The 72,089-nt window shown below is 39.5% G+C and overlaps 2 protein-coding genes and 1 long non-coding RNA gene across 9 annotated transcripts; 2 read left to right on the top strand and 1 right to left on the bottom strand.

Moving 5' to 3' along the window:
• The first annotated feature begins 21,400 nt into the window (after positions 1–21,400).
• LOC110901515 lies at positions 21,401–35,208 on the top strand. Its single transcript, XM_022148340.1, has 8 exons — positions 21,401–21,476; positions 22,565–22,708; positions 31,894–32,332; positions 32,445–32,556; positions 32,634–32,861; positions 32,964–33,384; positions 33,460–34,575; positions 34,793–35,208. The coding sequence occupies exons 1-8, from the start codon at positions 21,401–21,403 to the stop codon at positions 35,206–35,208; spliced, it is 2,952 nt and encodes a 983-aa protein (XP_022004032.1).
• Positions 35,209–35,335: 127 nt separating this feature from the next.
• Positions 35,336–36,142, top strand: LOC110901514. Its single transcript, XM_022148339.1, has one exon. The coding sequence runs from the start codon at positions 35,336–35,338 to the stop codon at positions 36,140–36,142; it is 807 nt and encodes a 268-aa protein (XP_022004031.1).
• A 17,606-nt stretch (positions 36,143–53,748) lies between these two features.
• On the bottom strand, positions 53,749–57,766 carry LOC110899009. Of its 7 annotated transcripts, none has more exons than XR_004876815.1 (4): positions 55,860–57,766; positions 55,625–55,710; positions 55,059–55,181; positions 53,749–54,370 (listed from the first exon to the last, which is right to left on the bottom strand). It is a non-coding gene; the product is annotated as an uncharacterized LOC110899009 (long non-coding RNA). The 7 variants fall into 7 exon arrangements; XR_004876817.1 differs by lacking the exon at positions 55,625–55,710 and having other exon boundaries at positions 55,860–56,911; positions 57,328–57,762; XR_002569855.2 differs by lacking the exon at positions 55,625–55,710 and having other exon boundaries at positions 55,860–56,619; positions 56,715–57,761.
• Between the last annotated feature and the right edge of the window lie 14,323 nt (positions 57,767–72,089).

Here is a 72,089-nt window from a genome sequence, read left to right as displayed (position 1 = left end):
TGCCCACATCTATCATTTCGGATCGCGATGCACGATTCACGTCAGAACTTTGGCAAGCAATGCATAAATCTTTCGGCTCACGATTAGATATGAGCACAGCATACCACCCTCAGACGGATGGGCAGTCTGAGCGAACGATCCAAACTCTCGAAGACATGCTTCGAGCATGCGTCATCGATTTCGGCAACGGCTGGGAAAAGCACCTCCCTTTGGTGGAGTTTTCTTACAATAATAGTTATCACACCAGCATTCAAGCCGCTCCATTCGAGGCATTGTACGGGCGTAAATGCCGGTCACCTCTCTGTTGGGCAGAGGTGGGGGATAGTCAGATCACGGGTCCAGAGATTGTAGTGGACGCCACAGAAAAGATTGCACAGATACGACAACGCATGGCGGCAGCACGCGACCGTCAGAAAGCCTACGCGGATAAGCGTAGAAAGCCATTGGAATTCGAGGTCGGGGACCGGGTTTTATTGAAAGTTTCACCCTGGAAGGGTGTGGTTCGTTTTGGCAAGCGGGGCAAACTAAATCCGCGGTACGTCGGACCATTCGAAATTATCGAAAAGATTGGCAAGGTAGCCTACAAGTTGAACCTACCAGCTGAACTCGGGGCAGTTCACAATGTCTTTCATATATCGAACTTAAAGAAGTGCCTATCAGATGAAAACCTCATCATTCCTTTTAAGGAACTTACTATCGACGAGCGGTTGCAGTTCGTTGAGGAACCAGTCGAAATCACGGACCGGGATGTGAAGGTCCTCAAACACAAGAGAATCCCTCTTGTCCGAGTTCGTTGGAACTCCAAACGTGGCCCAGAGTACACCTGGGAACGCGAAGACAGGATGACAGAAAAGTACCCCCAGTTATTCGGGAACAAGGCAACCACTACTGAGGCTGAAGCTACTACTTCGGAATTTCGGGACAAAATTCCAGATCAACGGGGGGAGGATGTGACACCCCAGGAAAATCAGTGAACAGTACAGTTTACCTAGCTTCCTCAGTGAGTGCATACCAAATTTCGGGACGAAATTTCCAATTAGTTGGGGATAATGTGACAACTCGAACTTTAGGCTTGCTTGATGTAACGTTACGTGTTTATGTGACATTTTGAACTAATGAATATTACGTGATTTATGAGATGTCGTTATGTGTATTGTATGATATATTTGTATGTTAATTGAGCCGAACCCAAACCACACACTAAAACCAATTGCACAAAGCAAACCGGCCATACAAGCTCGTTTGGGCCACCTTGAATTCGGACTCCACTTGATACCCGAGTTGGGCTCGGCCCACTCCCCACTCGCAACACACAAAACCGGAACTAGGGGATTGTTTTACCACTTTTGCAAATCACAAACACACACACAAACCCTAGAAGCTTTGCTCTCTCTCTCTCGGCTTGCTTAGAACTCGACGGCAGGACCATCACCTCGATCGGATCACACTCTCCTTCTTGTAATCGGTTAGTATGATGTTTTATGCTTGTGTGTTAAGTGATGTTTTGATTACATGCTTAGATCGAACCGATTAGAATTTGCATGATGATGAACTAGGGCCGGTTAGATATGGTGGTTATGTTGGTCCTCGAATTGATCGCTATATAATCAGTTTGTAGTTGTGGTTAACTTAGAATCGAATGTTTAGATATAAAGAAATCGGCTTTTATGATATATTATGATTATGTGATTGACTTAGACATAAATCGGATATATATGAATGCATGATCTACATAAGAATCAATGATCTTATGGTATTACCGAATGATCAAGTAATCGGCTATAGTGTGCATCGGGTTAACTTGAATGTTGGTTTGTCGATGAATTGTTAGATGTGTTCATGCATGATATAATTAGGGTTCTTATGAATTTGTGTTGCAATTGTTATGTTTGATCGATATTATGCAAATGATTTGTTGAAAATTTTGTTAATTGATCTGGTTACCGAAACTGACCAAACTGTTAGCAGAAATCTCGGGGTTTAATGGACTGAAATTATGGAAACCAGTTACACGTTCGGTTGCGACTCGGATTGCGAGTCGGAACCCCACTCAAGACCACAAACAAGCACAAGCCGCAATCATGGTTGCGAGTCAGATTGCGACTCGTAACCAAGCCATGATGAGCCGAGACCGCTTGTTGCGACTCGTATCCAGCCGTTACGACTCGAGATCCTCGTTGCGACTCGTAACCCCGTTGCGAGTCGAGACCACCGTTGCACGCGCACTGTTGGGCCTTCACTGTCACGGGTCCAATCATTTGGGCCCAACGATTTGAATTGTGGACTGTTTGTTATTGGACCGGCATACGTTTACTAATTGGGCCGAATGGGAATCTAGGCTGTTATGCTTTTGGGCCGGGTATTGTTGGACTTAGACAACTGGATCCTCACATGCTATGTCTTATCTGCTTACGTGCATTACATGCTACTATGATTACTTGAACCGAACCTGACTCGTATAATAACCATGATAGGACGTGAGTGACCATTTACTTGCTACTTGTACTTTCTGTGTATCTGCCGAGCAAACCAAGGTGAGTTCACACAGCCAAGGCATGGGATTCCCGGGTTGGGAATTGGGTTGGATATGTTATTGTAAAAGGAGATACTCGTACTTACGCATATACCAGACTATAGACCATCGTCCTCAGGTTAGTCAGGACACGTTACGTAAAGCCTACGTAACCCAGTATATTTGCCATATGTCTCCCGGGTCGGGAGGACACGTTACGTAAAGCCTACGTAACCCAATACCATTCACTGGCTTCCAGATCGGAAGGCCACGCTGCGTAAAGCCTACGTAGCCCCCACGCGTACCACTGTCCTCGGGGAAGGGCACGTCACGTAAAGCCTACGTGACCCTGTACGTTTTCCTGTTCTCGGTAAAGAAGAACACGTGGTCGGAAGTTAGTCTAGTAAGTACCGTTAATGAGAAGCCCTCATCAGCCAGGATAAACATGGGAAGCCCCCACCTTTAGTACACACTAGTATGGGAAACCCCCACTAGCTATACTTATGCATTACGTTATGAACTTACTTTCTGTGAACTCGCTCAACTAGTTTGTTGATTATTTGCTGCATGCCTTGCAGGACCTTAGGTACATTATGGAGCTTGCACAGGGAGGAGCAGGTCGTTGTGGGATACGAATCATGAATGCTATCTGAACTTATAATTATTTTGAGATACATTACTATGCTTCCGCTACTTAAACGATGTTTGGTTTTGGAACATCAATCATGTCATGATGATTTACATTAATTATTTTTATTATTAAATGCTATGTTTGATATGATTGATGGCTTGATCCTGGTCAGTCACGCTCCCAAGCGGTGGTACTCCGCGTGTGGGATTTTGGGGGTGTGACACCTGGAATCTGGTCCCTGACTCAGCATCGCCCTAGATTGTTTTTGTCTATCTGTTTTCATTCTTTGTGTTCTGTTGTCTGTTGTTTGTTGCTCCTGCTTCTGTGTGTTGTTATCATGGGTGACGGTGAAGGTAGCTCTCAGACCTTAATTAGTAAATTGGACATAGAAGACCCCTTGTATCTTCATCCAAGTGACTCTAGTAGTCTGGCTCTAGTTAGTATCAAACTAAAGGGTACTGAAAACTATTCTGTTTAGTCAAATGCTATGGAATTAGCCTTAGAAGCTAAAAATAAATATGGATTTATGGATGGAAAGGTAGAAAAATCCAAAGATTATGAGGTTCTGGCTGCCCAATGGGATAGATGTAACTCTGTGGTTATTACTTGGTTGTTGAATTCTATTTGTGAAGAATTATTTTTGGGGCAAGTTTCTTCAAAGCTTGCTTCTGAAGTATGGTTAGATTTAAAAGAATCCTTTGATAAAGTAGATGGCTTTATGGTGTATGATCTTTATAAAAAGATAAATTGTGTTTCCCAAAATGGAAGTAGTGTAGCTAAATATTATAACAAACTGACAACTATGTGGAAGCAGTTTGATGCATTGGTGCATCTGTCTTCATGTTCTTGTCAAGCAGTTAAAGATTATAACGATTTCTCAACTTTAATCAAATTAATGCAGTTTCTTATGGGTCTTGATGATGTATATCAAGTTGTAAGAACAAATCTATTAACCAGAGAGCCATTTCCTTCTGTCAAAGTTGCCTTCTCTATTATTTCTAGAGAAGAATCACATAGGATTGCGAGTAGTGGGTCAAAGAGTCAGAATGTATCTTTTGTGTCTAAAACTAATCAGAGTTTTGATTCTAGAAGGAGGAACTTTAGGTGTCCTAATCCTAATTTGAAGTGTACCCATTGTAATATGTTAGGTCATATAGTTGACCATTGTTTTGAGATAATAGGATATCCCCCTGGTATGAAAAAAAGAAGTACAGGACAGTTTGCTAAGAATAATAATAGTAATAGTAATTCTAATAATGTTAGTGGTAGTAATAAATCTGGTATGTCTGCTGCTTCTACTAGTTCTGTTGTGTCTGCTATGCCATTTACCTTTGAGCAGATAACTAAGTTGTTAAGTTTAGTTGGTGAAAAGTCTGGGGGAGAGCAGATAAAGTCAAATATGGGAGGTAAGTTGGTCAACATGTCTAACTTTACTACTAGTTATATGTGTTGTTCTAGTAGTTTAAGTTTTGAAACTGAATATAACTGGATTGTTGATTCTGGTGCTAATCAACATATGATTAAAACTGATAAAGACATGTTTAATTGTGTGGATGTTTCTGAATGTGGTTTAACTGTTGGTCATCCTAATGGTACTAGTGTAAGAGTTATAAAGATTGGTGAGTTAAAACTAATTAATGGAGTAATTTTAAAAGATGTGTTCTATGTGTCTGATTATAGTGTGAATCTGTTATCTGTTCATAAGCTTGCTAAAGATAATGGAATACCTGTGTTATTTAATGAAGATAATTGCATGTTACAGGATTTGAAATCAAAGAAATCTTGGTGATTGGTAAACAGGAATGGTCTTTACATGATCGGTAGAAATGGTAATTCTATGAATACATGTTTTAATAGTGTGTTAAAATCTAATATGTGGCACAGTAGGCTAGGTCACCCTGCAGATCAAGTTCTGGCTATTTTAAAAGGAAGTCTAGGTATTAACACTATTGAACATGGTCCGTGTGAGATATGTCATAAGTCTAAACAAGTTAGGGTTCCTTTTCCTCTTAGTGAACATAAGTCTATGTGTGTTGGTGATTTGGTTCATTTAGACTTGTGGAGTCCTTATAAAATTAGTAGTTATGAAGGTTATAAATATTTTTTGACTGTGGTGGATGATTATTCAAGGTCTGTTTGGTGTTATCTTTTGAAGAATAAAACTGAGGTTTTTGAAAATCTTAAAATTTTTTATGAGCTTGTACTAACTCAATTTAAAAGGAAGATTAAAATTTTTCGTAGTGATAATGGTACTGAGTTTGTAAATAATCAGATGACCAGTTTTTGTAATAATAAAGGTATTATACACCAAACATCCTACTCGTATACACTGCAACAGAATGGAGTTGTTGAAAGGAAACATCGACACCTTTTAAATATAGCCAGAGCTTTGATGTTTCAGGGTGGTTTACCTTTGAGGTTTTGGAGGGATTGTATGCTAACTGCTGTCTATTTAATTAATAGGCTTCCTTCCTCGGTTTTAGGTGGTAAGAGTCCGTATGAACTTATGTTTGGTTTTAAACCCTCTTTATCCCATCTGAGAAACTTTGGTTTTTTATGTTCTCGTACTGTTTTAAATGAGTCTGATAAATTTGCTTATTATGCTGACAAGTGTGTGTTAATTGGATATTCTAATACAAGAAAAGGTTATAAACTTTGGAGTTTAGACGAGAAAAGAATTTTTTTCTCTAGAGATGTAAAGTTTTATGAATATGTTTATCCTTTTAAGTCTAAACTCATAACTAACATTAAATCATATTAACTTTTTTGACTCATATGAAATGTTTACATCTGAAGTTTCTCGCACTCCCGATGATGAAGAGGGTATTGCTAAGTCTCATGGTACATACAGTGATGATCAGCAACCAGTCTACGTCTGCCACTCCTAGTTCTGTTGAGTCGAGTCGTGACTTAGGGTCTGGTGTAGAAGGTAGTGTTAGGTTGGAGTCTGGCAGGGCAGAGGACACTGTTGTACCAACAGATGAGATCCACCCATCTAAGGGGACCACTTCTGGTCTTAGGAGAACTATTTTACCAAAATGTTTTGATGATTTTGTGCTGAACAGTAGTGTTAAATATGATATAGGAAAAGTGGTAAGTTTTTCTTGTTTGACTGCTGAAAATTTCTGTTTTACGAGTAGTTTAAATAAGCTTAGTGAACCACGTTCATATAGTGAAGCGTCTAAAGATTCAAGGTGGGTTGATGCCATGAATCTTGAAATGGAAGCGTTACTTAAAAATAGAACTTGGGAAATTGTTGATTTACCTAGGGATAGAAAACCGATAGGGTGTAAATGGATGTATAAAATAAAATATAAAGTAAATGGTGAGGTTGAGAGATATAAAGCTCATTTAGTGGCAAAAGGTTATAGTCAACGTGAGGGTATTGATTTTGGAGAAACTTTTTCTCCGGTCGTTAAAATGGTTACTATTAGGTGTGTATTGAGTATAGATGTTCAAAATGAATGCTCGTGGTGGTCAGGTGCCGATTGTTGATGATGGTCCTGTTGCTGATTAGGTTAAGTGAAAACAGTGTTTTCCTTTTTTGATGTTTATAAATATGTTGGTCTTGCTACTGAAAATTTTTTGAAGGTCACTGTCGTGAGCTTTGTGGAAGGTTGTTTATACTGCTCTTGAGGATATAATTATTGATGCACTATTGTGCATGTAAGCTTTCAGTTTGTGTTTGGATTACAATATGTTGCATATGTTTAATTTCTTTGAATAGGTAGAGCGAATGAGAATGGTATTGTGCTCATGTGTGAACGTTTGTGTAAAATACGCAAGGGTGTGCCCTTTTTAGACTGTTCATGAGGCATACAATGTTTACCATATTGTTTTCGCGTAAACCAAAAGAATTATATGCAATTTGTAACAAACAGTAACATGTGTAAGGATGATGCTTGTATTAATAGGGTGCAAGGCCAATAAGATGTAATAAAGAAATACATTGCCCGTATACTTTTATTTTTGCGGAGTGGTTTAGCTTATATATAACACCTGCGCAGCTGCTGCGTGTTCCAGGTGCGAGGAACTAGTGTTCCATCAATTCTTTTCAATGTGTATGCCCCTTTGCCTAGGACTTCATTGATGATGTATGGTCCTTCCCACTTTGGCGCTAATTTGCCTGGTTTTTCTGCGCTTGAAGCTTCATTGTCGCGCAAGACGAAATCACCAGGAACAAAGGTACATACGTGTGACAACTCGAAATTTAGAACCTTTCTTGTATCTCGATGTAACTTGCTTGAAACATTTCGTGACTAGTAACTTGTTAATGTAATAACATAAGTGATCATTTTATGTGACTATGTGCTTGCTTGTACGTATGGTATATATGTATGTATATTACGTGAACCGAGAACCCAACTCGAGACGACAAGGACCCGACTCGAGACCATGAGGTCTCGAGTGAATAGTGACCGATTTGGGCCTTTGGGCCGTGACCTCCCCTAACCGGTTTTGGTAAGCCCTTTTGGGTGGATCATGAAGAACTAGTATAAATACTACACTCATGACCACACTCACCATTTCCTTGGACTACACACACCCACACTCTCATACTTTCCCTCTCACTAAAACCCTAAGAACACAAACACACATCATTTTCGGATCCAATCGGTTAGCACTAGGATTTCGGCTCAAGCTTGGAAATCGACACTTGGAGTTCACCTTTCCAACCTCTTAACCGGTTAGTGATTCTTATTGTGTTTGTGCTTGGATTGATGATTATGACATTAGGGTTGTTTGCTAAGTTGTTGCACATGAAATGATTGTTTATGATAAAAATGTTACTTGAAAGGAAATAACTACTTGTTGAACAAAGGATGATGTTTATTGTGTTTGGATATTAGTGTTTACATGATGTTCTTGATGTATATGATGATTCTAATGTGTACAATGAGATAACCGGTTAATATGATTGATTTCGGATGGATAGTGCTTGGTGTTTAAGTAAAGATCGAATCACTAGTCTTGTTGAGCATGAAATCGGTATATGTTTGTCATATTATCGGTTAAGTATAGAACCGGATTGTGGTATTAAGTCCAAGTGTTTGATAGTTGTTCGTGTATAATTAGGAAGAATGCATAATATGCTTGAACAAAGGTTGAATATGTTATGAATATGCTTGAATGTTTGAAGAACATGAAGAACTTGTTGAATATGCTTTGAATGTGGGTTAAATATTTGAAATCCTTCTTGTTTGATCTGAATTCATGAATGTTTAGACAAGAAAACATGTTTAAGTGGATAGTACACAAATAGGGTGCATGCAATTGGAATGTTATTGGATAGTACAACTGTGCAGAATCAGCAACTGTTGGGGAGTCGAAACCCCTGGTTGCGACTCGCAACCACAACATTACAAGTCGAGACCGCCAGTTGCGACAGAGGTTACGAGTCCTGTTGCGACTCGCAACCACAACATGATGAACCGAGACCATAGTTACGACACAGGTTGCGACTCGAAACCTTAGCATGATCAGCCGAGACCACGGTTGCGACTCGCAAACACCCATGACCAACATAACAGCACAACTCGAAACCACGTTTGCGAGTCCGGTTGCGACTCGAGACCCCTTAGTGGGCTTGCTTAGTTATGGGCCTAAGTTAGTGGGCCGGACTTATGGACTTCTGTGTTACTGTTGACGTGTTGTTTGGGCCTGTTATCATGAGCCCAACTGTTAGGGCCTCACACTTAGACTTTGGGTTGTGTTTGACTGTTAACTGCGAACTGTTAATGTTAAACGTGTTGCCATGATTATTACCTGTGTACAATACGTGTTGAACATACGTGCACTGCTGGCTTGAATCTGATACGAAAAAAAATATCTATGATAGGACCTAATTGATTACCTGCAAATTGATTGACCTTTCTGTGTTACTACCGAGCAAACCAAGGTGAGTTCACACCCTTTACAAAGCATGGGATTCCCTGGGTTGGGAACGGGGTTAAGGAACGTGGGTTCCTCGTCCTCCTTGGGTAGGACGGCTATGGTTCAGGAATGTGATTCCTCGTCCGGATGGACGGATAACTCGTACTAGACTAAAACTCTATCACGAAGTCCCTCCTTTTTGTATCGACTTAATCGCCGGGCCAATGGCGAGCGGGTCATTAGTTAGATAGCGCTATTTAGGTCTGACAAACCTCACACCGTGCCGCAGAGGACGGGCGTGAACTAATGGATCTGGGGCACGTCAATGATGATAGACATTGATGTTTTCAGGGCACATAAACATGACTACAGTCAGCAGTCGATATGGTAACGAGTCTAGTGTACGCATGGGGTAGCCCCCACGGCCGAAATGCCTGATAACTATCATGGGGTAGCCCCCACGGCTGGAATGCCAGAGTAACTGGGAATGAACATGTCACGTTTTAAACTATGGGGTAACCCCCACGGCAGGATGCCAGTTAAAGGAAACTGTTTTCGAGACAACTAAAACGAACACCCAACTGTGAACTCACTCAACTAGTTGTTGACTCGTTACTACATGCTTTGCAGGACCATAGGTACTCAGATGGAGCTTGCATGGAGGAGAGTCGTTGTGGGACACGGATTGCTGTGTACCTTGTTAAACTTGAAAACATTTGAACTTATGTTTTACTTTTGAGACTTATGCTTCCGCTTGCAACCTAAACTTTGTTTGTTTTGAAACACCAATCGTATTGGTTAAACTTTTATAACTGTTTATATGCTTGTTCAGTATGATTGGTGGCTGGATCCTGGTCAGTCACGCCTCCAAGCGGTAGTACTCCGCAGGTGGGATTTTGGGGGTGTGACAGATTGGTATCAGAGCCATTGGTTATAGTGAACTTGGTTTTAATAAAGGGGAAACGTTTTTGTTAAAACCAGACTATAACCGGTATAGTGCTCAACGGTCCACAACGACGCTCCACTCCACATGCAAGGCTCGACATACTAGGTAATATGATATGTGTATATATTGCCTACTTGTTAATTACATAGTACATCCCCCATGGTATGCTTGATTAGTATAACTACTGTTGCTTGAACACGTGCGTGCTTGCTTTATTCTACTATCGTACTTTCGCGAACCTCTCTCACTCGTATTACTCTTGATATGAAGAATCATGTCTGGACGCGTTAACATGACACAAGCCCAGTTGACGGCTTTGATCAACGAACGAGTTGCCGCAGTGCTTGCAGCTGCAAACGCAGGAGGTATATCCTGCAGTCCGAATTTGTTCTAGGATCATTTGGATCCTACTCTCGTGAACCAACCTTTGTGTTAAACTCTGTCTTTCTTTCACCTACCTTAGGTTAATATGCTCAGGCACCGGTGTGCACTTTTAAGACCTTTATGGACTGTCGACCCACTACTTTTAGCGGAACTGAAGGAGCAGTAGGTCTCCTACACTGGTTTGAGAAACTAGAATCTGTGTTCGAAATGTGTGAATGCCCTGAAGCGCGCAGGGTGAAGTATGCTACTGGTACTCTCGAGGGTTTGGCCCTCACGTGGTGGAATGCTCAAGTGCAAATGCTGGGGTTGGTTGCTGCCAACGCCACCCCATGGGAAACTTTCAAGGAAATGGTCAAGGAGGAATACTGTAGTCGCGATGACATCCATAAGCTGGAAGATGAGTTCTACAATCTCAAGATGACGGGGTCAGAGATTGAGGCGTACACTAAGAGATCGCATGAGCTTGCCTTGTTGTGTCCTACTATGGTGGATCCTCCGTATAAGCGAATTGAACTCTATCTCAAGGGCTTGGTGCCAGAGATCCAAAGTCATGTGATTTCAGCAAACTTGACAACTATTCAGCAGGTTGTTCAGTTGGCTCACCGTCTCACTGATCAGGCGGTGGAGCAGAACAAGTTACCAAAGCGCATAGGTGCTGCAACTACTTCGGGTACCTCCGGTGACAGCAAACGGAAATGGGATGGAACTTCAAGCAAGGGTTCAACTTCTGTGCAATCTCAGTCTCAGCAGAGAAAGACTGACGACCACAAGAGCCCCAGTCAGCAGTCGTCTGGTGGTCAAAGTCATGGTGGGTACAAGGGGAACCACCCCAAATGCAATCGTTGCAACCTACACCACAGTGGGCCATGCACCAGGGGCAACTGTCATCGGTGCAACAAGCCTGGTCATGTTACTGTTGACGTGTTGTTTGGGCCTGTTATCATGAGCCCAACTGTTAGGGCCTCACACTTAGACTTTGGGTTGTGTTTGACTGTTAACTGCGAACTGTTAATGTTAAACGTGTTGCCATGATTATTACCTGTGTACAATACGTGTTGAACATACGTGCACTGCTGGCTTGAATCTGATACGAAAAAAAATATCTGTGATAGGACCTAATTGATTACCTGCAAATTGATTGACCTTTCTGTGTTACTACCGAGCAAACCAAGGTGAGTTCACACCCTTTACAAAGCATGGGATTCCCTGGGTTGGGAACGGGGTTAAGGAACGTGGGTTCCTCGTCCTCCTTGGGTAGGACGGCTATGGTTCAGGAATGTGATTCCTCGTCCGGATGGACGGATAACTCGTACTAGACTAAAACTCTATCACGAAGTCCCTCCTTTTTGTATCGACTTAATCGCCGGGCCAATGGCGAGCGGGTCATTTGTTAGATAGCGCTATTTAGGTCTGACAAACCTCACACCGTGCCGCAGAGGACGGGCGTGAACTAATGGATCTGGGGCACGTCAATGATGATAGACATTGATGTTTTCAGGGCACATAAACATGACTACAGTCAGCAGTCGATATGGTAATGAGTCTAGTGTACGCATGGGGTAGCCCCCACGGCCGAAATGCCTGATAACTATCATGGGGTAGCCCCCACGGCTGGAATGCCAGAGTAACTGGGAATGAACATGTCACGTTTTAAACTATGGGGTAACCCCCACGGCAGGATGCCAGTTAAAGGAAACTGTTTTCGAGACAACTAAAACGAACACCCAACTGTGAACTCACTCAACTAGTTGTTGACTCGTTACTACATGCTTTGCAGGACCATAGGTACTCAGATGGAGCTTGCATGGAGGAGAGTCGTTGTGGGACACGGATTGCTGTGTACCTTGTTAAACTTGAAAACATTTGAACTTATGTTTTACTTTTGAGACTTATGCTTCCGCTTGCAACCTAAACTTTGTTTGTTTTGAAACACCAATTGTATTGGTTAAACTTTTATAACTGTTTATATGCTTGTTCAGTATGATTGGTGGCTGGATCCTGGTCAGTCACGCCTCCAAGCGGTAGTACTCCGCAGGTGGGATTTTGGGGGTGTGACAGATTGGTATCAGAGCCATTGGTTATAGTGAACTTGGTTTTAATAAAGGGGAAACGTTTTTGTTAAAACCAGACTATAACCGGTATAGTGCTCAACGGTCCACAACGATGCTCCACTCCACATGCAAGGCTCGACATACTAGGTAATATGATATGTGTATATATTGCCTACTTGTTAATTACATAGTACATCCCCCATGGTATGCTTGATTAGTATAACTACTGTTGCTTGAACACGTGCGTGCTTGCTTTATTCTACTATCGTACTTTCGCGAACCTCTCTCACTCGTATTACTCTTGATATGAAGAATCATGTCTGGACGCGTTAACATGACACAAGCCCAGTTGACGGCTTTGATCAACGAACGAGTTGCCGCAGTGCTTGCAGCTGCAAACGCAGGAGGTATATCATGCAGTCCGAATTTGTTCTAGGATCATTTGGATCCTACTCTCGTGGACCAACCTTTGTGTTAAACTCTGTCTTTCTTTCACCTACCTTAGGTCAATATGCTCAGGCACCGGTGTGCACTTTTAAGACCTTTATGGACTGTCGACCCACTACTTTTAGCGGAACTGAAGGAGCAGTAGGTCTCCTACACTGGTTTGAGAAACTAGAATCTGTGTTCGAAATGTGTGAATGCCCTGAAGCGCGCAGGGTGAAGTATGCTACTGGTACTCTCGAGGGTTTGGCCCTCACGTGTTGGAATGCTCAAGTGCAAATGCTGGGGTTGGTTGCTGCCAACGCCACCCCATGGGAAACTTTCAAGGAAATGGTCAAGGAGGAATACTGTAGTCGCGATGACATCCATAAGCTGGAAGATGAGTTCTACAATCTCAAGATGACGGGGTCAGAGATTGAGGCGTACACTAAGAGATCGCATGAGCTTGCCTTGTTGTGTCCTACTATGGTGGATCCTCCGTATAAGCGAATTGAACTCTATCTCAAGGGCTTGGTGCCAGAGATCCAAAGTCATGTGACTTCAGCAAACTTGACAACTATTCAGCAGGTTGTTCAGTTGGCTCACCGTCTCACTGATCAGGCGGTGGAGCAGAACAAGTTACCAAAGCGCATAGGTGCTGCAACTACTTCGGGTACCTCCGGTGACAGCAAACGGAAATGGGATGGAACTTCAAGCAAGGGTTCAACTTCTGTGCAATCTCAGTCTCAGCAGAGAAAGACTGACGACCACAAGAGCCCCAGTCAGCAGTCGTCTGGTGGTCAAAGTCATGGTGGGTACAAGGGGAACCACCCCAAATGCAATCGTTGCAACCTACACCACAGTGGGCCATGCACCAGGGGCAACTGTCATCGGTGCAACAAGCCTGGTCATGTTGCAAAGGATTGCAGGAGCGCATACCCCGCCAATCAGAATCGTCAGCAACCTCAGCAGAACCAGCGGCAGCAGCAGGGTAACAACAAAGGGTGCTTTCAGTGTGGAGCTGAAGGCCACTTCAAGAAAGATTGTCCCCAACTGAACCAGAACAACAACAACAACAATCAGGGGAATGGTAACAATGGGAACCACAACAACAACAATGGTGCTAGGGGACGGGTATTCGTGATTGGTCAAGGTGAAGCAAGGAATGATCCCAACGTGGTGACGGGTAAGTTCCTTCTCGACGACTTTTATGTTACAGTTTTATTTGATTCGGGTGCCGATACTAGCTATGTGTCACTAGAAGTTAGTAAAATGCTTAAGCGTATTCCAACACCCCTGAGCGACAAGCACACTGTAGAGCTAGCAAATGGTAAGAGTTTGGAGGCCTCGCACGTAGTCAAAGGTTGCAAACTTGTCCTCGCTAACCAGACCTTCTCTATTGACCTTATCCCTATCGTCTTGGGTAGTTTCGACGTTGTCATTGGGATGGACTGGTTATCCCAACACCGAGCAGAGATTCTTTGCAACGAGAAGATCGTTCGTATTCCTGGTTTAGGTAGTGAACCTCTCATGATTCGTGGCGACAAGAGAAGTGCTGTTGAGAACATCATCTCCCTTCTTAAGGCCCAGAAGTGCTTACGAAAGGGCCACACAGCGATTTTGGCTCTAGTTACTGATACCACAGAGAAAGAGAAGAAGCTAGAAGATTTTCCAGTTGTACGCGACTATCCTGAGGTATTCCCTGAGGAATTACCTGGTCTTCCGCCCCATCGCCAAGTCGAGTTTCAGATTGAACTAGCTCCTGGAGCTGCGCCTATAGCACGTGCACCTTATCGTTTAGCTCCATCAGAGTTGGAAGAACTCTCCACGCAACTACAAGAACTCTTGGATAAGGGTTTTATTCGTCCTAGCTCATCGCCTTGGGGAGCTCCAGTACTTTTTGTGAAGAAGAAGGACGGTACCTACAGAATGTGTATCGACTATCGTGAACTCAACAAGGTGACTGTGAAGAACCGTTATCCTTTACCGCGCATTGACGACGTGTTCGACCAGTTGCAGGGGTCGAGCTACTACTCAAAGATTGATCTGAGATCGGGGTATCACCAGCTGAGAGTTCGGGAAGAGGATGTCTCTAAGACAGCCTTTAGGACTCGATATGGGCACTATGAGTTTTTAGTCATGCCGTTTGGGCTGACAAACGCACCCGCAGTTTTCATGGATTTGATGAATCGAGTGTGCAAGCCCTACCTGGACAAGTTTGTTATAGTCTTCATCGACGACATCCTGATCTATTCTAAGAGTCAGGAGGAGCACGAACAGCATCTACGACTTATTCTGGAACTCCTTCGGACAGAACAGCTTTACGCAAAGTTTTCGAAATGCGACTTCTGGCTTCGTGAAGTCCATTTCCTAGGGCATGTGGTGAACAAGGATGGGATTCACGTTGATCCATCCAAGGTAGACGCTATTAAGAACTGGCCTGCGCCTCGTACACCAAAGGAAATTCGCCAATTCTTGGGATTGGCAGGTTACTACAGGAGATTCATTAAGGATTTTTCTAAGATCGCGCAGCCTCTCACCTCGCTGACACAGAAAGGCGTTGTTTATCATTGGGGAAATGCACAAGAGTTAGCTTTTCAGCACCTAAAGGATAGACTTTGTAGTGCACCTATCCTTTCACTGCCAGAGGGCACAGACGATTTTGTGGTTTACTGTGATGCATCAATTCAAGGTCTTGGTTGTGTATTGATGCAACGGGATAAAGTCATAGCCTACGCCTCACGCCAACTCAAAGTTCACGAGAAGAACTACACTACGCATGATTTAGAGCTGGGAGCTGTTGTTTTCGCACTTAAGTTATGGCGGCATTACCTATACGGAACCAAGTGCGCAATCTACACCGACCACAGGAGCCTAGAGCACATATTCAAGCAGAAGGAACTGAATATGCGGCAACGACGATGGGTCGAGCTACTGAATGACTATGAGTGCTCCATCAGGTATCACCCGGGCAAGGCCAATGTTGTGGCCGACGCCCTGAGTCGAAAGGACACTGCGCCTAAGCGCGTAAGAGCTCTACAACTCACGATCCATTCTAGTCTACCTTCGCAAATACGAGCTGCTCAGATAGAAGCACTGAAACCAGAAAACGTTAGAGCCGAAGCCCTACGCGGGTCAAGGCAACGCTTAGAACAGAAGGAAGACGGTGCTTACTACGTGACAGGACGCATTTAGGTCCCACTCTATGGCGACTTACGAGAACTTGTGATGGATGAAGCGCACAGATCTCGCTACTCGGTACACCCTGGTTCGGACAAGATGTACCACGATATTAAGACTACGTATTGGTGGCCTAGCATGAAGGCCCACATAGCAACTTACGTCAGCAAGTGTTTGACTTGTGCGCGAGTCAAGACAGAATATCAGAAACCCTCAGGCCTACTCCAACAACCAGAGATACCACAATGGAAATGGGAGCAAATTTCCATGGATTCTGTCACTGGCCTACCCAGATCACAGCGCGGAAACGATACTATCTGGGTGATTGTGGATCGACTTACAAAGTCCGCACACTTCTTGGCAATTAAGGAAACAGATAAATTCTCCACTCTAGCGGAAATATATCTCAAGGAAGTTGTTTCGAGGCACGGGGTGCCCACTTCTATTATCTCGGATCGAGACGCGCGTTTTACCTCAGAGCTGTGGCAAGCAATGCACAAATCTTTTGGCTCACGTTTGGATATGAGCACAGCGTATCACCCACAGACGGACGGGCAGTCCGAGCGAACTATTCAGACCTTAGAAGACATGCTTCGGGCATGTGTAATCGACTTTGGCAACAGCTGGGAGAAGCATCTGCTACTTGTGGAATTTTCATATAATAACAGCTACCACACCAGCATCAAAGCTGCTCCGTTTGAGGCATTGTACGGACGTAAATGCCGGTCACCTCTTTGTTGGGCAGAGGTGGGAGATAGTCAAATCACTGGTCCAGAACATGTGGTGGACACTACTGAGCGGATTGCTCAAATACGACAACGCATGGCGGCCGCTCGAGACCGTCAGAAGGCCTACGCCGATAAGGGCAGGAAACCACTTGAGCTCCAGGTTGGGGAGCGGGTATTACTCAAAGTTTCACCCTGGAAGGGTGTGGTTCGTTTTGGTAAACGAGGCAAACTCAACCCACGATACGTTGGACCTTTCGAAATCATTGAGAAAATAGGCAAGGTGGCCTACAGACTGAACCTACCAGCAGAACTCGGTGCAGTTCACAACGTTTTCCATGTGTCGAATCTGAAGAAGTGTCTGTCAGATGAGACCCACGTAGTTCCTCTGAAGGAACTCACGATCGACGAACAGTTGAAATTCGTCGAGGAACCAGTCGAAATCACGGACCGGGATGTTAAGGTCCTCAAGAGCACTAGAATACCTCTCGTTCGAGTTCGTTGGAACTCACGTCGCGGCCCAGAGTTTACCTGGGAGCGCGAAGATTGGATGAAACAAAAGTATCCCCAACTGTTTGAGAACAGTACAACCGCTACTGAGGCTGAAGCTACGGAATTTCGGGACGAAATTCCAGATCAACGGGGGGTGGATGTGACACCCCAGGATAACCGGGAAAACCATACAACTTAACTAGCTTCCTCAGTGAGTGCCATCAAATTTCGGGACGAAATTTCTTTCAACTTGGGGATGATGTGACAACTCGAAATTTAGAACCTTTCTTGTATCTCGATGTAACTTGCTTGAAACATTTCGTGACTAGTAACTTGTTAATGTAATAACATAAGTGATCATTTTATGTGACTATGTGCTTGCTTGTACGTATGGTATATATGTATGTATATTGCGTGAACCGAGAACCCAACTCGAGACGACAAGGACCCGACTCGAGACCATGAGGTCTCGAGTGAATAGTGACCGATTTGGGCCTTTGGGCCGTGACCTCCCCTAACCGGTTTTGGTAAGCCCTTTTGGGTGGATCATGAAGAACTAGTATAAATACTACACTCATGACCACACTCACCATTTCCTTGGACTACACACACCCACACTCTCATACTTTCCCTCTCACTAAAACCCTAAGAACACAAACACACATCATTTTCGGACCCAATCGGTTAGCACTAGGATTTCGGCTCAAGCTTGGAAATCGACACTTGGAGTTCACCTTTCCTACCTCTTAACCGGTTAGTGATTCTTATTGTGTTTGTGCTTGGATTGATGATTATGACATTAGGGTTGTTTGCTAAGTTGTTGCACATGAAATGATTGTTTATGATAAAAATGTTACTTGAAAGGAAATAACTACTTGTTGAACAAAGGATGATGTTTATTGTGTTTGGATATTAGTGTTTACATGATGTTCTTGATGTATATGATGATTCTAATGTGTACAATGAGATAACCGGTTAATATGATTGATTTCGGATGGATAGTGCTTGGTGTTTAAGTGAAGATCGAATCACTAGTCTTGTTGAGCATGAAATCGGTATATGTTTGTCATATTATCGGTTAAGTATAGAACCGGATTGTGGTATTAAGTCCAAGTGTTTGATAGTTGTTCGTGTATAATTAGGAAGAATGCATAATATGCTTGAACAAAGGTTGAATATGTTATGAATATGCTTGAATGTTTGAAGAACATGAAGAACTTGTTGAATATGCTTTGAATGTGGGTTAAATATTTGAAATCCTTCTTGTTTGATCTGATTTCATGAATGTTTAGACAAGAAAACATGTTTAAGTGGATAGTACACAAATAGGGTGCATGCAATTGGAATGTTATTGGATAGTACAACTGTGCAGAATCAGCAACTGTTGGGGAGTCGAAACCCCTGGTTGCGACTCGCAACCACAACATTACAAGTCGAGACCGCCAGTTGCGACAGAGGTTACGAGTCCTGTTGCGACTCGCAACCACAGCAGGATGAACCGAGACCATAGTTACGACACAGGTTGCGACTCGAAACCTAAGCATGATCAGCCGAGACCACGGTTGCGACTCGCAACCACCCATGACCAACATAACAGCACAACTCGAAACCACGTTTGCGAGTCCGGTTGCGACTCGAGACCCCTTAGTGGGCTTGCTTAGTTATGGGCCTAAGTTAGTGGGCCGGACTTATGGACTTCTGTGTTACTGTTGACGTGTTGTTTGGGCCTGTTATCATGAGCCCAACTGTTAGGGCCTCACACTTAGACTTTGGGTTGTGTTTGACTGTTAACTGCGAACTGTTAATGTTAAACGTGTTGCCATGATTATTACCTGTGTACAATACGTGTTGAACATACGTGCACTGCTGGCTTGAATCTGATACGAAAAAAATATCTGTGATAGGACCTAATTGATTACCTGCAAATTGATTGACCTTTCTGTGTTACTACCGAGCAAACCAAGGTGAGTTCACACCCTTTACAAAGCATGGGATTCCCTGGGTTGGGAACGGGGTTAAGGAACGTGGGTTCCTCGTCCTCCTTGGGTAGGACGGCTATGGTTCAGGAATGTGATTCCTCGTCCGGATGGACGGATAACTCGTACTAGACTAAAACTCTATCACGAAGTCCCTCCTTTTTGTATCGACTTAATCGCCGGGCCAATGGCGAGCGGGTCATTAGTTAGATAGTGCTATTTAGGTCTGACAAACCTCACACCGTGCCGCAGAGGACGGGCGTGAACTAATGGATCTGGGGCACGTCAATGATGATAGACATTGATGTTTTCAGGGCACATAAACCTGACTACAGTCAGCAGTCGATATGGTAACGAGTCTAGTGTACGCATGGGGTAGCCCCCACGGCCGAAATGCCTGATAACTATCATGGGGTAGCCCCCACGGCTGGAATGCCAGAGTAACTGGGAATGAACATGTCACGTTTTAAACTATGGGGTAACCCCCACGGCAGGATGCCAGTTAAAGGAAACTGTTTTCGAGACAACTAAAACGAACACCCAACTGTGAACTCACTCAACTAGTTGTTGACTCGTTACTACATGCTTTGCAGGACCATAGGTACTCAGATGGAGCTTGCATGGAGGAGAGTCGTTGTGGGACACGGATTGCTGTGTACCTTGTTAAACTTGAAAACATTTGAACTTATGTTTTACTTTTGAGACTTATGCTTCCGCTTGCAACCTAAACTTTGTTTGTTTTGAAACACCAATCGTATTGGTTAAACTTTTATAACTATTTATATGCTTGTTCAGTATGATTGGTGGCTGGATCCTGGTCAGTCACGCCTCCAAGCAGTAGTACTCCGCAGGTGGGATTTTGGGGGTGTGACAATACGCGGACACGCGCATTGTAGTATTTTTCGAGTTTGGATTTGTACCTTGCCTCTGTGATGGCGGCGTTCTCGCGCCTTTCTTCGAGAAGGTCTAAATCTAGCCTTCGCTCTGGCTCATTGTTTTGCTTCTGCTTTCTCGGCGCTGTGGCTGCGCCTCCCCTGCGCAACAGGTTCTGCTGAGGGTCGGATGTTCAGACAATGTTGTGCTATATCGCGCGGGACCCCAGTCATGTCTGCTGGGCACCAAGCAAATATGTCTTTATTGTTAGACAACAATTCTTTTAAGTGTATTCGTGTTGCTGGTGAAATGACGTGTCCTAGCAGGATAGTCTGTTCTGGATACTCGTCGTTCAGAACCCATTTCTCCAACTCGTTTGATGCTGAGGGTTTGGCCACTTTTGCTGGTGGCTCATCATCTACGTACATGACTTCCTTGCTTGAGTATAGAATTGCTACTCCAGTTTCTATTGGAAACCCGCACGCAACATGTGGAATAGAAGTAATCATGCTGAATTCCCTTTGTGACCTTCTTCCGAGCAAGACATCATGGCGTGATGTCGCCGGCATGACCATGAAGTTTACTGTGACTGTGCGCGAATGCTCTCCATCAGATAGAGTCACAGGAAATGCTATTTGCCCTAGTTTCATTGCAAAATCCGGTGAGAGGGAAATCAACCGGCTCTAATCGTGCTTTGTCTTCTAGATCAAGTTATTTGAAGCACTGCTCGTATATGATATCCATCGAGCTTCCTGGATCTATAAACATATAGACCGTTCGGTAATGGTCGAAGATGTCGGTAATGATGACTGGTCGCTCTTCCTGAGGGCCTCCGAGAACAACAGGAAATACGACTTGCTGTTCCCTCCAATGTTGATCATGGTGTCGTTTGTTTGGCCTTCGTGAAGGGCTTCCTTGCACCATGTATATGTGTTTTGGTTCAGATGTCTGGCCATTGGAACCTTCTGATTTTGGAATTACCCTGTCATAACTGTGAGATTGGATGTCCCGCTGATAAGGTATCCGTGGGTCCAATACTACAGTATCAATCTTGCTACTTCCTTCTTGCAGAATATCAGATCTGATGTTTGGGGACTCAGATCTGTTAATTTGTGTGAAAATTTGGTTTAAAGCCATCTGGAATCTGCCGAACCAGTATTCCGGAGCTCTCTGTATGAGTTGATTTGAGGAGTCCTTTTCGTCTGAATGATTGTTACTTTTGTTGGTTCCCATGATTCCGTCGTTCTGAGTATTTGGGGTTATAAAACTCTTGAATTCAGATCAAGGACCTGATGGGTGAGGTGACGAATTCTCTGCCATGTGAAAACAGAGAATGAAGGAAATTGAATCGAAACGAGACAAAATTGATAAAACAGAGAAATCGATGGGCGCCAATGAAGAAACACTAGGTAAATGACCGGAATCAAATTATCTAGGGGGTTTGGATCTGCATAAAGGGGGGTTGTTCTCTCTCATTTGGTTCGATTGCAACTGGTCTTCTTCTTCGGTAAACTCTGCAAAACAAAACACCGTTAGCCTCGTCAAGGGGAGAAGAGGGGTTCTCTCCTTGACCCGACTCCGGCGTGAGAATAAGTATGTGTTTATGAAGAAGAAGAGGTATTGACAAAGTGTGTGTAACTTGAATTCCATACCTGATTTGTTCTCATATTTATAGCCGAGTGTTTGGGCGGGAAAACTTGTTGATGAAATGCTAACGGAAGATGCTAACCGCGTAAGCGGTTACATCTCCTTCCGTTAATCTTCTCGATCCGAAATGAGAGCACACGGATCGCTGTTTAGATCCACGGCTGGGGGTTTGCCACATGGAAAGTGATCAAGTGGAGTTTTCTCTCAAATTCCATGCCATCATCGTGATTTCAGGGATGCCTGAGATGATGACACGTGTTCAGACGGTTGTAACCGTTTGGTGGTGCACGATTGAGTCCTTCTAGAAGGTTATTGCCATAATCTCGTGTGACTCTTTTATCGTGTGGCACCGGTTGAGTAAATAATATCCAAGTCTGGATATTTATTTAGCGGGTGCGCTTTGACTTAGGATTTTCATCCTTTTATGAAGGAAAGCGCAAGGATTTATGATTTCCTTATGGCGCGCGAGTGCTGTCTACTACCTGTCTCTCAAGCCTTCTTTGTAGGACCAGTGCGCGGCCGCGCAAGGTCAAAAAAGGGCTTAAAGACAAGGTTGTGGTATGGTCCCACGTACTTGTTATGAGGATTTTGGGACCTTACCCCTTCAATAATGCATTCTTATATGGGTCTATTTCTGAGGATGTTTATTTGACACTTCCCGAGGGGTATCATACTAAAGGTGAAAATAAAGTATGTAAATTAGTTAAGTCACTTTATGGTTTGAAGCAAGCACCTAGAAAATGGAATGAAAAGCTTACAAATGTGCTTCTAGGTGTTGGTTTTGTGCAAAGTGTGTGTGATCATTCTTTGTATATCTTGTCTAAAGACTCAGTGTTTATTATTTTTTTAGTTTATGTAGATGATATTGTCATAACTGGAAATAATAATACTGAGATTGATAAAGTAAAAACCATGCTTAGTGATACGTTTCATATTAAAGATCTAGGTGTACTTAAGTATTTTTTGGGAATAGAAGTGTTGTATAATAAAACTGGTTTGTGTTTAAGTCATCGAAAATATTGTTTAGAATTACTAAATGAATTTGGGTATTGTTGGACCGTTCTGATGTCCTAAAACGTCAGTATAAGCAGTTCATCTTCACATACGAAGGCGGAATCAACGTAAATGAAGTCAAACACAGCTATTCCTTTCAATTCTTCTTTCTATTACTGATTGTGAGCTTTTACAATGATTCTGAATACAATTTAACAGCACCTTCACTCACACACACAAAATCTATCTTCTACTGACCGTTTGAGAAACACAACTATATATAGATCTAGCCTGTCCGTTTGAACATGTTCAAACGGACATGCTTCAAGCGGACAGGTGTCTTCAAACGACCTGACTCAAACGGACTAGCAACTCCAAACGGCCAAGGCTAATTCAAACGGCCAGAGCTATGTCCAAACGGCCAGGACCATTTCAACCTATACAAACCCTATCTTAATCGCGTTTATGCTCCCGTTTAGCCTATCTAGACAAAAGACTTGATAAGACGAAGTCAGCAGACATTCAATGCACCAACATACTCCCCCTTGGATGTTGACGAAGTCTTCGGCATCAAGTCTTTAGTCTTTGTCTCTTCATTGTATCAACTCAATCTTTACAGGTTCCAAATCTTTTCCGAGCTCCATCTTCAGTCTTCCCTTTTACTGTTGATCCAGACTCCCCCTTTCACAGACTCCCCTTTCAGTATGCTGGGATCTGAGGTTTCTGGTTCAAGCTTTGACAATTAGCTTCCGTGGGAATAATGAAGTCTCCAAACCTGTTTAACCTACACATTCTCTACCTCAACATAAGTTTCACAAATTTATAACATTAAACTACCTGGTAGATATTATTAACACATATATTAGTTACATCAAGTTCAAATGAATGACCTTGATTTACCAAATATACAATCTTTTAAACCATTTATATATGTCATTCAAAGTTTTCAACATATTCTCCCAAACCTGTTCATCATGTTTAGCACTCGAATTTTGAATATCAGTTCTTCAATATCAGCTGTCGAAAATCTATTTGACTTTTCAAAATTTAATGCTAAAACACTCCGAAAATCTTTTTAGATTTTTGTTTTTTAAAAGAAATGCAGTAAACAGATATATACAGATAATATTTTTGTGAGTTTGTGTAAGAGGATCATATCAGTTCTTCAGACCAATCACTAACACCGTTAAGCTTTAATCATTTTAAGTTCTAAACGATTCACGTAGATTGACGATATAGTTATCCTCTTAAATTTTCACACAATTTTCAATCTATTCAGGATACGATTTAGATGTTTTAGAAACTCAGCTCAATTCATGTGTCCCACCTCTTGAATATACTCCCGTATCCAGAATCTCAATATTCAGTCTTATAGGTGATTGTACTAAAATGATGTCTGTATATAAATTAGGACATGCCAGAACTGAGGGATCTCAGGTCGATACTTTCGTATGCGCAAAGAGATATCAGTTTCGACTTTGGTATGTCCCCTTTAGAGGATCTTTTAGCTACAACAGATGATTATCAATTTTATTGTCTAATCAATCTGAGGGCTATAATGCTATGTTTCAAGCATTTCAGGCAAAGCATTATCCAAGGACTAGGTCAGAACTTCCGTTCAGCAGAAGTCCCGGAATAATACCGCAGACATCAAATAGTAGAAAAACCTAGTATATCAGAATAAGAAACCTTTCAAACGAGATTTCAGGGGTTACCTATATATCCAAGTAGTGTTCCCCACAAATTTCGCAAGTTTGAAATTTTAGGTTTATATCCCGAATAAATCTACTAAATGTACGAAAACCTATCGTCACATCATCAGTGAGACCGTTTATCACATTTGACAATTCATTTCCTTAGCATGCTGTGATAGTCCACTGATGTACTATCATTTCCTCTTTTCTCAACAAAACTCATTTTCACTTTTTTCAATGTTTTTGGAATTTTCAAATTTTCTAATTTTTTAAAATTTTTCTCCCCCTAAAATCAAAATATGTTTCAATTTTGATTTTCAAGGAAAATTTGAAAACTGTACAAATAAAATGGCAAACCGATATCGAATCACTTCAATTCGCCATTCATTTGGCATAAACAATCAGAACTCCCCCTGACAACAAACTATTTTCCCATTTAGATTTCAAAACACTTAAGTTTGTTTTAATCAAAATGGTTTTTCCGGAAAATTAGTTTTGTGTGTCATTTCACAAATTCGGGTAGGGGCAAGATCATCACTTTGTTACATTTTTTATTTTATTTTTACAATGAAAGAACCCCGTATTTTATCACTTGTCGGAAAGAAAAATCAAGTACAACTTAATGTCCTTGATTAGTCTTTTGTAATTCGAAATATCACAGTTACCAACCTGTGAATTTCTCAAGAAAGATGCCGATACCTGTTCCACACTTACCAACCTGGGAACTCCGACAAGTCAGGATTTTTCATTTGAAAAGATCCACCCAAGCCTGACCAGCCTTGGGTTTGACAGTTTTTACCTCAACAACTGGCTCTTCTGGCTTTACCGTACCAGAATCATTGCCTGAATGTGGCTTATCTGACTTTGATCTGTCAGATTCATCGCCGACACCCTCCTTTTCCTCTTTTGTCCTCAGATTTATATCTGATGAATTCGGCTTGCTTGACTTTGCAGTCGATGGAGTCGATTCATCAGAACTCTTATTCTTACCAACTGAAGAACCCGAGGACAAAATCCTTTCCAGATACTCTCTGGCCTTCTTCCTCTTCTTTCGCAGTCTGTCTTTTTGCCCCTGAGAAAGCTTTACTTTCGTTTCCTGAACTTTAGGTTCTTGAACTTTTGGTTCTTGAACTTTCTGTCCTTTGGGCTTGACACTGACTGGTTTCTTTGCCATTCTTTGAGATTCAACCCTCGATCTTCCCATCGATCTCCTCGGGCAGTCTCTGGCAATGTGGCCTCGAATTTGGCATTCATAACACCTTCTCGTTTCAAATCTCTGACTTTGGCAGTTAACAGCTATGTGCCCTTGATAGCCACAAGAGTAACACACTCTGTTATCATACATCTTCTCTCTTTCATATCGTATACCATTTTCATACCACACACTTAAATCATAGCATTGAGTTGCCTTGTGGTAGTCATTTCTCTTCTTGTATCCTTGATTTGGCATTTGAGCACTGTGGTCAAACCTGCACCACTTATTACCATCATTTTGTGATTTTTCATTTTTAAATTTTTGTGTTTTTTCATAACGATTGGATGACTTATCTGATGAGCTTTTATTTTCATTTTTAGATTTTTTCAAATTTTTATCTTTTTGTTTCTGTTCTGCACTCTTCTTAACAGGTTTTTGCTTTGAGCATTCACCTATTTCAGTAGATTGCAAAACAGTATTTTGAAATTTTTCTTGTAAATCTAAAAATATTTTTCTTTTCTTTTCTTTTTCATCATCAGATATTTCATCACAATCTTCAATTTTGACTTTGTCAAAATTTGTGATATTATCACTTATTGGAACAGAGTTGATTGGTTTTGGACAAGGAAAATTCAATCTGTCTGATGCAGTCACAAAACCTTTCAACTTCTTTTCAAGTTCATCAATCTTGATTCTTGAATTCTCAACTTCGTTTAAGCTGAGATATTCTTTCAAGATGAGACTTGATAGAATTTTCATTTTCAATTTTAAGATTTTCAAAAACAGATTTTTCATTTTCCAAACTTTTGAACTATTCTTGAAATCTTGTTTCATTTTCTTTCAGATTTTTGTTTTCCAATTTTATCCAGAAATCTTCATCTTCTGAAGATTTTCTTTTGCTTTCAAAATCTTTTTCTTTTTCTTTCAAAATTTTGTTTTCTGATGTTAAACTTTCAACAATCTTTAAAAAATTGTCATTATCAGATCTCAATTTTTCGCAGTTCAGGGGCAAACTCAAAATCTGATCTTCATCAGCCTTCTTCTCGATCTTCAGAGTTTTGTTTTCCAATGTCAAACTCTCCACATCCTTCAAGAGTTTCACACTGTCTGCTTCTGATTTTTCGCATTTCGAGCATACAACTTTACATTTTGAAGTTTCATCCTTCTTAGATTCTTCAATCTTTGTTATTCCTTCTCTAACCCTTTTGATTAATTCACTAAACTCATCTAAACTTATATTTTCTGAGTTTCTTTCTATTTCATCTATTAACTCTTTCTTTTTCTTTTTCTCTTCTTCATCTCCCCACCATTTCTTCTGCCAATAATCATCCTCTTCTTTGTACTCCTTGATGATGGCTTCAATATCTAGCGTTTTATCATCAATCGCGATGTTGCCATACCTATCAAGGTAACACTCCCTTTTCGGATCCCATCTATTTGCTCTTCTAGCTTCCAGAAAGATACCCGAAAGTCTGATAATCTTGTTTTCAGCAATCATCTTCCGGTATTTATACTTCTGTTCCTCTGTTCGATTATCTTTCCACGGAATAGGTTCATCTTTCGCCATGAACTTATATTTGTGAATTACCTGAAAAATCAGACAACACTTAGAAAAATTTTGGTTTTGAAAAATATCAGATTCAAATGGAACAGACTTGTCCGTTTGAAATAACAATAGTTTCAAACGGAATGTAATCAAACGGTTGATCAAGTTTTCAAACGATGGGACTTGATTTCAAACGACAAGGCTTCAAACGATAGTGTTTCAAACGATAGATTTCAAACGACAGATTTCAAACGATAGCTGTCTTGATCGTTTGAATATACACTACTTTCAAACGATAGGTTTGATTTTCAAACGGAATGGCTCTGTTCAAACGATATGTTCAAACGATGGGTTCACTTTCAAACGGTCTGTGTGATTTCAAACGATAGATTCAAACGACCTGTCAGTTTCAAACGGATGACATCATTATTTACCGAACAGTTTCAAACGGACCAGTTAATTTCGATTAGTTTTAGGTCGAATTTTAGTTCCAAACTTTCAAGGATAGATTATCAGTATGTTTTGTTTGATGTGTGAACGTTTCAAGCCATTTTAACCGTGACAACTAGTCAAAATCAGAAAAGAAAGGTAGAAATGAGATAATCCGGCGATTTCAAGCTGTATTCGGTATGAACTCCTCGTCCTGAGCTCTGATACCACTTGTTGGACCATTCTGATGTCCTAAAACGTCAGTATAAGCAGTTCATCTTCACATACGAAGGCGGAATCAACGTAAATGAAGTTAAACACAGCTATTCCTTTCAATTCTTCTTTCTATTACTGATTGTGAGCTTTTACAATGATTCTGAATACAATTTAACAGCACCTTCACTCACACACACAAAATCTATCTTCTACTGACCGTTTGAGAAACACAACTATATATAGATCTAGCCTGTCTGTTTGAACATGTTTAAACGGACATGCTTCAAGCGGACAGGTGTCTTCAAACGACCTGACTCAAACGGACTAGCAACTCCAAACGGCCAAGGCTAATTCAAACGGCCAGAGCTATGTCCAAACGGCCAGGACCATTTCAACCTATACAAACCCTATCTTAATCGCGTTTATGCTCCCGTTTAGCCTATCTAGACAAAAGACTTGATAAGACGAAGTCAGCAGACATTCAATGCACCAACAGGTATTTAGGGTGTAAACCGGTGTCTACTCCTATAGAACTAAGTCATATGGTAAATTCTAAAACTGAAAGTAATGCTGATAATGTTGTTGATGTAACCAACTATCAAAATCTGATAGGGAAGTTAATTTATTTGTCACTAACATGTCCAGACATTAGTTATGCAGTTCAATATCTGAGTCAGTGTATGCATAGTCCAACAGAAGGTCATCTTAAGATTGCTTTGCGTTTGTTGAGATATTTGAAGTCTATTCCTGGAAAAGGACTTATGTTTAGAAAAGATGTTGATTTCTGTTTGTCGTGTTATGCTGATTCAGACTGGGTAAAATGTCCTGTTAGTAGGAAGTCTGTCACAGGTTACTACATTTTCTTAGGCACAAATTTGGTGTCCTGGAAAAGCAAGAAACAGAGTACTGTTTCAAGGTCTTTGGGAGAAGCATAATACAGATCTATGTGTTCTACTACGTGTGAGCTTGTTTGGCTTGTTAATGTGTTAAACGAGCTTCAAATAAGTTGTGATTTACCTATTAAATTGTTTTGCGATAGTAGTGCATCTATTTCTATAGCTGCTAACCCAGTTTCCCACGAAAGAACTAAGCATTTTGAGATTAATTTATATTTTCTGAGGGAAAAGGTCTCTACATGATTTATAAGCACTGAAAAAAATGACACTAAAGGTCAATTGGCTGACATGTTTACCAAAGGTTTAAGTGTCAATTTGCACAATTATTTTTGTGAAAAACAGGGAAAGATTGACTTGTTTAAACCAAATGGATGAAGGGGGGATGATAAAATGTTATAAGGACTCGGTCATCCATTTGGGCTTGTGTTCCGTTCATGTTTTCTGGGCTTGTTGTTATTGTTGGATATTGGGCTTCTTGTGTGTTTGGGCTTGTATTGTTAGTCTGTTAATAAAGTTGTTGAGTTGTTACAAGTTGTTGCAACAAGTTCGATAATTGGAGGGTGTTATCTGTATCTTTAGGATGGCTGTGATCATCTACAGCCTAACTTTTGGACTTGGATGTAAATTCTGATGGTTGCATATATAAAAGAGAAGATATCAGCTCATTTGTTCAGTAATCTCTCACATTTTTTTCACTCTCGTTCTCTGTATTAGTTTCTAGGGTTTGTGAAGTTTGTTGTAGCGATTGTTATCGCAGCTGTCTTCTCCGCTCTCACCTGTATTTCTGAGAGTTTGTTGCTGGTTTCTACAGTTGATCATCAGTGGATTGGATGATCATCGTGACATCTTTGTATTTTCTGTATTGTTTTTTATCTTACTTTTGTAAGATCTAGGGTTCTTGGGGGGCAAATCTTTTGGTTTGGGTTAATAAGAGTTTTGTCACTTGATTTTGTCGTTATCTTCTCTTATTCGTTTGTTTGATTGATCATCATATCATGGTTGTTAACACTATAACTTCGAACCAAAAGTCACAACAAACACTATCATATTTCGAACAGATTTTCGACAAATTGAACGTGTAAATCTTCGATTTTCATTTTGAAACTTTGTAGGGTTAATCAAAACAGTTTTTCGCACGTCATTTCAAAAATTCAAGCGATTTTGACGGTTAAATTTTGATAAATCTGATATTTAAGTTGAAAAATGTGAAGAAGATGAGTAGAATCAGAAAAATATTGTGAAATTTGATACGGATCAGCTCTGTTTTGATGAAAAACTCGTGTATCAGATCCGAGCAATCGAGATACCACTTGTAGGATCGGATTTGACTCCTGAACGATTGCGAACGACACGTACGACGTGCGGAATCAATGTACGTGTGTGGACCGAACACAAGAATGTAATAAACTAATGATTCTATTAAGCGTATGACAAAATACAAGCACCGTGAATCACCTTGATCACTTTCTCTCTCTAGAACTTCTCTTAAGTTCTAAATGTTGCAAATGACCAAAAGTTGTGAAATGAACTAAACAGATCCTATTTATAGGGCTTCTAATAAGGAAGGTTTCCTTATTTAGAAAAGTGCTATTGCCCTATAATTAACACTCTAAACCTTGTTTTGTTCCATTTCTTGCTACGATTCGGATTGACGGAGTCGATAGACATCAGTGCACTCACAGCCACACATAAAATAAAAACATAGTATGGAAGGTGGTACCATTTAGCCACACAAATGTCACAAAACATGTGACTAAAGGTTTAGAAGAGATGTCCCATGAATAAAATTTCAAAACAATACCATGGCAGTTACACATTTGGACACATGAACCTAAGTAAGTGTGACAATATACAACTAGTAGTCACATGTTTATTATTTTCCAATGACTATTGAAATCTTTTAGCCACACATTATATTTTAACCGTGATCATAAACTACTTAATATTTATTATTTTTTTTATTTTACTAAGTGGTTAACAGACAATGCTCTTTGGTCACACAAACTCGTAAGTGGCCATATGTGTAAGCTTTTAGCCAGCCACATCATTAAAAATGTATTGTGGCAATTAGTAAGTCACACCTTTTAACTGTAGCTAGTAATTGCCATATTATTTATTGAATGTGTGTCTAAAGGTTTCGAAGAAATGTGTTTTCGCACATTAATCAAGAAATTAAACAAACAAAGTGGCCATAGGTTACACGTGGCCACATTTTTCTATTTGTGACTAGTCAATGTGATAGTTTTTTTTTCTAAATGTGTGGCTAAAGGTATTAAGCTGCTATATAATGATCATATTAATAATAAAATGTGTGGCTAAAAGTGTTTTAAAATATTATAAATGATTTTTAGCCACATATTTATTCAAATATGTGGCAGGCCGGTTTTGGGAAAACTATGGCCCTAGCCCAGTTTTGACGTAGTGTAGTTCCATTAGGATGTTTAATTTTTATATTAAATTCTGAAACATCAACTTGATTTATTAAATTTATCATAAATTACCATATGTTCATTAGCTTCTGAATCAATAATCCACCTAGACTTATTATTAGACCGCATTATATTAGAGAACCCATAAACACAAATACTCAAACTTATAGAACAAAACCAAATATGTAAGTTGCTTGAAACATTACAGCTTTGAGAAACATCCACAGATTTCGCACTAAGCATACTTAATAATTTTGACACCTGATCAGAAGTAAGAGCACTAGCAGGTATTGACAGTTCAGAATTATTAATCACATAATTATTAGAAACTCCTTTATTTCCCATGATCAGTTCTTTGTTTAATCCATGATGTATAACCAATAATTTCAAAGTTTCATCCATGATGTATAACCAATAATTTCAAAACATTTTTCAACTGTATTACCAATTTTATCATATTGAGTACAATTTAAATTTTGATTTGCATCCTTACCAGTTTTCTTTTTATTATCAAAAAATTGACTACACTTAGCATCAAGTCTAAGAGTTTGAATTAGAATTCTTTGAGTATCATTATTAGAATTCTTATGTGATTCCTCCTTTGATATTATAGAAAAAGCTTCTTTAATTGCGGGAAGAGAATCTCTTACAAACAAATTAGTTCTAAGAGATTGATACCCACTATAAAGACTCATCAAAAACTGCATTAGTTTTATAAGATGGTTAAAGTCTTCAATATGTAGATAACTTATGTTGACTTATAAATTTGCTAAGTATGTAGATTATATTAATCATGGTGATGCCATCTTTGTGTGTTCTAAATGTGATGCAATGTTATGGGAAGATGAAATGCTTAGGGGAACTCAAAAACGTAAGAAAACATCCTATTCTCTTTGTTGTTCAAATGGAGATGTTGAGCTACCACCACCGCCTACACCTCCTCCATTACTACGTCATTTATATAAAAGTCATACCTCACAGTCTCGCAATTTCATGGATAATATTCGAGCATATAACATGATGTTTTCCTTCACATCTCTTGGTGGGAACGTTAACAAAAGTTATCAGAGAGGTAAAGGTCCTTATGTATTTAGACTACAAGGTCAGAATTATCATCGAATGGGTAGTCTACTTCCGAACGATGGGGAAGAACCTAAATTCTCACAGCTTTACATATATGATTCACAAAACCAAGTGGTAAATCGTCAAAAAGCAGTAAGGTAATTTCTTTATGATAATTGTGGCATTTATGAATATATATTTTGCTTCTCAGTATATTTACATTCATTATTATTTGAGAATGTAAATTTTAACATTTTATATTTCTGGCAGTTCTCAGATAGAATCCAAAACTACAAGAAACAATCAGCTTGATAGTACAACCATCAAGGGTCTTAAAGATATGTTGGATTCTTGCAATCCTCTTGTCCAGTCCTTCAGAATGGTAAGAGATTGTTTTCAAGAAAATGAATTTCAAGATGTAAGCTTGAAGCTTATTGGAACAAGAGATAAGGATGGAAGAGTTCACAATTTGCAACAGCATCAGAAATTGTTGCATTAATAACTGGTGATTTTGATGGAGCATTTGATAAACGGGACATTGTTGTTAGAAAGAAGTCTGGTGGTCTTCAAAGAATTAGTGAGCTTCATCCCTCTTACCTTGCTTTACAATATCCACTTATTTTCCCATATGCAGAAGATGGTTATAGAGTTGGTATTAAACATAGAGGGATTGTGATTGATAATGAGGTACTTAGAACCAATCTTACAATTAGAGAATTCTTTTGTTACAAAATTCAAGATAGACAGAATCAGTTTTCATTGTTACTTAATGCGAAAAAACTATTTCAGCAGTTTATGGTTGATGGATACACGATGAAAGAATCTGCCAGGTTGAATTATATAAGGACACAACAACCTAAACTTAGAACGCAAAGTCTTAAGAACTTCAATGATACTGTTGAAAGTGGAGAGAATAATGCCTCAAGTTGGGGTAAACCTATACTTTTACCTTCATCATTTACTGGTGGTTCTAGATATATGATGCAAAAGTACTTGGATGCTATGGCAATTTACAAGTCTGTTGGATATCCCGATTTATTCATAACGGTGACTTGTAATCCAAACTGGCCTGAGATTTACAGGTGTTTGCACGATAAAGCTCTTAATGCTGAAGACAAACCGGATATTATCTCTAGATTATTCAAGTGTAAATTGGATCATCTTATAAAAGATTTTAAGAAAGATAAATTCTTTGGTGATATACAAGCAGGTACCCTTTAGTTATATTTTTTAGTTTGAACATCTAATTATATTTATCTAACAACTCACTGTTGAAAAATTTCAGTTATGTATACAGTGGAATTTCAGAAGCGTGGACTCCCACATGCTCACATATGTTTGTTCTTGGGTGCTGAAAGCAAATTTCCAACTACATTTGATATTGATCGTGTTATTAGTGCTGAGATACTAGATAAAGAAAGAGATCCTGAATTATATGAGCTTATCAAGCAATTTATGATTCATGGACCATGTGGTACAGACAACCCACTTTGTCCATGTATGGTTCAACAAAAATGTTCTAAAAAGTTTCCCAAAAAATATGTAGATGAGACTTGTGTTGATTCTGAAGGAAATCCGGTCTATTGTCGTCGTCAAACAAGTAATACAGTAGTAAAGAATGGTGTGACACTTGATAATAGATTTGTAGTTCCTTACAATGCTCTCCTGCTTAGAAAGTATCAGTGCCACGTTAATGTTGAATGGTGCAACCAGTCAGGTTCTATCAAATATTTGTTTAAATATATTAATAAGGGGCCTGATAGAGTCACTGCTTCTGTTTTTCAAGCCAATAGCACCAAGAATGATACGAAACAGAATGTAGCTGTAGATGAGATAAAAGCATACGTTGATTGTAGATATATCTCTGCTTGTGAAGCTGCTTGGAGAATATTCATGTATGATATTCATTATAGATCTCCAGCTGTTGAAGTATTACCATTTCATTGTGAAGATGGTCAGAGTATTGTGTATAACGATCATGATAATTTGTGTGATATTGTTACTGATCCAACTGTGAAAATGACAATGTTCACAGAGTGGATGAATTGTAATAAAGTCGATGAATTTTCCAGGACATTGAGGTATGTTCAGTCTCCGGGATATTATGTATGGAATGCTAAAAATTGCAAATGGAATCGAAGAAAGCATCCGTATGGATCAATTGGGAGGATACACTATGTCCCACCATCACTTGGTGATTGTTATTACCTAAGGATTTTACTGAATCATATTAAGGGACCAACCTGTTTTGAACATATAAAAACAGTTGATGGGCAAGTTTTTCAAACATTTAAAGATACATGTTTTGCACGGGGACTGTTGGATGATGATAAAGAATATGTTAATGCTGTCAAAGAAGCTAGCACATGGTCAACCGGAGATTTCTTGAGGACTTTTTTTTGTAATGTTGTTGCTGTCAAATTCAATATCTCTTCTTGGTGTTTTTTGGTCGGAAACGAAGTCCCTGTTATGTGAAGACATTCTGTATCAGCAACGAAAGATAATTGGTATTGCAGGTAATGTGATTATTTTATTAAAGTTATATACAACTACATTAAAATTATGCAATAGCTCTATTATTGGGAAAAAACTAATACTTTTTTCTACATTTGTTTTAGATTTGGATCTTCAACAAGAAGAACTTGAAAATATCTGTCTATCTGAAATTGAAAAGTTGCTACTTACCAATGGAAGTACAATGAGAAATTTTGATGATATGCCAAGTGTTCCGGACAATTATGTTTCATCGTCAAACAATCGATTGATAATGAAAGAATTATCGTATGACAGACTAGCTCTTCAAAGGGAACATGATGGTTATGTAAAGTGTTTAACTGCCGAACAGGAAAGGATATATAAAATTGTTATGGAAGCGATTGAAAAAGGTGATGGAGGTGTGTTTTTTGTATATGGTTATGGTGGAACTGGAAAGACGTTTCTTTGGAAGACATTCTTAGCTGCATTACAATCAAAAGTTGAAATTGTATTGAATGTTGCATCCAGTGGAATTGCTTCACTTGTTGGATGGTGGTAGAACTGCTCATTCAGGGTTTGTAATTCCAATCAACATTAATGAGAATTCAATATGTTCGATAGAGCCTAATACTGAGTTAGGTGATTTAATTAAAAGAGCAACATTAATTATTTGGGATGAAGCACCTATGACTCACAAGCATTGTTTCAAGGCTCTTGATAGAACAATGAGAGACATATCACGTTCCAGTCAACCGAACATGCAATCCAAGCCGTTTCGGGGAAAGGTCATTCTATTTGGTGGTGATTTTAGACAAATTCTTCCGGTCATCCCTAAAGGTACTAGAACAATGATAGTCAACGCTTCTTTGAATTCTTCTTATATATGGCGGCACTGTCAAGTACTAAAGCTAACTAAGAATATGAGATTAAGAGTTGGTTGTCAAGAAGCGGATTTGAAAGAAATAAAGGAATTTGGAGAATGGATTTTAAAGCTTGGTGATGGTCTGCTTGGTGAAGAAAATGATGGTGAGATTGATATTGAACTACCAGATGATTTACTTATTCATGACCAAGTCAATTCTATTTCTTCTCTCATTTCATTTATATATCTGGACATGAATAAGTTTTTGTGGGATTTAACGTATTTCCAACAAAGAGCGATTCTTGCTCCAACTAATGAAGTAGTGGATTTAATATATAAAGAGTTGTTAGAGAGTCTGCCTGGTAAAGAAAAGGTTTATTTTAGTTCAGATAGTTTATGCCAATCGGATGAAGAATCAGAGCTTAATATGGCATTGTTTCCTCCTGATGTGTTAAACAATCTTCGTTTATCTGGTTTACCTAACCATAAATTAGTACTGAAACTTGGTGCTCCAGTGATGTTACTTAGAAACATTGATCAGGCAAATGGATTGTGTAATGGTACACGTTTACAAGTCACGAGGCTTGGAAAAGTTGTGATTGAAGCAAAAATTTCACAGGGACTAATATAGGTCATCATGCTTTGATTTCAAGACTGAAGATGACACCTTCTGATAAAAGAATACAGTGAAGATTTCTCGAATACAATTCCCACTTTCACTATGTTTTTCTATGACAATAAATAAAAGTCAAGGACAATCATTGGAGCGTGTTGGTTTATATCTTTCACGTCCAGTGTTTAGTCATGGCCAGCTCTATGTTGCTGTATCTAGAGTAAAAAGTAGGAAGGGGTTGAAAATTTTGATTTGTGAGAAAGAGAAACGAGTCTGTACAACCACTACTAATGTGGTTTACAAAGAAGTTTTACAAAATCTATGATGATACTAAACATCTGTCAACCTGGCAACGTCTGTTGGGTATAATGGAGGAACTGTTGTTAGGAAATGTTTGTTGGAAAGCAATACTTTTTGAAAGCATCTGATACTTGCTCTGCATTAAGCCTATCCTGAGAACACATGTTGTGAAAAATGTTTATATTCGATGTTGTAGTAACAAGTTTGCAGCTCTCATTTTTAATGAGAGTACTAAATTCTTTGTTAATAACATTATTCTCTTGACATTTGTTTACTAACCTTTGTAATTTCTGTTGACTGACCTTTTTAACATGGGTTGACTAACATCTGATAGTTACTATCTATCCATCTGGTAAGCTCTGTTGGAGATAATCGATGACAGTTCTTAGGAAAGTCTGTTGGAAAGCAACAGAAGTTTTTAACAGTTAATAGACAACAGTGGTTTTCTATCAACATAATGGAACTGCTGTTGAATAAACATATTGATCATTAATTTAAATCAATTTTGTAAGTCTGCACTAATTATTTTTTTACTCTCTGTCAATATGTGTTATGCATGGTTTTCTAAGAAACCACCCGTGTTTGCACACGGGTCTTACCGCTAGTATTATATAATAAAGTAAATCAATGTGTGACACGTGTCATTCATTGTAAGCTTTTACTTTTGGTTTTCCCGTATCTCTTTCTTAAATATGATCCTTAAATTTAAATTGTTACCTTAACAATTTATTCAACTCGTGTAATAAACGAGGTTTAAAGATATATTGTTTTATTATTTTGTATATAAAATTAAATTTATTTAACACGTGTAATATACGGGGTTCTAAGACTATAGGGTGTGTAGGAGAGTAGTCTTCAAAGGATGTTTCGCCACGTAGGCGTACACATTAGCTGGTGTGAGGATAGGCCTAAAGGGGATGGACCTAGGGTGTGGAGGATGAGTTTATATATACATATATATATATATATATGTAGGGTAAGGTTCATGCGAGAACCACCTTTATTGTGAGAACCGCGAGAACCAATGTGAACACAACCTATAATAGCTAAAAAAAACCTAAAAAAACCTAACTCCCACCCCCCCCCCCCAAAAAAAAAAAAAAAAAACCTAACCCCCCACCCAAGCTAAATGCTAAAAACTAAAACCCCCCAAAAAACCTAAAAAAAAAAACTAAACCCCCCCCCCCCCAAAAAAAAAAAGCTAAAATGCTAAAAACTAAACCCCCAAAAAACCTAAAAAAATCTAAAAAACTCAAAAAAAAACTAAATTTTTTTTAATATTTTTTATGTTAAAATCGCTACTTTTAGTAGCCAATAAATTTTTTTTTTAAATTTAATTTTTTTTGCTACTAAAAGTAGCGATTTTTTTATAAAAAATATAAAAAAAATTGTGTGTTTTTTAGCTATTTTTAGACATTTTTGGTTGTGTTCGCATTGGTTCTCGCGGTTCTCGCAATAAAGGGTGGTTGCTAACAGATCTTTGTCTTATATATATATATATATATATATATATATATATATATATATATATATATATATATATATATAAAACAGGATCAGGAGAGAACGCCTCAAAGTGTGAGAACGGTGAGAACGATTCTCAGCCACAAGATCTTAGTGGTTTGTGGCTGAGATTGATGCGGTGACATTTTTGTAAATAATAGGGGCCTTGAAACTACCAGGATGGGTAAAATAGAAAGGTCCAAACAAAGGTGCACGTGTTAATCACATGCCATTTACCCCCATCATATTTAAACGACAATAACTTTTTTATACGTGATTATTTTTCAAAAAAAATTACACCATAAAACTAAGCGTTTTTTTTATCTTTCCAACGAGTATACTATTAATATACTTTTCGAAAAAAAATTAACTAGGTTTTATGGAGTTTTTCTGAACTGGGTGTTTTATGGGGTTTTAGACTATGTATTTTCATGGCGTTTTTCTGAACTAGGTGTTTTTATGGCGTTTTAACTAGGTATTTTCATGGAGTTTTTCTGAAATGAGTGTTTTATGGCGTTTTCAACTAAGTTTTTCATGGCGTTTTTCTGAACTAGGTGATTTATGGCGTTTTTAACTGGCTATTTTCATGGCGTTTTTCTGAATTGAATGTTTTTATGGCGTTTTATTTGAACACCCAGTTCAGTTCATTTGAGTGGGTTTTTTTTTGACAATATTACCCCTTAGTGTAATTTAGCATCAATGCCACGTGTCACCACCAAAATCGTTCTCACCGTTCCCACATTTTTCACCGTTCTCTCTAAATCATGACCCTATATATATATATATATATATATATATATATATATATATATAGGGGAAGGTTCTATACAGAACACTAAATATTACGAGAACACGCAGAACACAATAAATCACCCATTTTTTCTATCCTAAAAACCTAAAAAGTAAATGAAAATGTTACAAATATAAGATTTATTGTTTCTTACACTAGAATTCAAAATAAAATATGAAAAATTTTCACTTTTTGTATAACCTACACATATGTAGGTTATATGTAGGTGTTATGTGTAGGTTAAATTTCCAACATGTATGTAGGCTATGTGTAGGTTAAAATCTTTGGTTTTTTTATGTATATATAATACAGATATGAATGTAAGAAAGATAAAATTTAAAAAATATGTACTTTAATCCCAAAATTTAGTATTTTAGAGTTGTTCTTTTTGTTCTCGGAATAGTTATGTTCTTTAATGATATTCATCCTCTATATATATATATATATATATATATATATATATATATATATAGAAAGTATAATGTACTTCAGGGTTTAACCTACATTAACATACATGACAAAAAATATAACGTGCGTTATTATCATAGAACGTGCGTGATTATAGTCTCATGCGTGATTATGTGGTCCCATGCGTGATTATGTGGTCCCATACGTGATTATGTGGTCCCATGCGTGATTATACCCCTGATCCAACGGTTACCATTGTCTCCTACGTGATGTATGATAAGGCTTTTTATATGTTAACCTTACTCTATATATATATATATATATATATATATATATATAGGGGATCGCTAAAATGAAAACCACCTCTAGTTGTAAGAACCATGGGAACCACTTTCTAGCCTTTAGATCAACAAGATGGATGGATGAGATTAAAAGTAACAAAAATTAATATTAAATGGTTTTTGTCATATTGTCTTTAATATTATAATCAAAAAGGGTAATTTAGTAAAATAACTCTATTTTTGTCTTTTTATCTTTATTGTTTTTTATTAGTTTTTTGTAATATTATATTACTTTTTATTTTTTAAACATAACTTTTTTATTAAAAACATTTTAAAATTCAGATTTTTTTAAAGATTTTTTATACTTTTTACAATTTAAGTTTTACGTTAAACTTTTTACGTTTTACGTTTTTTTGACGCGCCGTTTTTACGCCGGGTTTTTTCAAGCGTCGTTATTTTAACACGCCGTTTTTTTACGCGCAGTTTTTTAACGCCGTTTTTTACGCGCCAATTTTTTAACGCCGTATTTTTACGCGCCGTTTTTTAACGCCGTTTTTTAACGCACCGTTTTTACGAGCCAATTTTTTAACGCCGTTTTTTACGCGCCAATTTTTTAACGCCGTTTTTTAACTCCGATTTTTACGCGCCAGTTTTTTAACGCCGTTTTTTACGCGCCGTTTATTAACGCCATTTTTTAACGCCGTTTTTTCAACGCGCCGTTTTTACGCCGTTTTTTAACGCCGCTTTTTAACTCCGATTTTTACGCGCCAGTTTTTTAACGTCTTTTTTTACGCGCCGTTTATTAACGCCATTTTTTAACGTCGTTTTTTCAACGCGCCGTTTTTACGTTAACGTAATTTACTTTTTACGCGCCGGTTTTTTACATTAACGTTTTTTACGTTTTACGCGCCGGTTTTTTACGTTTTACGCGCCGGTTTTTTACGTTTTACGTAAAACTTTTTTACGTTTTTTACGTTTTACGTAAAAAGTTTACGGTTTAACATTTTTTTACGTTAAGAAATTTTACGTTTTTACGTAAAACTTTTTACGTTAAGATAGTTTACGTTTTTAAGTTTTTACGTTTTATGTAAAACTTTTTACGTTAAGAAAGTTTACAGTTTTTACGTTAAGAATGTTTACGTTTTTACGTTTTACGTTTTTACGTTAAAAAAGTTTACGTTTTTACGTTTTACGTAAAACTTTTTACGTTTTACGTTTTACATAAAACTTTTTACGTTTTACGTAAAACTTTTTACGATTTACGTTAAAACGAACGCACCCATAAATCGCACTCGATAGGTGTCTCAGATAGATTGTTATCATCATCGACTGGGTGGAAAAAATTAAAAAACCAACAACATCAAAACAATGTGTATCTCGAAAAAAAACACGGTTTGGCTCAGATTGTCCGATAATCAGAGGCTGCAAAGTGGGGTTGCACGTTCAAAAACCTACCCTCCACCATCCTTGCCTCGCCATCGTCATCAAAATATGCGTTTTTTTTTTTTTGCATCATCACTGCCAAGAACGCTCGTCAATATCAATTGTCGGTAAAAAATGTTTCAGCTGGCACAACTGGCAACACCGGGCACCTCGGGGCACCACCGTACACAAAACAAAGAACAAAATCCAACAGACATAAGCAAAACAAACAAGCTGTATAGGTAATAAATACAACAGAAACAAAATTGAACCTTTGGACCCCCACCAGCCACCTGCACCAGCACCGACTACCGAAGACAGGTAATCAAGCCAACAAAACCAAAGACTAACTGGCGTCGATGTGACACCCCGTTGAAATACTCTCACTCATACTAGCTTGACAGTGGCTGCATTAACTTTCGGGACAAAAGTTCTTAAAACTTGGGGATAATGTGACACTCTAGGTTTTCCCGAACAACTATCTTCTATTGGCATCATACGTGTACATATTATATTAAATGAATGTTTGTGATTTATCTTGATGTGCCGTGTGTTAATAATGTGTACATATAAAGTATAGTCGTATATAAGTATATATGTAATGAACCGAAACCGCGGTTCCAAGTCGAGATGTGGGCCGCCAACCCACATAGGTAACCTAGCCCAACACTCAAGGGCCCGACTCGAGACCACTTGGTCTCGAGTAAACAGTAAACAGTTGGGCCGGTTGGGCCATGCAACCCTAAAGCCACTCGGAACCCATGTAGGGTGCACCATCTTGTATAAAAACCCATGCCATCATCCACACTTCCCTTACACTCACTCCCACACTCTCCTCTACACTTTCTCTCACTAAAACCCTAAGTCTCAACATCCTTCTCCCCCCCCCCATTCTCTCGGATCAATCGGCAACAACAAGGAACCTCAGCCGAGCTCATTATCATCACTTGGAGACTTCACTTCATCATCTCCTTATACACCTCGGTGTCACATATCAACCGGTTAGTGTTTTAGATATTCACTAGGTGTTTATGTGTATAATGGTGCTACTTGCCTTGAATGATTGAAATGATGAGTGAAATATGTGAACTCTTGTGTAATATTGAAGTGCTAAGATATTTGAATGATGAATGATTGTAGTTTAGGATGCTTATGGTCATTTGATTCATGTTAGATAAAGTAGGACAAATATTGTGTTTAATGATGGTCACAAGGTTGTCTTGATATTTAAGATGTATGCCACATGATTCTTGTCCACAAATCTCGGATTATATGTTATAGTGTTGAGGATCTATATATATGCTTTGGATGTAAAGATGAATGATAAAACCCTAGTGATGAACTATAGGAATATGATATGAATGAGTGTTGAATAATTTGAATATATGATGAACAACATGTATATGAGTTGAAGGTGCCTTGAATATTTGAAAAACTTGTTGTTTAATCCATTTTGGTTAATTATTAGACAAAGAAACATGTTTGTGCATTTTCATTGGATAGTACATGGGAGCATGACATGGGAATTCTATTGGAAAGTACGACTTGTGCAAACATGCAGGAAACAACAGGTGGTGAAGTCGAAACCCTTGGTCTCGACTCGAGACCATGGAGCTACAACTCGAGACCGCAGCGATTGCGACTCGAGACCTAGACCAAGCAACTCAAAACAGACTTCAGGGACTCGAGACCATCAAGGTCTCGACTCGAGATCACATAGTCGCGGCTCGAGATTGGACTCGAGACCTCTAGGGTTGCGACTTACCCCTGCACTACTCGAGACCTCCCGGTTGCGACTCGAGACCGCCTGTTCTCGAGTCGAGACCACTTAGTCTCGATTGGGCTGTCTGACTCAGTTATTGGGCCACCAAATGTGACAACGTGTTTTGGGCTTACATCTGTGCTACTGTGCTATGTGCTGATTGAATGTATAAGGATTGGAACAGGCCCAATAACTTAGATGATGATTGTATGTTATGCATGCTATGTGTTAGGTTATGTGTAAAATATACATGACATCTCTGTACCCAAACCTGACCTATACTGATAACCATGCTAGGACGTGGTGACCAGCGTGCTTGACAAGTAACCTAATCTGCCGAGCAACCCAAGGTGAGTTCACACACTAAAAGCATGCGTCCTAGGGAGGGACACGGACAAACTGCCAACTTTGGGAAAAATACTTTTGAACTATTATTTCCGGGGGAAATACGAATGGGTACTTTTAAATTACTATCTCCGGGGGAGATACGTTTGGATATTATTTATAATTCATAACTAGCCAAGCTAAACGAAACTCTATCATATTAAGTCCCTGCTTACAGTACCGATTAATCCCCGGGGGCGAACGGGTTATTAGTTGATAGCGCTATTAGGTTTGACAACCTCACACCGTGACGGGGGGGATCGGGCGTGAACTAGTAGACCTTGCATCTTGGTCAATGATGATAGACATTGACACGGGGCACAACAACTTTACGTCAACAGTTTCGGTATCGACAGTTTAGTGAGCTTACAGATGGGGTAGCTCCCCATAACGTGATTATTAATGCTTTATCTAAACAACTTACGTTTTCGAAAACTAAAACTTGACACCTCGTGAACTCGCCATCATTATGTTGATACCCTACTGCATGCTTTGCAGGTACCCAGTGACTCAGGAGCTTGCAGCTTGTGGATGTGTAGTGGTCGTCTAACCCGTGTGTTGGGTTCTAAACAAACTTGAACTATGAACTTTGTTTTAATCTATTTTGCCTATGCTTCCGCTACTTACCTAAACTACTATTTGAATCTAAAACTTTTGAACTTTGGTTATGATATTTGCTAACCCTGTGGTTAGTGAATACTACTCATGGTATTAATTAAATTGCTCAGTATAATTGGTGGCTGGATCCTGGTCAGTCACGCCCCCAGACGGTGGCATTCCGCACGTGGGTTTTGGGGGTGTGACAGATTGGTATCAGAACCATTGGTTATAGTGAACTTGGTTTTAAAAAGGGGAATCTTTTTGAGAAAAACCAGACTATAACCCGTGACTCGTGACGACACTACACTCCAAGTGCAAGACTCAACACATTAGACCTCATAGCTCGGACTAGTGTTTACTTGCTTGCTTGCTTTATGCTTTTGTTCTGCTATACGTACCAGTGTGCCTAGTTTGATAGATACACCTCCCTCTTCTATCTCATTCTCGCTACTTCACGACATCACACTCATACTATGTTTTCTGATTATGAAGACAATGAGTGGACGTGGAAGAGGGAACATCAACATGACTCAGGCTCAATTCACTAACCTGCTTAACACGATGGCTGCAGCTTTCGCAGCTCACCCTGGAGGTAAACTCGTTATTTTAGGATGTTTAGATCCTACCGCTGCCTCGTCTTTTCACCTCTAAACCTATTCGTTTCGCTTCTCACAACAGGTCAGCATGCGTCTGCGCAACCACATGTTTGTACTTTCAAAACCTTCATGGATTGCAAGCCTCTCCCTTTCAATGGCACTGAGGGTGCCATAGGTCTCCTACACTGGATTGAGAAGGTCGAAGTTGTCTTTGCTGTTTGTGAGTGTCCCCCTGCGAATTGGGTGAAGTTTGCTACTGGTACGCTTGAAGGAAACGCGCTTTCCTGGTGGAAGGCGCAAATTCAGATGTTTGGTTTGCAAACTGCTAATGCTACCGCGTGGGAAGATTTCAAGGACATGATTAAGGAAGAGTATTGTCACAGGGATGACATCCACAAGCTCGAAAACGAGTACTTTGAGCTCAAGATGGTTGGATCAGAGATTGAGGCATACACCAAACAGTCCAACGACTATGCTGCTCTTTGCCCTAACATGTCTCAACCTATGTATCGAAGGATCGAATTGTACATCAAGGGTTTGGCCCTAGAAATCCGGAGCCACGTGACCGCAGCCAACCTCAATATCATTCAGCCAGTCATCCGTCTCGCTCACAAACTCACTGATCAGGCTGTGGAACAGGGCAAGCTGCCCAAGAGGGTCAGTGTTACTACTGGAACTTCTAGTGATAACAAGCGTAAGTGGGAAGGAAACCAAAGCAAGGATGCTAACCGTACTCAAGTCCCATCTCAGCAGAGGAAAACTGAAAACGGCAAGGGCCCTCAACAACAGGGTGGCTATCGCGGGAACCACCCCAAGTGCAACAAGTGCAACCGACACCACAGCGGGCCTTGTGGAAAAGGTCAGTGTCAGCGATGTAACAAGATGGGGCATGAGGCCAAGGACTGCAGGAGTCCACGTCCCGCAGGGCAGAACCAGCGGCAGCAGCAACATCATGGGAATGTCAAGGGTTGTTTCCAGTGTGGAGCTGAGGGACACATTAAGAAGAATTGCCCTGAACTGAACCAGAACCGCAACAACAATCAGGGAGCTGGAAACAACGATCAAAACAACAACAATGCTGGGAATGGTGCAAGAGGAAGGGCTTTTGTGATTGGAGCTGGAGAAGCAAGGAATGACCCCAACGTCGTGGCAGGTAAGTTCCTACTCGATGATCATTATGTTTCCATATTATTTGATTCTGGAGCCGATGCTAGTTATGTATCCCTACGTATTAGTAAGAAGCTTAAGCACCCGCCTACGCTACTAAGTTCTAAGCATATCGTCGAGTTAGCTAATGGTAGAAACATTGAGGCCTCACATGTTATCAACGACTGCAAACTAGTACTGTCTGGTCAGACCTATAGCATCAATCTTTTCCCTATCGTTCTTGGAAGCTTCGACGTCGTCATCGGTATGGATTGGCTATCCAAGCATCGCGCTGAAATCCTCTGTCAAGAGAAAATGGTTCGCATCCCCCGCCGTTCTGGCAAACCCCTCATCGTACAAGGTGACAAAGGCGGAGAAGTCACAGGCATCATCTCGTTCCTAAAAGCCCAGAAGTGTTTACGAAAGGGGCACACCGCTATCTTAGCACTTCTCACCAACACACAGGAAAAGGAAAAGAGGATTGAAGATTTTCCAGTGGTACGCGACTACCCCGAGGTATTTCCTGAAGGATTGCATGGACTCCCTCCCCACCGTCAGGTCGAATTCCAAATCGAGCTAGCTCCCGAAGCAGCACCTATAGCTCGTGTGCCTTATCGACTAGCCCCCGCAGAACTGACGAAACTCTCTACGCAACTACAGGAACTATTGGATAAAGGATTTATCCGTCCTAGTTCGTCACCCTAGGGAGCACCAGTGCTCTTTGTCAAGAAGAAGGATGGCACATTCCGAATGTGCATCGACTATCACGAGCTGAACAAGGTTACCATCAAAAATCGCTACCCTCTCCCACGTATCGACGATCTATTCGATCAGTTGCAGGGATCGAGCTACTACTCTAAGATTAACCTACGATCAGGCTATCATCAGCTAAGAGTCCGTAATGAAGACATCTCCAAGACTGCGTTCAGAACTCGTTATGGACATTACGAGTTCCTTGTCATGCCCTTTGGAATGACTAACGCGCCTGCAGTATTCATGGATCTCATGAACTGAGTGTGCAAGCCTTACCTCGACAAATTCGTAATTTTGTTTATTGACGACATCCTGATCTACTCGAAAAGTCAAAGGGAGCATGAACAGCACCTGCGTCTTATTCTCGAACTCCTTCGCAATGAACAACTATACGCCAAGTTCTCGAAGTGTGACTTCTGGCTTCGAGAGGTCCATTTCCTTGGGCACGTGGTCAATAAGGACAGAATTCACGTCGACCCAGCTAAGATCGACTCTGTAAAGAACTGGCCTACACCTAAAACTCTGACCGAAGTTTGCCAGTTCTTGGGATTGGCAGGATACTATCGTAGATTTATCAAGGGATTTTCGAAGATTGCCCAGCCCCTCACAACTCTCACCCAGAAGGGCATTGCTTACAAATGGAATGAAGCTCAGGAGTCCGCATTCCAGAAGCTGAAGGATAACCTCTGTAGTGCTCCTATTCTCTCGTTACCCGAAGGTACCGACGACTTTGTGGTTTACTGCGATGCGTCTATTCATGGGCTCGGTTGCGTGTTAATGCAATGCGAGAAAGTTATTGCTTACGCTTCTCGACAACTTAAGACTCACGAAAGGAACTACACTACGCACGACTTGGAACTGGGAGCAGTGGTTTTTGCTCTTAAGATAGGGAGACATTACCTGTACGGTACCAAGTGCACCATTTACACCGATCACAGGAGTCTCGAGCATATCTTCAAGCAAAAGGAATTAAACATGCGACAACGTCGATGGGTCGAACTCTTGAATGATTACGAATGCGCAATTAAGTACCACCCGGGCAAGGCCAATGTCATGGCAGACGTCCTCAGCAGAAAAGACACTACACCCAAGCGTGTGCAAGCGCTACAACTTACTATCCAGTCTAACCTCCCTACTCAGATTCGAAATGCTCAGGTTGAAGCACTGAAACCAGAGAACATCAGGGCTGAGTCCCTGCGAGGATTGAGGCAGCGATTAGAACCAAAAAGAAGATGGCGCTTACTATGTGACAGGGTGCAATTGGGTTCCACTCTATGGAGATCTACGTGAACTTGTGATGGACAAAGCCCATAAGTCCCGTTACTCAGTACATCCTGGTTCGGATAAGATATACCACGACTTAAGGACTACGTATTGGTGGCCTGGCATGAAAGCCCACGTAGCAACATATGTCAGCAAATGTTTGACTTGCGCGAGAGTCAAGACTGAGTACCAGAAACCAGCGGGCCTACTCCAACAGCCAGAGATCCCGAAATGGAAATGGGAGCAAATCTCCATGGATTTCGTTACTGGCTTACCTAGATCTCAGCGCGGAAACGATACTATCTGGGTGATAGTAGACCGATTAACTAAATCTGCACACTTTTTAGCTATTAAAGAAACAGACAAGTTTTCTACCTTGGCAGACGTTTACTTAAAGGAAGTGGTTTCGAGGCACGGGGTGCCAACCTCCATTATTTCCGATTGAGACGCACGTTTTACTTCTGAGTTGTGGCAAGCTATGCACAAATCCTTTGGCTCACGTTTGGACATGAGCACCGCTTATCATCCACAAACGGATGGGCAGTCTGAACGCACCATCCAAACCCTGGAAGACATGCTTAGGGCATGTGTGATCGATTTTGGCAAGAATTGGGAGAAGCATCTACCACTAGTGGAATTCTCGTATAATAACAGTTACCACACCAGCATTCAGGCAGCACCCTTTGAGGCATTGTACGGGCGTAAATACCGATCACCTCTTTGCTGGGCGGAAGTTGGTGACAGCCAGATCACAGGCCCGGAACTGGTGGTAGACACAACGGAGAATATTGCCCAGATCAGACAACGCATGGCGGCAGCTCGTGATCGTTAGAAAAGTTATGCTGACAAGCATAGGAAACCGCTAGAATTCCAGGTCGGTGATCGGGTTCTACTCAAAGTCTCACCCTGGAAGGGTGTGGTTCGTTTCGGTAAACGGGGCAAGCTGAATCCACGATATGTTGGACCATTCGAAATTACCGAGAGGATCGGTAAGGTTGCTTATAGGTTGAACCTGCCAGAAGAGCTGAGTGCGGTGCACAACGTCTTCCACGTGTCTAATCTGAAGAAGTGTCTGTTAGATGAAACACTCATAATTCCCTTCAAGGAACTCACTATTGACGAACAACTACACTTTACTGAGGAACCGATTGAGATCACGGATCGAGAGATCAAAACCCTCAAACGTAGCCAGATACCTCTCGTGCGAGTTCGTTTGAACTCGCGACGTGGCCCAGAGTTTACCTGGGAGCGGGAAGACCAGATGAAGTGCAAGTATCCCCAGTTGTTCCCAAATGAAACCCCCAGCACTGAAGCTACAACCGAATTTCGGGACGAAATTCCAAACTAACGGGGGGATGATGTGACACCCCGTTGAAACACTCTCACTCATACTAGCTTGACAGTGGTTGCCTTAACTTTCGGGACGAAAGTTCTTAAAACTTGGGGATAATGTGACACTCTAGGTTTTCCCGAACAACTATCTTGTATTAGCATCATACGTGTACATATTATATTAAATGAATGTTTGTGATTTATCTTGATGTGCTGTGTGTTAATAATGTGTACATATAAAGTATAGTCGTATATAAGTATATATGTAATGAACCGAAACCGCGGTTCCAAGTCGAGATGTGGGCCGCCAACCCACATAGGTAACCTAGCCCAACACACAAGGGCCCGACTCGAGACCACTTGGTCTCGAGTAAACAGTAAACAGTTGGGCCGGTTGGGCCATGCACCCCTAAAGCCACTCGGAACCCATGTAGGGTGCACCATCTTGTATAGAAACCCATGCCATCATCCACACTTCCCTTACACTCACTCCCACACTCTCCTCTACACTTTCTCTCACTAAAACCCTAAGTCTCAACATCCTTCTCCCCCCCCCCATTCTCTCGGATCAATCGGCAACAACAAGGAACCTCGGCCGAGCTCATTATCATCACTTGGAGACTTCACTTCATCATCTCCTTATACACCTCGGTGTCACATATCAACCGGTTAGTGTTTTAGATATTCACTAGGTGTTTATGTGTATAATGGTGCTACTTGCCTTGAATGATTGCAATGATGAGTGAAATATGTGAACTCTTGTGTAATAATGAAGTGCTAAGATATTTGAATGATGAATGATTGTAGTTTAGGATGCTTATGGTCATTTGATTCATGTTAGATAAAGTAGGACAAATATTGTGTTTAATGATGGTCACAAGGTTATCTTGATATTTAAGATGTATGCCACATGATTCTTGTCCACAAATCTCGGATTATATGTTATAATGTTGAGGATCTATACATATGCTTTGGATGTAAAGATGAATGATAAAACCCTAGTGATGAACTATAGGAATATGATATGAATGAGTGTTGAATAATTTGAATATATGATGAACAACATGTATATGAGTTGAAGGTGCCTTGAATATTTGAAAAACTTGTTGTTTAATCCATTTTGGTTAATTGTTAGACAAAGAAACATGTTTGTGCATTTTCATTGGATAGTACATGGGAGCATGACATGGAAATTCTATTGGATAGTACGACTTGTGCAGACATGCAGGAAACAACAGGTGGTGAAGTCGAAACCCTTGGTCTCGACTCGAGACCATGGAGCTACAACTCGAGACCGCAGCGATTGCGACTCGAGACCTAGACCAAGCAACTCAAAACAGACTTCAGGGACTCGAGACCATCAAGGTCTCGACTCGAGATCACATAATCTCGGCTCGAGATTGGACTCAAGACCTCTAGGGTTGCGACTTAAGCCTGCACTACTCGAGACCTCCTGGTTGCGACTCTAGACCGCCTGTTCTCGAGTCGAGACCACTTAGTCTCGATTGAGCTGTCTGACTCAGTTATTGGGCCACCAAATGTGACAACGTGTTTTGGGCTTGCATCTGTGCTACTGTGCTATGTGCTGATTGAATGTTTAAGGATTGGAACAGGCCCAATAACTTAGATGATGATTGTATGTTATGCATGCTATGTGTTAGGTTATGTGTAAAATATACATGACATCTCTGTACCCAAACCTGACCTATACTGATAACCATGCTAGGACGTGGTGACCAGCGTGCTTGACAAGTAACCTAATCTGCCGAGCAACCCAAGGTGAGTTCACACACACTAAAAGCATGCGTCCCAGGGAGGGACACGGACAAACTTCCAACTTTGGGAAAAATACTTTTGAACTATTATTTCCGGGGGAAATACGAATGGGTACTTTTAAATTACTATCTCCGGGGGAGATACGTTTGGATATTATTTATAAATCACAACTAGCCAAGCTAAACGAAACTCTAGCATATTAAGTCCCTGCTTACAGTACCGATTAATCGCCGGGGGCGAAGGGGTTATTAGTTGATAGCGCTATTAGGTTTGACAACCTCACACCATGACCGGGGGGATCGGGCGTGAACTAGTAGACCTTGCATCTTGGTCAATGATGATAGACATTGACTCGGGGCACAAAAACTTTACGTCAACAGTTTCGGTATCGACAGTTTAGTGAGCTTACAGATGGGGTAGCTCCCCATAACGTGATTATAAATGCTTTATCTAAACAACTTACGTTTTCGAAAACTAAAACTTGACACCTCGTGAACTCGCCAATATTATGTTGATACCCTACTGCATGCTTTGCAGGTACCCAGTGACTCAGGAGCTTGCAGCTTGTGGATGTGTAGTGGTCGTCTAACCCGTGTGTTGGGTTCTAAACAAACTTGAACTATGAACTTTGTTTTAAACTATTTTGCCTATGCTTCTGCTACTTACCTAAACTACTATTTGAATCTAAAACTTTTGAACTTTGGTTATGTTATTTGCTAACCCTGTGGTTGGTGAATACTACTCATGCTATTAATTAAATTGCTCAGTATAATTGGTGGCTGGATCCTGGTCAGTCACGCCCCAGATGGTGGCATTCCGCACTTGGGTTTTGGGGGTGTGACAGTCGATGCCGGCGGTGGTTGTTCCGGCAAAAACCCCCAAACCACCTGGGTGTTTGCCGCACTCCGGCAGCCATCAAATGGCACAAAATCGGTGGCTGAGGTGGATCAACACCCACTATTTATCGAAGAGACAGAGACACAAATAAGCACAATCACCCCCCCCCCCCCATCGACACACCACCACTTTCCATATTCTCAGTGATGCCGACCAACCACCATCACCTCCATTTACCTCCATCACCTCCATGAACGGCAAAAACCCCCAAACCACCTGGGTGTTTCCTGCACTCCGGCAGCTATCAAAAACCCCAAACCACCGGAGTTTGCCGGAAGTGAAACGGGTAGCCGGAGCTCGCCGGAGGTTCGACGGAGCAACTACACCCCCTTCCCCGTCGTCTACTGCCATAAGCACATAAACATCATCATCCTCAGAAAAACGGCCGGAGAATACATCCCCTGAGCCGTCGCCGTCGATTCTCATCATCATCGTCACTAATAAAAGCAGATTATCATCATACTCATCTTCAACAGCAGAACGTCGTCATCATCATCATCTCTGACGGCAAAAACGAGTGAACGAAAGTGGTGGTGTGGGTGTGCGACAGTTACCCCAAATCGGAGCTTTTTGGGCGGTGGTTTTGTGACAGAAAAAAATGGAGATGAAGGAGATAAGGTGTTTCACCTTTAAGATCAAGATGAGAGGATTTATCAAAAAAGAAACACAGGGAAAGAGATGACATTTAAAGAGAGAGGAGAGAGGAGAGAGGTAATTAAAAATTCAGGGAATTAAATGAAGAGAGAGGTTGACATTTGGGGTAAATGACTAAACACCCCTTCTTCTGATTGGCTAAGAGTGGTTCTCGCGGTTCTTACAACTAGATGTGGTTTTCATTTTAGCGGCTCCCTATATATATATATATATATATATATATATATATATATATATATATATATATATATATATATAAATATATATATATATATAAATATATATATATATATATATATATACACACACAGTGGAGGGTTCAAATGAAAAGAAAAATTTTGTAAGAATAAAAAGATTAAGTTTTAAACCAATATAAATACTCTATTTTACTTCATTTAATATGTGTATTTAATGTTATTAATAAGGGCATATAGGTAAATTTCTAATTGTAATTAATTAGCTAACTAATTAAAATTGTAACTCACTTTTAAATATACTTTTTCAAGATAAAATAATTTAGGATGAAGGACAATTTTCGACATGTGTAGGATAAATTTTAGTATGTGTAGAATAAATTCTTAAATGTGTATGATAAATTTAGATATGTGTAAGGTAAATTTTGGTAAGTGTAAGCTATATGTAGGATAAATTTTGAAATGTATAGTAGTAAAATGTTTTTTGCTTTATTAATGAGAGATAACATAATTAATAGGGAATGTTATAAAATATTTAATGTTTTAATATTATGTCATTTCTTCTCACATTAAATTTATTCTCAAATAAACATTTCCCTATATATATGTGTGTGTGTGTGTGTGTATAAAGAAGAGAGAGGACCGGCGCAAACATCGTGGGGAGGACGTTGAGGATGGGGACGGCCCTAGGGGCAAGGGCGAAGGTTAGATGGGGCCGGGAGGGGCGCTCGACCCCCAACTTTTCGCTCAGTAGTGTTATGTATGTAGCTTTCGTATAGAAATTTTTTGGTATATACTTTTTCGAATCCCTGGTTCTATAGAAACTTTTTGGTATATACGTTTTTGACCCCTCTGTCGGAAATCTCAAACTTCGCAATTACCTAAGGGGCGGTGTGCTGAGGTGTCGCCAGCTTCGCCAATCCTAGACTACTCACCCCACCGAGTAGCCTAACATAAGTACTATTTAAAAATTCAAAGATGTATAGTGAAACTAAGTACGATAATTACGGAGAGATTATGATTCACGTCAACGTCTTTGCTTACTCATACCCTTAAGTCAATAACCTTCGAGAAAGTCAAAGATTTATGATTCTCCTTCTCTAGAACCTGATAAATAGAAGTCTGAATGCTGAGTCACCGCCGTATATAGTATAATAATTCGTTAACTCATATTTTATAACACATATGCTACACACGTGATAAACTATAATTAAAACTGTTATTTTGCACCAAATTACTAAAAACTAATGGTAACTCATATTTAAATAACCAAATTGCTAGTTTTCGTTTACTATTCTTCCATATGTTCACATTGTTTGAAGCAAATAATTATTTCCCCCTTTTAAAGAAACTAGTGGGAAACCCGTGCGTTGCAGCGGAGTTGACAATATGGGCCGAGAACATAATTTAAACCTAAACGTTAAAAACCTTTATGATGTCTATTACAAAAAGTACCCGTGTAATACACGGGTTGAGTAAGTAAATAGTTATTAATGGAAATTTAAGAAATATTTTTTAGTTAATTTTTCTATTAAGAAATAGGATACCTTAAAGACATAAAAAAGCGGGAAAATGAATCATCAGTTCATAGAATTCATAGAATTGTGGCACATGTTGTAACCGGTTACTTATCCATTAGGTACAAATAATTTTATACCCATGCACAGTCCGGGTGTTTCGACGTAATAACAAAAACCAAGCAAGCCCAAACATGAAATGACAAGATCTGTTAACGGTACCAACCATTCTACGATCAATCATACAACACCCGTCAGCACATAGCAACATCGGGAACGTGTCAAACCCTTCAGAAAGACACAACGTCATAATAAGCCGAATACACCTCTGGATTTCAGGCATTTCCGCCAACGAAGTATCACCGCTTGACTTTGTATAGGCCCGAAGCAAAATAATCCACCAAAATCCTGAATCAACAGGAGCCACTCAACCAAACCAATGGCACTTTCACGATAATCAGCCAATATGGTTTGGTTTCTGTGTTCCTAACTGGATCGTGAAGCACTTTAAAACTTGCAGGCATTGCCCCTTCTCCTAACTTGAATTTGTCTACCTTTTTCTCTCGGGATTGGAGTAAAACTGCTTTTAAAAGAAAATTCTTTACTATTTCGGACTCCCCGTTCATCATAAAGGCCAAAGCACTCGGCACAAAGTCTCTTATAAAAACCTGCAGACATAGTGTTTAAACGTGCAGGTCAACATGTGTAGTTTTTATGTGCTGGTCAAACCGGGTCGGGCCAAACCACCAACCTTTTCTTCCCATTTTTATTCAGTTTTTTAGTTACAGAAACAATGTAATCATGGTTATCAATAGCGAATATCTATACGCTACGTAGTGATAGCGACGAAATAGCGCCTGCTATTTCATGTTTAGCGATGCAGGGGTAAAAAAGTGATTTTCATGTATAAATAGTTAAAATAGGCTATTTCAGGTATTAAAGTGCTAAAAATACCCTAAAATAGTGAAAATACGCCATCTTTATCATCTAAACAAATATAAACTAAATTTTTATAAAAATAAAAAAAGCCCCTAAAATTCTCTATTCTTCAGCTATTTAGTCACTAACCAGTGAATAGCACCAAAACCTCGCAACGTTATGGCACGCGCTATAATGGACGCTATTACCACTATTGACATCTATGAATCTAATCTCTTTTAAATAGAACAATTTAGGACGTTATACGAATTTGAATACAAGTTAGACTAATTTTGACCCGTTTAACTTGTACCCATTTTATATTTTGCTACGTTTTTTTTTACATATATCAAATAAAATCACAAAATACAGCCTGAATTGACCCGTTAAATGAGGTGCATATTGGAGACTTTGCAAAAGAAAATTAACGGAAATCACCTGGTCATAGTTAAAAATATACCAATACGAACACCTCCCGGGCCTAAGCGCTGTTGTCACCATACACATAATGCTTATTCACTGTGATGTTTGCAAGATCACAAAGCTTTTCCACTTTGTTCCCTGCAAATCCAGACCAAACTATGTGAGAATCAATAGTACGGGTTTAAATGATCCAAACTACCTGTTGACTACTGGAGGGCGGCTCACTAAAAGCTTGAATGAAGCCGAGTTTAAACAAGCTTGAGCCTAAAAATAAGCTCGTTTAATAAATGATCCCAAACACAGGTTTCACTTATCGGGTTCCATAAGGCTCGCGATCTTAGACGAGCCTATTATTTATATAAATCTTATTTTACATATTAAATATATATTTACATAATGATAGCTATTATATATAACATTATGATAAAGATAATTGAATTATATTATCTTGTTTATATAAAAATATTATAATTATATAAAAAATTGTAAATATATATATATATATATATATATAGATAAATTAACAAAATGTTTAATAGATATAGAGCCCAAAAGGAGCATAGCTCAAACAACATCCCTACCTGACCCGTTCAACTCAAACAACATGTTCTAGTTGTTCCAACCCTACGAAGTCAAAGCTGCAAGATGCAAGGGGCTAGCATGTCGTCTAGGCGCAAAAAAAAAAAAAAAAAAAAAAAAAAAAAAAAAAAAAAAACAAGTTCAAATGAAAACCACCGGACATCATATCCTCAATTCATCATCAACCATACACAGGAATCTAAACCAAACATTTTTTTTTATCATTCAGCAACTAACCAGTCAGTATAGCAGCATAATATTTGAACTACTTGCTTTGGAAGTTGGAAAACTACATTGGGTATTAAATAAAGCGCAACGTGTTCCCAATCGCCCACATGTTTCCCGACTGTACTAAGCTGGCAATTCATGAGCCCGATCTTCAAACAGCCCGCCCCGTTAAACGGGCAGAAAACCCACATCTGAATACCGGTGAACGTTCCACCTAAAGCGGGCTTTACATGAACGTACACTTTTGCCCGCTCTAAATTACCCTTTTTTAATTTTTTTCTTCATAGAGTCTTTCGGCAAATCCATCCAATATTCACCGTCGTTTCTCCCACCTTGCGGAAAGTTTGACCCCGACGGGTCAACCCGGTGACCTTCTGGCTCGCCTCTTTTGTACAACAAAGCTCCATTTTCAAAGAACCATGGTACAGAAGACGGTAAGTAAATCTCATCCAGATGGAAATAAAACGTGGGCCCGTAATGTTCAATGAGAGCATGAACCTGATCAAGATTTGGCATCGAATGCAAACCCGGGTTTACGTTTTTCAAGCACAAAATGTTTAAATCTTCACCGGGACTCCAAAGACAACTACAGAAAAACGTACCGACCAAAACGCCTTTTTCGTAAACTCCTCGATTACAAGGTCATGTCTTCCAAACACACTTAATGAACAACAAGAATTTACCATCATTCTAGCATAAGCAGACCCAATACAACCAGTGTTCTCAATTGCTTAAACAAATTTTCACCAATGGTTAATCATCTGAAACACTTCCAAACACAATGTATTGTAGCCCATTTTGTTACATCTAACTATCATAAACAAACTACTATAAACAAAAAGATAAAAATATGAAACAACTAACCTCATTCTCAGTGGCTTCACCGATATGGAGATCGGCCTGAACCACTCTGGCACCACATTGATCACCACCAGTCATCATATCAACAGGCAACTGACCAAATTGCGGCACATACACCTCTCTAATCCGCTTATCCCTGCACAAATCCTGCTTGGACGAAGTTGCATTCTTCAACCACTTAAACCAACCTAAAACAAAGACTTCACATAAGGCAAGTTAGGGGTAAGTTTCTGCTAACACATATACACTAAAAGCTGTGATATGCTTTCGCTACAGCCTCCCATTCCATTAACCAATTTTGGTTGTTTTCGATAATCATTCGTCTTGATCTCCTAATCCAATTGGCTTTACCGGCATACTGGTGGTCGACAAAGACGCCACCTCAGCCGTTGTACCCAACCTCAGCCTAATTTCAATTTCACAAATTTCAAACCCTAATTTTATGAGTTTTAAGATATCTTGGATCACTTTCCTGTAGAAATTGGAGACGAATTGATCTCTTGTCGGCCCATTGTTAAGTAAACGCATTGCAGATTCAGATCATCAATTCAACAAACCTTAACAGTGAAAAATAAACCTTTTCAGAAGATTAAAAAATAGATGAAGAAAATCGTACCTTTGGCCAATATCATTAGGGTTTGAAAACAAGCGTGGTGACGAAAGACTACTCTATTTGTCGCTAACGTTTTCGTGGTGGTGGCTATACCGCCGTAGACCGGTCATCGGAATCACCGACCGGATCCATCATATTCTCTCTTTCTCCGTTTGTAGCTCCATCTCTCTCTCCAACTCTCTCTTTTTCTCCGATCTGAATAGGTATTATAGAGAGCAGAGGGGGCGATGAAAACCACCGGAAGCCAAGACGCTTCATTTGCAATTGGAAACTGAAGGCATGTGATAGGTTTTTGGGGGAGAAGAGAGAGGCCGTGTGAGGGGAGAGGGGCATAAATGGAAGAAAATGACAAAAAAATTATAGATTTTAACTGACTCTTCATATGCCATCTTAAAAATTGTGCTAGAAATTACCATTTTGTACATGGAAGATGTTTTATATAGTTATATAGATATATAGATAGATAGGAAAAATTCAAAACGTCTTTTTGGCCGAGTGGAAATGAGCTCTAAAACAGGTTCGAGCTCGATTTTGTTTGAGCTTGACTTGATTAAAGCATATAACAAGTTGTCTCAAGATGAGTGTTTCGGTTCGTTTTCACCAATATATAGAATGGCGATATGTTGTGAACCAAAATAATATTTATATTTATATAAGAGGTAATTACGTTTTTCGTCCCTGCGGTTTATTGAAAATTCAATTACAGTTCATTAGTATAAAAATTGCTAAAACAGTACAAGGACTTTCACTTTTGTAACAATTACAGTCCACCCTCAGTAACCCTACAATTATTCTGTTAGTTTATCTGAAATGACCAAAATGCCCATGTTATTAAAACTAAAGTATAAATAAACATAGAGTTAGTTACGCTTTTCGTCCTTGTGTTTGTACAAAATAACTATTACAGTCTATTAGTTTAAAAATTTCCAAAACAATACGAGTACTTTCAAAACTTTCACCTTCAAATCGCCAACAATGATAGTTAACGGGTTCATCTATCAAATATCCTTCACTCTCTCTGTTTCTTCAGATTCTGAAAGAACATCACCTGCTTCGGCTTCACACCTTCTCCACTTTATCCATCTTCACCATCTCACACTACCACCATCTAAACCCACCTCCGGCGGGCCGCCCATCCCCCCTCCGCTGCTAAAACCACACACACACACACATACATACATACATACATACATACATACATACATACATACATACATACATACATACATACATACATACATACATACATACATACATACATACATACATACATACATACATACATACATACATACATACATACATACATACATACATACATACATACATACATACATACATACATACATACATACATACATACATACATACATACATACATACATACATACATACATACATACATACATACATACATACATACATACATACATACATACATACATACATACATACATACATACATACATACATACATACATACATACATACATACATACATACATACATACATACATACATACATACATACATACATACATACATACATACATACATACATACATACATACATACATACATACATACATACATACATACATACATACATACATACATACATACATACATACATACATACATACATACATACATACATATCTAAATCCACTACCCAATCTGCCCACCACCATCATCAAACTACCACCCACCCCTACCCCCTACACTCCATGGTCATCCTCTTCAAATAAATCATCAACCAACTCCTTTTTCTAGCGATTAATTCGACCACCTCCGACCACTACACAAGGCACCGCCCAGACTTCATCTCGTCCCCTCCAGTTTTTCGGGTAGGCCTCGGGCTTTCCTACTAACGTCAATTGTGATGGGGGGAAATTAGGTGGACGGTGATTTCGGTTGTGATGGGGGAAATTAGGTTGCCGACAGTTTTTATTCTAGTGTAACCGGTTGACGGAGACAGATCTGATGCCGATGGAGTGACGGAAGAGATCCGGTTGACGGTGATACAACAGAGGTGAGCGCTGGTGAAACTGAGTCGTCGGAACAGAGTTGTGGAGCCAAGCAAGTGATGTTTCAGCTGGATCTGAAGAAAAAGGGAAAGTGCAGAGTAGAGTGAAGGATAGTAAATAGATGAAACTGTTAACCGCCATTGTCGGCGAGTTGAAGGTGGAAGTTGTGAAAGTATTGATACTATTTTGGCTATTTTAAACAATTGGACTGTAACGGTTATTTTTCAACAAACCACAGGGACAAAAAACGTAACTAACTTTCTTTATTTATATTTTAATTTTAACAACAGGGCATATGGTCATTCCAAATAAACTAATAGAATAGTTGGACGGGGTTAGTAAGGGTGGACTGTATTTGTTACAAAAGTGAATGTACTGGTACTGCTTTGACAATTTTAAACTAATGGACTGTAATGTTTATTTTAAACAAACCACATGAACGTAATTAACTCTTTATAAAACTATATCTTCTAAACATAAAAGTAATGTCTTCAAAATATTTAATTGGAACACTCATGGTTATATCTGAATTGGGATGTTGTTGAATAAGAGACGGAAATAAACAAGTAATCTTGTTAAAAAGGTTATATTAAATATTCAATTGATCATACATATCAAAACAGATTTGTAGCTTTTTATTATTTTTTTTTATTTATGTATAATAGTAATTATTAATATTTTAGAATTTGTTTATTAATTTTTATTATTTATTATTCAATTTGATTTTTTGATAATAACCTGCATTCGTTAACTTTAAAAAAATCTAAATCGAAATCTACGTTTAAAATTTTTATTCCGGTCATGCGTTGTGATAGCACGTTACCGCGGGCATTGTATTGATTGGGTTCGGTTCGTTATAGCACCGATACGATACAAACACTTGATATAGAAATCAACACATGATTTATATCAGCTGAAAACAATAAAGACGAAATCGGTACCGACACTGATGGATCGATCGATTCAAATTATTACTATACTTGTACCGATATTCATTTATTGTTGCGAATAGAGTTGTATAACTGATTTTTTTTTTAAATTCGGAAACCACAAAAATGAATATAAGTACTGGTATGCGTGTTGTTCAGTATGATAGCGATATAGTGTCAGTTTATCAAAAGAAAAAGGATAAAAAATATTACCCAAACCAATGTTGTTCATTTAGTTCACTACGGTAGCAACATGATATCCGTTATTAAATAGAAAAACATTAAAAACATACAAGTACCGATGTTGTTCGCTTTGGTCTGGTATGGTATGATAACGATAGAGTGTTAGTTTATCGAGAGCAAAAGCAATAAAAATAAATGCAGATACCGATATAGATGTTGTTCAGTCGGTCTTGATGCGATTTGGTATGATAGCAGCACCCAGTGCACGGAAAGAATCTAACTATATTATATTATATTATATTATATTATATTATATTATATTATATTATATTATATTATATTATATTATATTATATTATATTATATTATATTATATTATATTATATTATATTATATTATATTATATTATATTATATTATATTATATTATATTATATTATATTATATTATATTATATTATATTATATTATATTATATTATATTATATTATATTATATTATATTATATTATATATTATTATCCGCGCTTCGCGGCGGGTTTTCAGTCGGTGTCGGTTCGATTTGGTACCATATCGATACGGTACAAACACTCTATATAGCAATCAACACATGTTTTACGTCGATCAAAAACCAAAAAATCAAACACCGGTACTGGTACTGATATTCTCACGCTATCGATATTGTTGCTAGGAGAAGAGATGATGACTTTTTAGCAATACCCTTGTCAAACAAAAGAAACCTAAGCAGTACCATAATCATAAAACAATTATAACCTACCAAACTACTAAAACTATGTACAGCTCAAGGATTTTGTTTAGACTTAAATGGGGCAACAGTGTCGTCCTTTAACTCAAAATACTCCAATTATATAGTATACTCGCAGCAGTGTCACAATTCGTTAATATACATCGAATCAAAGCGAAAAATATAATTTGTCCACAATTGCATAAGATATTTAACATGAGCTTCGCGGCAGTGTCATAATTCACGGTTAATATACATCTAATCAAAGCGAAAACAAACCAAAACCAAAATTTCACAAAAAAAAAAAAAAAAAAAAAAACAAACAAACAAAGAACTTCGTGTAAATCAATAAGAAAGAAAACAAACCCACATAGCAAAAAACTCGGATCCCCTCTAATAACTCAAACAATCAACACCCAAATAATAAAACATCAAATTGAACATAAATCGGTACGAAATTCGAACAAAAACCTGCTAAAATCGCACAAAAGTTAAGCAGAAACTGTACCGATTGGTCGAAAACGTTACAACAGAGAATCGGAGGTTGCAGATGATTGGATTACGCTATCATCGAACGGTTTACTTTGGGTGTGGGTGAGAGAAACAGTACGGATGATGAAGAAATGAAGGGGTGTATGGATTTTGCTTTAATGAGGCCCTGTCACCGTCGTTCCCTTTTCCGGCCAATAAGGTCGCCGCCGTCTATCGTCCTGACATAACCATCACCGATGCACAATCAGACAATCGAGATCACCGCCATAATCTAAGTGTTAGATTGGTACCACTCACGCGCCGGAGTACTCACCGGATCTTCGCCAGATGCCCTTCATTCTCTCGTCGGCTGTCTCTCTCTGCCTCCCAAAGCTCTCTTTGTTACTGAGGTGTGAATGTGTGTGGGGGACCTGAGTTGTTATCACGTGTCCAAAAGCAAAAGGCAAAAAGTAATGTGGTAAAAGAGAAAAATCCAAAAAGTATCCTGGCGCATTCATGTGATATAAATTGATATATATAATAATTCGCGATGAATAGTGTTTTCAATTTTTTAAACATTCTTTATAAGTTTTTTAATAAAAGATTATTTATCATTTAGTTTATTTTTTAGTAACTTGCTCATGTTGGTTTTTTTTAATCTAACTCTGTAACTGACAATATCAAAAACCGGTATTCGTTTTTTAAGGTTTTTGATTGATGTAAAAGATGTGACAATATCGCGACTTTATTTCTTTAGTTTTCTCTTTCAGTTACTATAGCGAGTATCGGTATCGAAACGAACTCAACCAAACTGATACTAGCTGAGTTACCGCCGCATAGCGCGGGGGAAAACAACTAGTTATATATTATCATGAAGTTAGTTTATTTAAGGATAACCAAATCTTTTAGGGTATTGGATGGTTTTGGATTCTAGAAGAAAAAGCCACATGTAGATGGACGAAAGTTGTTCAAACAAATTAAATGTATTGGATGGTTTTGGGTTCTAGAAAAAAAAAAGCCACATGTAGATGGACTAAAGTTGTTCAAACAAAGGAAAAGTAACCTCCTTTAGGGTAATATAGATGGAAACAATCAGTTAAGTTATCACTTAATTGGTTATTAGTTAATTTGTTATGCCACATATTAAAACTAAAATGAATCACAGTTTTTTTTTGTTAACTTTTTATGTTTTAACCGAACCATTATAGTTCATTATTTGGTTCGGTTATATTAGTTAATTTGGTTATGTTTTGGTTAATTCGATTATTTGCTTACCTCTAATTTAATTTGTATCAAAAATCTAATATAATACAACAATGACTAGATTATTTTTTTTCTGAATAGATATCGGCTTACTTGTTGAATGGTTATGTGTGAAAGAGGTAAGAGGATGGTGTATAGATATAGAGATTATTGCCTAATGGGGATGTATATGATTGGATGGTTTCGTTAGTGGTATGATGATACTTCAGTACTACGTCAATGATCCAAATTTGTCCTTAAGAAAACCACAATATTTGAATACCATTCATTGTTTGTAAAATCATCACATACACACACCCAATATGGATTTCTTATCTTTTGGTAGAGAAATATTGTTTTAGTAAAATGAGATTGGAAACGATATAAATAGCTTACATTTTAATTAGAGTTCTTACAATATGAGAGTCACTTGTAGGAAAAAGAGTCAAAAGATAATAAAAATAGTGTTTGTAAGAGAACTAGTGTTATGTCGGTCCGCGTTGCGGGGTGTTAAACCGAATATTTTTTAGTTTAGTAACATGTACGTCTTATTTCGGTCACTTATACATACTACTTATAGCACGATCTAAAAAAAAGATACATCGAGTGAACCAATTAAACCAAAACACTACTATAGTTTTGTCAAAAAAAAAATAACTAAAACGATGGCAAGCTTGTAATTTAGAGCTGGGGGCAAAACAATAATTTGTTAGGACCAATTAGCGAGTGCTAGGCAACTATTTGGCACGAATAAAAACTACACTGAGTCAACCAAGTAAAATAAAACACTACCATAGTTTTGTCTAAAAAAAACGATGCCAAGATTGCAATTTTGAACTGCAGTAAAACTGTAATTTTGAAATGGAGGCAAAATCATATTTTGAACTGAGGGCAAAACAATAATTTTATTTTGAACTGGGGCAAAATCGTAATTTTTAACTGAGGGCAAAATCGTAATTTTAAGCTGCGGCAAAAACAAAATTTTATTTTGAACTGGGGATAAAATCGTAATTTGGCAGGACCATAGCTGGGGGGCAAAACTATAATTTTATTTTGAACTGGGGGCAAATTCGTAATTTTTAACTAAGGGCAAAATCGTAATTTTAAGCTAGGACAAAACCAAAATTTTATTTTAAACTGAGTGCAAAATCGTAATTTTAACTATTATATATATATTTTTTTTGAACTGCAAAATCACTTTATATATAAATATAAAGAGCCAGCAAGAAGCTGAATACAAAGCAACAAAACAAAAGATACAAACAAAGAAAAGAGGACGCAAATTACATCAGGCCCAAAAGATCAAACATCCCAATCCAGATTTAACTTAGATCTATTGCTAACCCACAAAAAGGCGTCTTCCTTAATTTGGTCTACAGATTTGATCACTGGAATGAAAATACCTTCAAATGCCTTCTCATTTCTAGCTTTCTAGATCCTCCAAAACGTAGCCGAGGCCACCGACAACAGCACCTTCTTCCACAGTGAGGATCCCGGCTGATAATGAAGGAAATCAAAAAGCTCATTAATATTGGTCACCCACATCGGGAAACTAATCCGCATCCAAGTCAAGATACTCCACCAAATGCTCCGGGACCAAAGGCAGCTGAAGAAGATATGGTTTGGGTCCTCGGTGAACAGACCACATCTCGGGCAGGAGCTATCCGAAAGGGTAACTCCCCTACGAATTAAACCGGTTCTAGAAGCGATCTTCCCAAGCAACGCCCGCCAAACCAAATAGTTAACTTTAGGAGGAACCCAGCTAATCCATTTGTAAACAAAGTTATCCTCAGCCGTGAACCCGACAGCCGTTTCGAAGTCCATTCGAGCCTCCTTAACTGAAAACTCTTCGTCTTTTGCCGATCGCCATAACCAACTTTCACCACTTTGGACTAACTTATCTTTAAGGTTGATCCCAAATTTTTGAAGGGTAGAATCGACAGAACCTATACCCCTCCAAATCCCGGCTATAGACTTTTTAACCGGAATAAGAGAAAGAGTGAAATCCGGATTACCTATGTGTATTGCCCTCACTACCTTGGCCCATAAATCGTTTGGATTTGAAAGGAATTTCCACCACCATTTGGCAAGCATCGCTAAATTAAAACTGTTAATCACTCCAAGACCCATACCACCATTTCTTTTAGCTTTAGTCAATAACTCCCACCGAATCCATCTCATCTTATGCCCCGTGTTCAAGTTCCCCCACACAAAATTCCTTCTAATTTTCTCATGTCTGTCTATAACACCTTTAGGGGCAGCAAACAAGGAGAGGAAGTAAGAGGGCAAGCTTCCAAGGACCGATTTAGCTAGAGTCATACGGCCCGCAAAAGAAAGGTGCCTTGCTTTCCAATTTGAAAGTTTAGCCGAAAACTTGTCAAACACCGGCTTCCAGAATTTGATTCTATTCATGTTTACCCCAATCGGGATCCCGAGATGAACAAGAGGAAACGAACCGGCTTCAAAATTAACCACACGAGCAGACGTAACAATCTCATTTCTTGGTACTCCCACCCCGTAGAGTTTACTTTTAGATCGATTGACTTTAAGACCCGTCACAAGCGAGAGCCACCTCAAAATTCTGTTCAGAGCCAAAATATTATTCTCCGACCATTCACCAATAAACAATACGTCGTCGGCATAACAAAGGTGAGAGAGAATAGGACCACCGTTGGGAATTTGGTAGCCCTGGAACAAGCCCAAACTGCATGCACGGTTCATAAACATCAAAATAATTTCCATGGCCAAAATAAAGAGAAAAGGCGACAGAGGATCGCCTTGCCTCAAGCCCCTCTTGAACTTAAATTCTTAAGTAGGAGAGCCATTCACAAGAACCGATCCCATACCAGTAGATAGACAGCCTTTTATCCACGCAATCCATTTTTAGGGAAAATTCATCTTCTCCATAATCTTCCACAAGAATTTCCAGTTTAAGGTATCGTACTCCTTTTCGAAGTCCACTTTAAAGATTAACAACTTAAACTTAGCTTTTTTAGCCCAAGCCACCGTTTCACCTACAATAAGCGGACTCTCCAAAATATTCATACCCCCGACAAAAGCTGATTGGGTTGGCGAAATCATATCGTTTAAAACCGGTTTCAATCTGTTCGCCAAGACCTTAGAAATAATCTTATAAATAGAACCCACTAGGGAAATAGGACGAAAATTCGCCAACTGTTGGGGGTCACTAGACTTAGGAATAACGGCGACGAACGAAGAATTACAGCCATTGCTAATGATACCCGAATCAAAAAATTCATTCATCATCCCCAACACCCATGGTTTAATGCTAAGCCAGAACACCTTAAAAAATTTTAGAGAGAAACCGTCTGGACCAGGGGATTTATTTCCATCACAACACTTAACAGCCTTGAAAACTTCCTCTTCCGAGAATCTGTCGCAAAGGGCAACTCTCCAATGATCGGAGAGACTAGGGAGACCAACATTCGCGAATTCAGGCCTCCTTCTAATAGGTTCAGAAAATTGCTTCGAAAACCAACTTCTAATTTTATCTTTCAGCATCACAGGATCCGAGACTGCCAACTCATTAAAGAACAGACTATTGATCCGGTTCCTCGCCAAGTTAAGAGTCACAACTTTGTGGAAAAAGCTACTATTCTCATCACCAAATTTGATCCACTTGAGTCTCGCCTTTTGCTGAATATCCTTCGCTTTAGCCAAATCCAATTTCTTTATTTTCACCTTGCACTCTATTCTAACCGATTTTTCTTCACGCGAGAGGGGGCCGAGGGTAGCCTTGGCTTCCAAATGATCTATCTTCTTGAACAAATCATCCAGCTCCAAATTCTCAGATTTCACCTTATCCGACCTCCATCTCTTTATACCAGACTTTAGCTCCTTTAATTTCCCAGCCAGATCGGAGTCCCAACTGATTCCCACCTTCGGCGCCCCAAAGACCTTATCCACCAAAACATTTAAACAAGGATCCCCGAGCCATGAGCTAAAAAACTTAAAAGGCACTGGACCGAAATCTGCGGAAAAATATGAAAGAGAGATGGGGCAATGATCCGACAAACTCCGTTTATGAACTTCCAAAATTGCCGACGGCCAAGACGACATGAAACGGTCATTCACGAGGATCCTGTCGATTCTGCTCATTTTAACTTCCTCATGGCCCGAGAAATAAGTAAACAAACCCCCCACCAAAGAATATTCTAGCAAACCAGCTCTGTCAATAAAACTGTTAAAAGATTCTGTTAAAGCACTATCAAACCTTGAGTTCACATGCTCGGAGGCCACCCTCACTTCGTTAAAATCCCCCAGCACCACCCAATACCCTTCCTGCGAAATGACATCCAGAAGCTCCCCCCAAAACGACCTTTTAAGAGTCGGCTCATTAGGAGCATGAAGATTGACAACATTCACTAATCCATCCATACCTGAGATGAAACCCGAAACAATTAGGAAACGATTATGTTTTCTAACCTGGGAGACATTGAATACATCAAGATTCCATAGAGAGATTAAACCTCCAGACCGCCCCACAGCCCCGACAGAATCAAAACAAAGCTTGGTTTTGTCCCAAAATTTACGAAGGAAGATATCGGACACCGAGTCCAGATGAGACTCTTGGATAGCTACGAAATCCACTTTCAACTTTCCTTTCAAATTTCTCATCCAAGTACCCTTGCGGGAATCGGAAACCCCATTAATGTTCACTGAAATAAAATTCATTGAGAACTTACAGACTTCAGTTCCCCATTAACTAACTTTCTAATATGATTCTCAAAACCATTCACTTCAATCCCCAAACAGGCACCAAGCTTCAAGATCTGAGCCACCTCCGATTCAAAGGGAGATCGTATAAGATCCTCATCTTGATTTGCAACTTCATCGGCCGGTGCAGCACAGGCATTGGACCCTTCGGCACCTGTACTCGCAGCTTCCTCTTCTCCCATCGCCCTGCCACAGGTTTCTCCTTGTTTTGATTCTCGTTCCTTCCTAAATATCTCTTCTATGTTAAATGGGTCGGACCCTAGGCTATCAACCGCATCCACATTCAAATCGGGGAGGGGGTCAACATTAACTGGGCCTTTCTCCACCATACGCTGTTTGGGTCGGACAGTTATATAGCTGGGCCGTTCCCTATTTGGGCTCCCCTTCTCACCTACATCATTAAAACAACTATAACCCTGCCCCATAACTTCTCTCTCTTCAATAACTACAGACGGCGGCTGCTGAAAGTGGTCCCCATTTACTTCTTCCACTATCCCAATATCCTCGGGACATGGAGACTGCCCAGCCGAATTCCCCATGCACGTGTCTGAGCAAACACTTTCAACCTCATGCAAGCCTAGATCTCCAACAAACGGAGACCCTTCGAATTCTGAAGACAAAATTGTAGAGCCCGGAACGGAAAATTCATCCTTCAGAAACTCCAGGAACCACTGCCTGGAAATCTCCTCCACCCAAACTTTGAATTTATGCTCTTTCCAGGAGACATCAAATTCAGCGGAAAAACTCTTACATGAATGAACCAGGATGGCCAACCTATCTTCGGGCAAGTTACCATTCGAATCCTCCGCCTCGGATTTCACCAACAGTCTACCGCATCTCTCCCCTATCTTGTTGAAAATATGGCGGTCCCAAAGACAAACAGGAACACCCAGAATTTTAATCCACGCCACCTGTTCAAAAATCGGGGGAATCCCTTCCCAAATATAAAGCTTTGAGAACCAGTTTTCCCAAGTGTTCACCATATTCCAACAAAACTCTTCAGCATCCTCGGCTTTGTTGAAGCAAAGAAGAACTTTAAGACCACCAAGGTACTTTAGAAGGATATCATCCTCCGTTAAACCCGACAGAAGATGTTTCAAATCGTTAAGGGTATCAATATCAACTACTTCCCCCACCAACGACATGAACTCCAGGTTTTTCTTTGCAGCCGTATTCATCGAAGGGAGATCAAGAGTCCCACCCGGACCACTACTATTCGAGCCCGTCACTGCCGCACTATAAGACTCGCTACCAAAGTGGGACGGATAGTTTGATACAGGGCCATGAGCATGGGGAGGGGTCTGTTTCAAACCATGCAGCCTAGAGAAGACAGAAACCCGCTCACTCTTAGGAAGAGACCCCACCTTTGATCCGTCACGATTAAATCTAGCAAGATTAACACTGAGAACAACCCCATCGAAACGAACTTGTTTGATTTTCTCCATCCACCACTACGGGTCTTGGACGTTGGACAGTTTGATAAATCCAAATTTGTTACCCGCTTTGTCCCTCTTAGACGGAACAAATGTATCTTCCAAGTTATCAAAATGCTCAAACGCGTTCCACAGCGAAAACCTATCACAAGAATCCGGCAGATTGGACAGGAAGAAGGACGTCGAATTCTTAAGATTTGCTTCCCTATTCTGGAAAACTTTCTCCTTCCTGAAATCCTGTTTATTTAAGATTGTATTCCAAGCGCCGACCTTTTGTTTCCACACTCTCCTACCCATAACGACCAACCGATTGACAAAAGAACAAAACCAGCAACTTAGAACCCGGACCTACAAAAGGTTAATGAGATTCGAACCAATCTAGCTCAACTATAAAAATAGCCGCGATCGGTATCAGACTCACTAAGCAATCAAGAATCCGGGAAGAGCCGCAGCACAAACAAGAATTAAAATGCAGCAACCGGCCCGGAGAGCGAATGGGAGAATCACCGAACCTGATAGGGAGTAAGGTACAGACCGAAGTAACAAGACTCCAGGACCTATCCCACTATCTGATTAGACTATCGCCGTCGAGCTCACCGGCGACGGTTCGGTTTAAAAAAAAAAAACGCTTCTATTGGTTGCCCACTTTTGGCCAACCAGCTAATACCATTATTCCGGCCGACTAATGAAAGTTATATTTGTATGTGTTGTAAATATAGCACATCAAATTTCTTCAATATTCAGCTCAAGTCAATCATACTTTTTTTAATAATTACAAAAACGACAAAAGTTTCAATATCATAATTTTTTTATAACTTTAATACAACTAACTAAATATATATGAAACGTGTTCACTATTTAATTAAAATATATCTACTTCAACAAGAATTAGAAGGTAATTGTAAAGAAGAAAACATAAGGTAATTGTAAAGAAAAAAACATCAAACAATAACTGAGTTTTATAAACATTCAATTTAGTTCATTTAAGTTAAACAATTAGGTAAAATTTCGGAGCAGTAAAACAATATTAAAACTTCATGATCTATAGTTGAAACAAGTATCGATACATTTATTGTAACAATATTTAAACTTGGTTTTTCTTTGGTTTAGGTTCTATGAAAAGGGTGAAGTTTGTGATAACTGTGGCAAATATTATGGAGACAATGCGTGGCATTATTTAATTTTATGGATTAAGGGTAATAAGGTAATTAATTTCAAACAACCAGTTTAAGTAAAAAATAGATTGTAACCGTTTTAAGAGTTATTTTAGGTAAGGGTGAGCAAAAGGATAAACCCGACCCGACCTGACCATTACCCGACCCGTCCCGAGAACCGATCAAACATAAAATACAGAACCGATTCACTACCCTAAATATAGGGTCGGTTCCGGTCCATAGGTCCAAGTCGGGTTTCACCATGAAAAGAACCGAGAACCGACCCGACCTGACCCTGTTTTATATGGAAAATTGGAACCGATCTAAATACCTAGGTACTTGGGTTCGTGTCGGGTTGGGTATATTTTCAGTTCGATTCTCGGTTATTTTCGGTCCGGACCTAAACTTGCTCACCTCTAATTTTTAGGAGATAAATTTTCTGGAATGATTGTCACCGCTTTAGGAGTTATATTGCAGGTATAAAACACCATAGGGATTTCAAAAACACCATGACTTGAATCATAATACAGTCATGGTGTTTTAACACCATCTAGGGATGATTGTATTGCTATTCCAGGTCTTAAAACAAGTAATACAATCACTCCAGATGTTAAAACACCATGACTTGAATCATAATACAGTGTTTAAAAGACTACGCATTAAATCACAATACAATTAAAACATCATTGCATGATGACGTGACTGAGGATGGGTAAAATTTTTGATATATTTTTAGCACTTGTACTGGTTTATCAAGCTTTAAATTTATAACACACGATATAACATTATCACTCTCTGCAACACGTTAGGGCAAGTGAACCTATCGTTGGCGTAGTATAGTTACGGTAAGATACCGATGTCGTCCAAGGACACAAGAACTTTTAATACCGGAATATCGTCAACGTCTAATCTAACAAAATTTTGAGAAAAACCTTTAGTAAATAAAAATAAAAAAAATAATAGACAAGATAGAATCACTTGGTTCCGACTCCTCTATTACGTATCCTTTGATGATTTCCTCACTTTGGTCTTTTAAGAGGTTGTCTTAGTTATAATGGCATGTCCCTCTTTTGGAGGCAACGCTACCCTCGGCCATATTGGTCCTAGGTCAGCAAGGACACAGTACCGCAAGACCGGAATATTGGAAGATAATTAAATAAGTTATTAATGCAAAATGTGGCATGCTCCTCTTTTGGAGGCAACGCTACCCTCAGCCATCTTGGTCTGGTTCATCAGGGATACAGTCCCGCAAGACCGGTTTAAAGTTTTAATAGTAGTTTATTTATAAGGGATTCAAACCATTCTTACTTCCCAGATATTATGCTATCTGCCTCAAGAGAAGTCCTAATAAGCTTGAATCAAGTCCTCGCAGAATCTATACACTGAATGAGGCAAGAACTTTACCCAAACCACCCTTCTATCCCCTTTCCAGGCAGTTAACGTGCTTTATATAAACCATAAAGACGCGGATGAGTTAATCAACAAAACATGAAGAGATGATAGAATAAAGTTCACTTTCAATATAAAAAAACTAGTTATTAAAGTCATTAATACATACCCAAAACAAAAGTTAACCAAAGCTTGGAAATCAAAAGTAATACGTAAATGATTTGTCTTCACCAAGTGATGTAAGAGATTAGCCAAGCACGGTCTTTTTTTGAGGAGAACTCTTACGATCAATCTTGGATCCCGAGACTACTACACACACTCGAAACTCAAACGGATGTGGTGGATGATGATGTCGGAGTGGTGATGAAGTGGTGGTGAAGTGAGAGAGAGGGTTACCAAGGGATGAGTTGCAAGTGACCCAAGCACCTCTATTTATAGCTGGAAACAGACCCTTCACA

The sequence above is a fragment of the Helianthus annuus genome, chromosome 13 (assembly GCF_002127325.2).
Source record: "Helianthus annuus cultivar XRQ/B chromosome 13, HanXRQr2.0-SUNRISE, whole genome shotgun sequence".
NCBI classification, from domain to species: Eukaryota; Viridiplantae; Streptophyta; class Magnoliopsida; order Asterales; family Asteraceae; genus Helianthus; species Helianthus annuus.
This window is presented reverse-complemented; position numbering and strand designations above follow the sequence as displayed.

Bases quoted from the DNA above. Each gene is read 5' to 3' on its own strand.
- LOC110901515 (XM_022148340.1), top strand. From the start codon at position 21,401: ATGAAGGAAATTGAATCGAAACGAGACAAAATTGATAAAACAGAGAAA. The intron at 21,477-22,564 runs GTAAATGACCGG...TTATTTTTTTAG, and splicing joins CGCCAATGAAGAAACACTAG to TTTATGTAGATGATATTGTC. The intron at 32,333-32,444 runs GTAATTTCTTTA...TATTTCTGGCAG, and splicing joins AATCGTCAAAAAGCAGTAAG to TTCTCAGATAGAATCCAAAA.
- LOC110901514 (XM_022148339.1), top strand. From the start codon at position 35,336: ATGACTCACAAGCATTGTTTCAAGGCTCTTGATAGAACAATGAGAGAC.